At 43.9% G+C, this 64,132-nt stretch overlaps 1 protein-coding gene and 1 long non-coding RNA gene across 5 annotated transcripts in view; both read left to right on the plus strand.

Moving 5' to 3' along the window:
- The first annotated feature begins 8,955 nt into the window (after positions 1 to 8,955).
- On the plus strand, positions 8,956 to 12,871 carry LOC141373714 (uncharacterized). Its single transcript, XR_012379990.1, has 3 exons — positions 8,956 to 9,056; positions 9,828 to 9,884; positions 12,716 to 12,871. It is a non-coding gene; the product is annotated as an uncharacterized lncRNA (long non-coding RNA).
- Positions 12,872 to 57,100: 44,229 nt separating this feature from the next.
- RNF152 (ring finger protein 152) overlaps positions 57,101 to 64,132 on the plus strand; it is a 76,890-nt gene continuing 69,858 nt past the window's right edge. Inside the window, exon 1 of one of the 4 annotated variants that reach the window (XM_025886722.2) lies at positions 57,101 to 57,361. The gene's annotated coding sequence lies outside the window, so the exon portion shown is untranslated. Of the gene's footprint in view, positions 57,362 to 57,481; positions 57,502 to 58,569; positions 58,709 to 61,068; positions 61,232 to 64,132 lie in introns of those variants that run through there. The other 3 variants (XM_073898096.1, XM_073898092.1, XM_073898093.1) reach the window with 3 other exon arrangements.

Raw genomic sequence — 64,132 nt, forward strand, 5'->3', positions numbered from 1 at the left:
CTCTCTCTCTCTCTCTCTCTCTCTCTCTCTCTCTCTCTTTCTTTTAAGTAGGCTCCATGTCCAGCATAGAGCCCAATGCAGGGCCTGAATTCATGACCCTGAGACCAAGAGCTGAGCTAAAATCAAGAGTCAGGCACTTAACCAACTGAGCCACTCAGGTACCCCTGTCTATTTATTTTTTACTAAAATTCTACACCCAACATGGGGCTTGAATCCAAGATCAAGAGTCGAGTGCTCTTCCAACTGAGCCAGTCAGGTGCCCCTGCAATTGCATTTCATATTTATGTCTTCTACATTAGACTGACTAGTTACATCCTCCATGAAAACAGTCTTTGCCCTTGATTGTATCCCGAGTGCTTAGCATTGTGCATGCATGTGGGGGACCCTTAATAAATATGAGGAAACCAGTCTGAGAATATTGTTTCATTTCACAATGTGAGTGATTGATAGGACCTTAATCCCCTTAGAACAATAGTTTTTGCCTGAGGTCCATGCAGGATATTCACTTCCAGAGACTGTATAGAAAAGTTTGTGCAGGTGTATTTTTCTGAGGGAAAGTGTCCATGTCTTTTAACATATTCTCAAGAGGGGTCTATGCAGTACTCCCCTTCCCCCCCCAAAAAAGTTAGTAACAGTGGTCCCGGGTTTTTTTTTTTGATTTTCAAAGGAATTCCTTTCTACCCAAATGAGCCTGAGAAAATCAGTATGTGACAGGCACACAGAAGACAAGGCAAGGTCAAGGCCACAGCCTGATTGGACTGGTAGGGATACAGTGAGATACTCCTAGATGTAGACAGCTTATTACTTGCATAGACAGTGGAAGGAAAATAACCAGAGTGCCATCTCCCCATGGACCTAATCCCACTTGCAAAAGAGGATGGCACCAAAACACAATGTCCACAGGGAGACACCTGGTAGCTGAGAGGCCAGCCTGAGATAGCAGCTGAGCAGGGTTATGGTCTGCAGCTTGATTCTGAGGCTGAGGAAGGAAGCCTCACAACCTCTTCAGGAGGTGGGAGGCGATGAGAAAATGCCTCATAACAACCTCCCAGGGGAGGCAGGGAGTGGGCCATAGAGCACCCCTCACAGGCCTCCTGAGGGGACCACAGGCATTTGGCCAAGACTCAGGTGAACTGTGGGTGGTGATCCCAGGACCCTGGGATCACAACCTGAGCCAAATGAAGACGCTTAACGGCTGAGCCACCCAGGTGCCCCCCCCCCCCCTCTGCATTTCTAACAGTTGCTTTAAAATGAACTTTTCAGGGGTGCTTGGGCTAAGTGTCTGCCTTCGACTCAGGGTCCTGGGATCGAGCCCCACATCAGGCTCCCTGCTCGTGGGGAACCTGCTTCTCCCTCTCCTCCCCGCTCATGCTCTCTCTCTCTCTCTCAGATGAATAAATAAAATCTTGAATTAATTAATTAATTTAAAAAATGAACTTTTCACCAGTAGAGAATTGTTTGTATTTAAGAAACGGCCTCAAGGCAGTGAAAGGAGCCAGGTTTTGTGCAGACTGGGGAGAATGTGCGGTGGGATGATTCTCAGTTCACCAGGCTAGGGATGATAACCCTGCCCTGCCTCCTGTGTCTAGTGAGCTTGCGGTAATGTTAAGTCTTCTGGTTAAGGAGCGGAGAGGAGGTGAGGGGGCCCCGAGGTGAGGTGAGCCCAGTGAGGCTGGGTGAAAATGCATTTTGGGTTCTCTTCCAGTGAACTGACCTAGGTTACAAACAGCGCACACTGACTTTAATAAGCTTCCGAGCTGGTACTTCTTAGTAATGAGCAGACTTTAAAGGAAATGAAACCACCTCAGGAGTTTTAGTTCATTTGTTGTAGAGAAGAAAGCACTCCGAGTGGTGATTGGAATAACGGTAGGTAATGTCTTGGAACCAACTGAAGAGTTAAAAAAGGGGTTGGGAATCAGACCAGTTCTCTGGCCTACTTTCTAGCTGATAGAATTTCGGTCTCTCTCTTCACAAAATCTCAGTGTGTGGGCCCTTCGCTGATGGAGAAAGAGCGTTGGAGACAATGCTGTCTCCAAGCAGTGTTGAGTGAATTCCTCCTTTATCAGACAGGCTATTTCATGCTGGAAGCCATTGAGACTACTATCACTGAGACTATTATCATTGAGAATGACACCCCTGGAAACATTGTTGGAACTTCCCAATAAGAGAAAGTTTTGGGGAACTCAGCAGCCATCCTCCAGCTGAAGTAAATACTCATGTGTGTCCAAGTGAATGCCCCTTGTCTACCATGTTTAACCATATACAGCAGAGACAGTAAATGTCATGAGTCCCCACATTTTCTTGTGTCACTGGTAAATGCAGAAAGAATTGGCTTTCTGGGAAAACCTAAGGCACAGAACCTTTGAGGGCTTTGCTGACTGCAAAGGAACCACTGTCTTTGGAGTGCCAATGGGCTGATCACCATAGAACTGGTCAAGCTGAACCATTCCAGGGTGTTTATCTTCAGGAATCTTGGGGCCCACCCCAAGGAACCCCTGGCCTCCAGTAGGATCACTGCCCCTCTGATGCCCATGGAATCATGGTGAGTGACATTCCCAACAATGCTTTGGGTTAGCTGATGGGGAAAAATGGATATGAAACCATAGCATTTGATAAAACTTAAGACCTGATGACATGAATTGGAAATTCAAGCTCTGGATTCTAAAATGCTTTCTCAGACCTGAATTTGCTTAAATGACACTGACTTTTGTTTTTTTCACCTATGAAATGGGAATATATTTTGCTCTCATTTTCAAAGATGCCATAAGGACTGATGCACTAAAATAATGTCAATCATGTTGTAAATTAAAAAAACAATGTCAATCCTGTTTGCAGATATAAATAAAGAATGGTATGCTTGACGCTGTATAGCCTATGAACAGAATTAAAGTGGATACAGAAAGCCATATTTAGTAGTTAAAGGTCGGTAGCATTTCCTTTATGTTTGGATTTTATTTATTTTTTTTTAAAGGTTTTATTTATTTATTTGAGAGAGAGAGAATGAGAGATAGGAGAGCACGAGAGGGAAGAGGGTCAGAGGGAGAAGCAGACTCCCCGTCGAGCAGGGAGCCCGATGTGGGACTCGATCCTGGGACTCCAGGATCATGACCTGAGCCGAAGGCAGTTGCTTAACCAACTGAGCCACCCAGGCGCCCTATGTTTGGATTTTAATTTAAACCTGGGCTTTACGAGAGAAAACCCCTGAGAAGAGACAGGGACAATTATTTGGATAGAGAAATATGATTTTGAAACTCACGCCCCTGCCAGCACTCGGAAGGCACACATGAGGCTTCAGAGAACAATACTCTCTGGTCTCCTGGAAATGCAAATGCAGAGATTTTCTTTGCTAATGGTCTGTAGTATAAGGAAAAAATAAAACACAGGTGATTATTTCCCTCAGATCTCAGAGACGTTGCAAAGGATCCTGCGAATAGAAGGAAACCAGTGGAAAAAATTCCTCTGCTCCCATTTAAAAATGTCACCCCACTAAAGTGAAAATCTATAATAGTGCTTATCCTCCATTATAGCTTTGCTTCTAAACTCAGCAAAGGACATCTTCAAATTTACCTCTTTTCTACTTAAGCCTCCCGATCCCAGTGCCTAATGGACTGATAGCATCCCCATACTGTTATGTTTATACAGACTGAAACTCAATAACTGAAAACACAGATCAAATTGGAGAGCATGAGTCACTGCCCTGGCGGGGCGGGAGTGATGGGGCGAAGCAGTTAGCTCTCAGCATGCCGGGGTGAGCTGGGAAAGCCGAGGTCTGATTCCGGTCATGATTTGGCTCAAGGGTTTTGCATTCCTGTTACACTTCAGGTCCCATCATGCTCCGTGACTCAATGAACGGGACACCAATTAGCACATGGATATTATGATGAACAAAGGAAAATGAATTTAATAAACCAGACAACAAAATGGGTGGGGTTTGCCCTACAGGATCCTGCAGAGTCAGAAACAGTGAGTGGTCCGCAGGTGGGACTGCACCAGGCTGAGGCATTTATTTCTAAATGGGAATGGTGAGGGAGACCAGGCTGCAAGGAGGTGCCAGACCACCCACGCTCCTCATCTTAATGGCAATCATGCTGCAGTATTTTGGTCACAAAGAGAAGAAAAAAATATTGTCCAGCTGGGTAGGCATACAGAGAAGTGTGCACCCTGGCTCTACCCCAGCAGTTCTATGAGGGGGCCTAGGGGCCAAATGAACAGTGGGAGAACTGCTCTACTATAAGGGGGAATAAGTGACATTGGGCCATAATAGGCCACTTCAGTGAGGCAGGGGATAGGGAATGGTGTCTGACACTTGCCATTATTGGCAGAGAGTAGTGGTCTTCTTAGCTGCAACTTTAGAGCTCGTGGGTGTAGATAAGTTTTTTAAAACTTCCAAAATGTAGGTGTAAATTATATACAATGTCTCAGTCCTACATAGGATTATTATATTAGTCCCTTGCGGCTACACAAAATACCATGGATTGGGTGGCTTATACACCACAGAAATTTATGGTTCACAGTTCTGGAGGCTGGGAAGTCCAAGATCAAGGCACCAGCACGCTTGTGTGCTGGTGAAGGCCCTCTTCTGGGTTCATAGCAAGAGCCTCTCCTCTGTATCCTTACTTGGCAGAAGGGCTAGTGAGCTCTGTGGGGGGGTCTCTTTTATAAGGGCACTAATCCCATTCATGAGCGCTCCACCCTTTGGGCTTCATTCTATTCTAATCACCTTGCAGAGACTCCACCTCCTAATTGCATCATATCTGGGGGTTAGGACTTTAACATGTGAATGGGGGGGCACATTCAGATCATAACGTACAGTAAAGTCACATACAGTGAAACTTGATGAATTTTTACATATGCATATATCCATGTAAACAACTACCTTTTCTCTTTTTTTATATATATAAAGATTTTATTTATTTATTTGACAGAGAGAGAGAGCACAAGTAGGGGGAGCTGCAGGCTAGGGAGAAGCAGGCTCCCCGCTGAGCAGAGAGCTGGACTCCCATCCCAGGACCCTGGGATCATGACCTGATCCCAAGGCAGATGCTTAACCGACTGAGCCACCCAGGCGCCCCAGCAAATACCATTTCTCTCTTTTTTTTTTAATTTTTTAATTTTTTTATTTATTCATTTGTCAGAGAGAGAGAGAGAGAGAGAGAGAGCACAAGCAGAGGGAGAAGCAGGTTCCCTGCTGAGCAGGGAGCCGGATGCGGGACTCGATCCCAGGTTCTCGGGATCATGACCTGAGCCGAAGGCAGACGCTTAACCGACTGAACAACCCAGGCGCTCCAGCAAATAACCATTTCTCTCACCTCAGTGCTCCAGGTAAATAATGTCACTCGGGCAACCACTTCCTGATTTCTATCCATAGATTCATTTTGCTGTTCTTGAGCATCATATAAATGGAATTGTAGCAATAGATACTCATTGCATCTGCCTTTTTCACTCAACATTATTTGAGATTCATCCTTGTTGGAGGCATGGGTGGGCTGCAGTTTGAAGGATGTGTTTTTCCCATTTTGGCACTTACTTTGCTTTTACTGAGATGTCTGTTATGGGTCAAGAGGACAGATGCCATATGTAAATTCTCTAAACTAAAAAGTTCTGCATAAAAATATCGGGTGGCCTCGTGCAAGGAACGCAATCCAGTGTCATGCTGCAGCAACTCAGCAAACACTCTTTATATTGCAAATTTGTTTTCCTTTGTGTGCTTCTCCACTTCTTATTGCGGTGTAAGCATTTCCTCCAGCCTTGGGAAGGTGGCCTTTTGTTCGCAAAGAGTCACAGGACTGCCATTATGGCTAAATCACAGGGTGGTTAAGGCTGTGATTGAGATTTAGGAGACCGCATTCAATGTCACCTTTGATGATCTAAAATTGCACACAGGTAAACTGGAGCTCCTCCATAAGAGACAGCACACAGAGGCTCATTTTTGGACTGTGTGCTCTCGGGGGTCTTGTTGCTGCTGACTGATGTTATTAAACTTTAAGGACCCCTCTGAGAAGGATGTTTTGTTCCGAATAGCAGTGTTCTAGGGGAGATTGTGACCTGGCGACCTCACACAGTTGAATCTCTCTCATTTTATAGAGAATCTGAAGCTTCTCACCATTAAGCTGACCAAGAATAGCAGTGTGGGTTTTTTTTTTTTTTTTTTTTCCTTTTCGGCCTTTGCACGTTCCAGGGGGCCGGGGGCTGTGCTTCCTGAACATAACTGGGGCAGGAGCTTATGGAAATGTCATGAGAGAAGGATGCACAGGGCCAAGTTTACAGATGCTGCACCTTGAGGAATGCCCTGTCCCCAGGCAGGTCACACACAGGGTCCCCTTTCATTTGGTAACTGTAAAAGAAACAGATCTCTTTTTCCCATACCCCTTCCCCTACAGACCAGCAGCCCCAAGTAAATAATTAGTCCTCAGCTGAGGTGACCGGTGTGGTCCCTTTGTAGTGACCACTCAAGCCTGCAGCTTCGCCGCCTCTGGGAGGGAGGAAGGAGGCAGCGGCCAGGGTAGCCCCTTCTCCTGATGCTTACAGCCCCATGGCCTCATGAAAAACTGCCCTGAATAAGAGAGGAACGTTCACCTATGGGAGTGCCTGGTTATTGAAATGTGGTGATGGTCTTCAAGTTTTGATAAGCCAACAGATAAAAGCATTTAGAAAAAAAAAAAAAGAAAGGAAAAGTTAAATTGCAAAGAGGTGAAAGGAATCAGACTTCAGAAGGACTGACCCTCCAAGTAGAGAACCAAATAATGGAAGAAAACCACAGGTCAAATTTATATTCTTTTTCCACGGTGGAAAAAGGTAGCCTTTTCACACTATTGTCTTATCCACATGCACTGGCATTGTGAAAGTCAGGCATAAAGCTGTATTCTGTTTAGGGCGTTCAGGTTTGGAGGAATTGCTCAAGTATGTATTATCTTGGGGACCAGACAGAGAGTGACACTATTATTTTTGGTTTATCTCAGGGTGCACATTCTTTCTTTTTTTATGTTTCCTGACTGTGGTATGTCATATCCTTAATGAGAATGGAAGCAGAGAAAAATACCAGTTTTGCTTCTAGAGTCCCTCCTTTGTTCTAGTTCCTGCCCCTAAGGTGTGGATTCGATCACCTACGATGCTTCCTGATTTTCTGATTCAGTACCATTAATATGATGTTTTATTTGATTTGATGAGCTTTATTTTCATAAGGAGTAATGAATGTTTAATATACAAAGACCCTCTTCTACATTAAAAAAAGAAAAACTAGAGCCACATGATATTAAGTTTTAAGAATTACTTTTATCTGGAGGCATTGTAAAGCCCCAAGGTTATTACAAATTTTATGTCTCAGATGTATTGTTTTAAAAGGTTTTATTTTTAAGTAATCTGTACACCTAATGTGGGGCTCGAACTTACAACCCCGAGATCAAGGGTTGCATGCTCTACCCACTGTGCCAGCCAAGTGCCCCTGCCTCAGAAATAGTTTATATTCCTTGTCAGTTTAGCCACTGAGATCAGGAACCAAGAACCATCAAATTCACATATATTGGGCTTTGCCCACAAAACCTGTAACTTCTGGATGTATGTGTTAGTCAGGGTTCTCCAGAGAAGCAGAACAAATAGGAGATGATAGGTAGATAGATGATAGATAGATAGATGATAGATAGATGATAGATAGATAGATAGATAGATAGATTGATTGATAGATAGATAGATAGGAAGGAAGGAAGGAAGGAAAGAAGGAAGGAAGGAAGGAAGGAAGGAAGGAAGGAAGGAAGGAAGGAAGGAAGGAATTGGCTCACATGATTATGGAAGCTGGAATGTCCCATAATCTGCTCTTTGCAAGATGGGGACCCAGGAAAGCAGATGGCCCCTGAATCCGAACATCTAAAAATCAGGAGCTCTGATGCTGTTAATTCCCAATCTGAGGGCAGAAGACTGGTATCCCAGCTCAAAAAGTCAGGCAGAGAAGGGGAGTTTTTCTCTTCCTCTGTCTTTTTGTTCTATCCAGGCCCTCAACAGATTGGATGAGGACCACCCACATGGGGGAGAGCAATCTGCTTTACTCTGTAATTTCATCTGGAAACACCCTCCCATACATATCCAGAAACGATGTTGACCCCATATTTGGGCACCCTGTGACCCAGAGAAGTGACACATAAAATTCATCATCGTGGTGTACCAGGGTCTCTTCTTTCCCCAACATCTGGGTTTGTCAATGTTCCTGGCCTGCCTGAAAGACAGGGGTTCCATGAGCCACGGAACAGCCTGTAGAACAGGTTTGTGGGCAGACACTGAAAGCCTTGTTCCATATGTGAAGGCGTAGTCCTTGGGCTTATCTTCCTTAATTAGATGAGATTTCTGGCATGATCATGGTATAGGTTTGATTCGACTTGATCTATCCAATTGTTTCCCGGTTGGGAAATTATTGAACCTCTGGTTACAGAGAGCAAAGAAACTTAGTAAAGGCACTTGGAATGATACTGAACCATTGTTGCCATGGCTTTATCTTACTAATTGTATAGAATTAGTATTCTTAACTTTTCCATCATGATTTATTAATTTACTGTATTAAGCTCTTTCATTACCATTTCTCTCTCCCACCCTGAATCCGAATCGGGATGGTTCAGTGGGAACAAGATACCATCTGAAAAAGGTCTCATACCAGTTTGAACAAGTGCAACCTGTTAAATGGAGGGTCGGTGCTGTATGAAGAGTAAAGAAAAGAGCTTTCCTCACATGTGCATTTAAAATAGAAGCCTGGTCAGAGTGAAACCAGTTCATTCTATTCATTTCATTCTAGGGAATTAATGTGTGTTTTGTTGCTCTCAGACTAAACAGTTTATTTCCACGAAGTCCTTTGCTTTTGGAAGGGAACATTCTGGGAATCCTGATTTGGTCTCTTGATAGTTGGGCAGAGAGTGGTGAAGAGGTCATCTTATAAAAGGAAGCCCATACCCATGAGTCTCGTCCTCGTCATTTCAACAGTCCTGAGGATCTGGTTCAGTGATTTACTGAAGCTTGTTTGATATTTCTTGCGGAAGACTCAATTTCTGATCTGCTCTTATACCAGGGACCCTTAGGTGAGTGAAAGGGAAAAGCAGAAAATGCTTGTGGATAGTAAGACTCTGAGGCTCTAGTTAATTTATGATGACAATCAACAACATCAGAATGCAAAAAAGTAGAATCCTCTACTGAGGTGCAAGAGGCAATCAGCTTATAAGGATTTAGTTAATCCTTATCCTGAGGGTAAGGAAACTTTTCGAACAGTAAGGACATTGTCAGATCTCTGGAGTCTTTAATTTATCCCCTAAAGTATATTCTGATTGTCATCAATTGACAAGTATTTATATAGGAAATGTTTACGTAGCAAAGAGTATGTATATAGAAAATCAAGATGTCTTTATTTATTGACAGTTTTTGTGCCCATATTTGCACATGTACATAAGTATGTTTCAGACATAAAATTTCATAATTACTGAAACATTTATATTGGTACCATTTTATTTATATATAATTAATACAGAGAGGTTTAGATTTTTGACTTGCTGGGTTTTTTGTCTTTTTTAAAGATTATTTATTTATTTATTTGACAGAGAGAGACACAGCGAGACAGAGAACACAAGCAGGGGGAGTGGGAAAGGGAGAAGCAGGCTTCCCGTGGAGCAGGGAGCCGGATGCGGGGCTGGATCCCAGGACCCTGGGATCATGACCTGAGCCGAAGGCAGACGCTTAACGACTGAGCCACTCAGGCGCCCCTGACTTGCTGGTTATTCATCTTGTGGACATCATATTGTTGAGCACATTAAAACTAGAGAATGCCAGATTATTTCTACTATCTCTTCTTTACAAAGGTGAAAGATTGAATCTTTGTGACACCCACTGGACGTCTGGGAAACTCCAAAGATAACGTAAGTATAATCGAAATCTTTACAGTTTTGGAGTTCTGATTTTGGGTTCTGAATTTGGGAAAGGCAGTATCAAAAAGAGTTAAAGGAGACATGATATGAGCATTAGTCATAGATGCCCTGGAGACAAGAAATGGTTTCAGGTAATCTTTAAAGGAAACAGCAATACATAAAAATGATTATTTGGCACTCTATTTCAAAACTAAAGATGTTTTGTTAAACTTGATTTAAAAGTGTGGCAAACACAACCAGTTTACAGAGCATTTTAGTAAGAAAGAGAACTGCTGGTATCTGGGCACAGAACACCTTTTAACTCTTCTTGTCTTTGTTTTTGTTAGGAGCATTCTATCTACTAAAGGATCAATTTACCATTTTAACAGAGAGAGCCAAATTCTTATTTCACTCTTTTTGATTACCATCCATGTAGCAATTTGTAGTAAAGGATGCGCAAACCTCTTTCCACCTTACAAATAAGTCAATTATCACTGAGCCAATTTTGCAAAAAATTTTAAGTTATTCCTTTGTTCATGTCAAATTCACTATATGCAGGCATTATAAGCCTAGGCTCTTAAGTTTACTTTTCTTTTTTCCTGTATTTATGACATATCCTCAAACTGCCTTCTATTACCTTCTTTCATGTTCTGGCACAACCAGACAATTTTATTTAGAACGAAACAAAGGGGCACTTGGGTGGCTCAGTTGGTTAAGTGTCCAACTCTTGATTTCGACTCAGGTCATGATCTCAGGGTTGTGCGATCAGACCCCATGTTGGGCTTTGCTCTCAAGTTGGGAGTCTGCTTGAGATTCTCTTCTTCTACTCTTCCCCCTGCTTGCACGCTCTCTCTAAAATAAAGAATCTTAAAAAAAAAAAACACAAAAACAAAAACAAAATACATCCATCATCTTGCATATATATCAAATACATCTTTAAAGTGAATTTTTTTAAGATTTTATTTTTAACTAATCTCTATACTCAACGTGGGGCTCAAACTTACAACCCTGAGATCAAGAGTTGCATGCTGTACCGACTGAGCCAGCCAGGCACCCCTAAAAAGATTCTTAAAGTAGTACATTTATACATCCATTTTAACCTGCTAAATGATGGCAAGAGGACGGTAAAACTAGTGTTTTCGGGTGTGCAAGGTAAGTACTAATACCTCGATTTACTGTTAGTTCAAAGTCTTAAAGTTAATTGGTGGGGGATATAAAATGGTGTGGCCACTGTGGAAAACAGCTTGATAGTTCCTGAGAAAGTTAAACCTAGAATTATCATATGACCCAGCACTTCCAATCCTGGGTATATACACAAAAGAACTAGAAACAGGTATTGAAAAAATACTTGTACATACATGTTTACAAGAGCACTATATTTACAATAGCTAAAATGTGGAAACAACCCAAATGTCCATCATGGAAGAATGAATAAGCAAAATGTAATATATATATATACACACAATAGAATATTATTTGGTTGTAGAAATGAATGAAGTCTGGATAAGTGCTACATCATGGATGAACCTCAAAACATCATGTTAAGTGAAAGAAGCCAGACACAAAAGGTCACATATTGTATGACTCCATATGCATGAAATATCCAGAACAATTAAATCCATAGAGAAAGCAGACTGGTTGTTTCCAGGGGCTGAGGATAGGGAGAAATAGGGAGTGACTGCTCAGTGAGTATGAGGTCTGCTTTTGGGGTGATGAAAATACTATCTTGTTTGGAACTAGGTAGAGGCTGCTGTTGTATCACATCATGAATGTACTAAATGCCCCAGACTTATACGCTTCAAAATGGTTAGTTTTATGATCCATGAATTTCACTTCAATTTAAAATCCCTCTAAAAAGTAGGGATTTCATATACATATATATAGATAGATAGATACATATATATATGTTATATATGTGTTAGCTTTACATTTTTATAACAAAAACTTTCTTGACTCATAAAATTTTAAAACATTCAGTTTAATTAAGCTTTTGTGATTAAAAAAAAAACCCAAGTTTTGTGTAAACTAGAATATTGGTTTTTGTACTGTGATAAAATTAGGAAGAAATATAATTGCTTTGAATAAAAATCTTCACTCTGAATAAGACTATTTCTTAGACTTTTCCATAGATTTATAAACACTTATATTTATAAACCAAATATTGAAATTCTTTAAATTGTGTTTGAAGTCCCTTAGCATTCCTTTGCTTTTTATCTTGTAAACCATAACCAAGGCTATTAATTTATCTGAGAGTTAAACTTTTTCATTCCTCTGAGGTATAGATTTATCAAGCTTTTAAAGTTTTTTCTTTCTTTCTCTCTCTCTCTTTTTTTTAAAGATTTTTTAAAATTTTTATTTATTTGACAGAGAGAAAGACAGTGAGAGAGGAACACAAGCAGGGGCAGTGGGAGAGGGAGAAACAGGCTTCCCGCTGAGCAGGGAGCCCGATGCGGGGCTCGATCCCAGGACCCCGGGATCATGACCTGAGCTGAAGGCAGACACTTAATGACTCAGCCACCCAGGCGCCCCTAAAGTTTTTTCTTAAAGAACCATTACATTAACTAAAATCTGGTTTATATTAATACCATTAACACTAAAATTTGATTTCTCCTCTCTGGAATTACTTTTAAATTTATGTTACACTTTTTTAAATTACTATTTTAAATTTAAAAGAGTGTTTCTATATGCCAATGAAGACAAATGCTTTGATAAATATAAGTAACTTTACAATGTAATCTGTTAATTATTTTCCCTCTTTCATCTGACTAGTTTATCCATGGAATGCACATAAAATGAAAGATCTTTATTTTTTTTTTTAAAGATTTTATTTACTTATTTGTCAGAAAGAGAGAGCACAAGCAGGGGGGTGGCAGCGAGAGGGAGAGGCAGGCTCCCCGCTGAGCAAGGAGCATGATGTGGGGCTCCATCCCAGGACCCCGGGATCATGACCTGAGCCGAAGGCAGCCGCTTAACCGACTGAGCCACCCAGGCGCCCATAATAAAAGATCTTTATAACCAATTAATCTCCACAAGTTTTTTGGGGGGGGAAGGGAAGGAAATAGAAGTGGGGAGAAGAGAGGAAGGGGGTAGTCACAAATACAGAATGTGATAAACAAAATATTTAATTACCTTCCTTTTGCATGGAGAGAAGAAGAAAAAAAAATTTTTTTCCACATACCAAAAGTACGAGTGGGGGCACCTGGCTGGCTTAGTCAGGAGAGCAGGCTACTCTTGTTCTCAGGGTCCTGAGTTCGAGCCCCAGGTTGGGACTTAAAAAACAAAAAAGTACTTAGTGGTTTCAGTTTTATAACCTCAGCTGGGGATAAAAAATAAACAGAACACAAAAGCTCACGGGTCCAGCCACGGTAGATCTCAAAAGTTTGTTTGCTTTTCTAGCTGGTACAGGAAACGTTCTTGAGTGATAGGATCTCACAGAAGAGGAAGCGTTGCTGGCTGATGACTAGTCCCCCAGAGAATGAGGGGGAGAGGCAGGCAGGCCTCTGTGCCCTGTGGGCCCCAGTCAACCTTCAGTTGGGGCCCAAGAAACTTGGCTCATGGCAGGTTAGGTTCCATTTTGCCCAGGGCCCCACAACACTTCTTTCTATATCCAATCTGTTCACAGCTTAGACTATTTCTACAACATGTCTCTCCTCACCTTATAGAATGTTTGTATTCACGTTTCAGCAATAGAAGATATCAGAATCCCCAGGTCAGACAAACAAACAAACAAAAGGACAGACAAAAAAGATGAACCAGTCTCTGTTATTTGCCGCCTGACAGAGATCACTAGAAACCTACATTCCCTCCCTTTCAGTCATCAATAGGGAATAAATTGTTGCCCATGCGCACACCACAACTGGGACTAGACTTGATCCAGAAATGCACTTAGAAACATCCAGAAAACTGCAGAGTTGGGAAGGAGACAAACAAACAAGAAGGCGGTGATAGTAAAGCTCTCTTGCTGCGTGAGATTAATTCTAGAAACCGCCCCCCTCCCCCAAAAGGTTCACACAGTTTGTGAGGTAAGTGCAGATAAGGTTGGGTCCGTCAGCTCTGGCAGGGGAGGCCCCTTCCTTAGGTAAATCTCACTGGAACCTCCAGAATTGCAAAGAGACTCAGACACACAAGTATTTGGAAAAGAAAAACATTTCTTTCACTTTCAAAATGCAAGTGTATCAGACTTCAAAAGGATCGATGTGCCAAATAAAAAACACAGCAGGGGGCACCTGGCTGGCTCAGTCCAAGGGACATGCGACTCTTGATCTCAGGGTTGTGGGTTGGGGCCCCATGTTGGGTGTAGAGATTACTTAAAATAAATATAAAAAAAAATCCAGGTGTTTGGTGGAAAAATATCACAAAGATTAACAAGATTATCAAATTTAGACTATCGTTTATGTGAATATTTATATTTATCATATTTATTTATATTAATTTTTGTTATCTGTTCATAAGGCGAAAAGAATAATGTTTCATGTGATCATGATATTCACAGAGTTTAAATTATACCTACAAAGGCTGCTATTACAAAAGTCAAAGGTAAAACTTCCCCTCTGCCCCCCTTTTCTTTAAAGAAAATTAAGTTTTATAGGACATGTTCAAGATTTTATTATCTTGGGGGCCATAAGGGCAAAGATCTTTCCCCCCCCATGTTATATCATGTGCTTAATTACATTGGAAGCAGGAAAAAGTGACAGCTTTATGGATATAACAATTTGCAGTGTTTCCTGGAGACTTTTGGGGTCTCCTCTCACACCTGTTATGGGCTGAGTTGTATCTCCCCGCAAAATCATGTGTTGAAATTCTAACCCCTAGTACCTCAGAGTGTAACTGTATTTAGAGATAGGACCTTTAAAGAAGTGATTAACTTAAGGGGCACCTGGGTGGTTCAGTCGGTTAAGCGTCTGCCTTCGGCTCAGGTCATGACCCCAGAGTCCTGGGATCGAGCCCCGCATTGGGCTCAGGCTTGTTGCTCAGGGGGAGCCTGCTTCTCCCTCTGCCTGCCGCTCCCCTTGCTTGGCTCTCTCTCTCTCCCTCGCTCTCTCTCACCACATAAAGAAATAAAATCTTGGGCGCCTGGGTGGCTCAGATGGTTAAGCGCCTGCCTTCGGCTCAGGTCATGATCCCAGGGTCCTGGGATCGAGTCCCGCATCGGGCTCCCTGCTCCTTGGGAGCCTGCTTCTCCCTCTGCTTCTCTCTCTCTCTCTCTCTCTCCCTCTGTCTCTCATGAATAAATAAATAAAATATTTAAAAAAATTAAAAAAAATAAAATCTTAAAAAAAAATAAAGAAGTGATTAACTTAAAATGGGCATTGGCTTAGGCCCTAATCCAATCTGACTGGTGGAAATTTAGACACACAGAGAGGCACCAGGGATGCACACAGAAAGGAGGGACCATGAGAGGACACAGTGTGAAGGCAGCTGTCTGCAGGCCAAGGGGAGAGGCCTCAGAAGCCACCAACCCTGCCAGTACCCTGATCTCAGACTTCCAGCCTCACAACTGTGAGCAAGTGTAAGTGTGTGTCGCTTAGGCCACCCAGCCTGTGGTACTTTGTCATGAAGCCTGCGCTGACTCGTACCACGCCCTGCATGGCCACTGAAGGATGAGCAAGTCCCGAAAATGAGGCAGGCTGGGCAGCGGGCTGTGGTGACTTCAACAGCCTGAGTTTTCAGGGTGGGGCTTCTCAATTCTGGCCGTACACTAAGAGCTACCCAGGGAGTTTTTAAAAATAAAAATTCTCAGGCCTCACTTCCAGAGAATCTAATTTAATTCATTCTGGGGTGGGTCTGGACATGGGTGTGGGTGTGTTTTTTAAGCTCCCCAGGTGATTCCAATATGTAGCCAGTGAGACCTCCCACATCTGCAGCCCCAGGGTCTTACAAACGCTGTTTTAATCTACCTAAAGCTAGTCTACCTAAGCTTCTGAGTTACGGTGTGTGTTTTTTAAGCTGCATCAACGTATTTTCCAAATCATGCTGGAGAAACAGGAAACCAAGTTTGTGTTCCAATTTGTAAACCTAAAGGAGGGCATCCTAAGGGCAGTAGACAGTGTCTACTCCTAGGAGCTGGGGAAAATGGTTTGGCTACACATATTGGAACTAGGAAGAAATCATTTTTAAAAAATCCATCATCTATATAATTTCTTGGTCTTTGAAATGGATTTATACGTTTCTGTAGGACCTTAATATTTGATCCATGAGATCAACATATTTTGATTATTCCTTCTGCACCAGGATTAAAGTAAGCCTGATGTCTTCATTCCTGGGTAGGGGCACAGAGTAGAACGGGCCATCTCGGGAAATCTTCAGAGCAGTATTTCTCAGAATGTGCTCAAAGAGAAAAATGGCTGTAGAAGAAAGAAATCTCCAGTTAGCTAACTCTGGGAAATACTGCCTACAGTGTCTTCTCCTGGTGATTCATAATGCACGCAAACATTTTAAGGGATCTAAGAAGTGCAGTTTCCAGACTTCAGTGACCAGCAATTACCCTCCCTCTTGTTTTTCTTCCCTTTGGGTAACGGCTGTTACCACCCTGCATCACCGAGTCGTCCTTGGAATACACCTAAGGCGATGTTAACTTCCAGGATTTTATCTCCAACTGTTTGGGGGGAGGCGCTAAATCTTCAATTTATTTGGGAAGCGAATGGTTTCCTGCTAAAGCATTTTTGAAGCTTCTAAGCCTTATTTAGGGGGTGCGGCCCCGGGCTCAGGCAGGAGGTACCCCCGGCACTTTGTCTAACGGCTGTATGATGGTGTATGTCCCATGGCACTGCGTCGTCTTTATGCCCATCTCTGCCATTGGACTGTGAGATACTGAAGAGGGTCATGCATGCCTGGCATGTGGGACGTAATAAATGTTTGTTGAATGAGTGAATACATCAATGGCGGGCACTTGTACTATTGCCACACCCCCCTTCACCATCCTGAATTTCTAAGTCCTGAAAATTAATATATCTCTCTTGTTCTGACAGAGAGCTGGTTGAGAAGGAGTTATTCTTATCTGGTGACTAGCCATAAACCCAGTCCCCCAGAGAATGAGAGGGAGAGGCAGGCAGGCCTTTGTCCCCTATGGGTCCCAGTCAACCTTCAGCTGGGGCCCAAGAAACTTGGCTCATTGCAGGTTAGGTATGTCCTTGCCCAGGGCCCAGTGACATTACTTTCTGTATCTAAGCTTGTTGCCAGCGAGGAGTACTTCTAAAACATGTCTCTCCTCATTTTCTAGGATGTTTGTACTAACATTTCAGCAGCAGAACATTTTCAATATATTACTGAAATTACTTTTATCTTCCACATTGTTTCCATGACAAATGGCTTGAAAGATTATAAATCTCATGAAACAGTAATGTCAAGATGACAGCAATCTTATGCAAAATTCATAAGTATTGTCTGGAAGAAGTTAGCCAGTAGAGACAAGGGCTTAAATGTGATTTTGAGTGTTGTCATTACTGCAGGTGATTATTATTAAACCATCATCTTGATACATTTCAGACTTGTCCAAATAATTAATTGCTGTGAGTTAACTAGTCACTATGCATTTATTGAAAGCCAAGTCCTGCATTAGAGGATAAAGTAAGAGAGAAAACAGATCCTGCCCTTGGAGAGTTTCCAATCTAGTTAACAAGACTAAATAGGAATAGAAGCAATAAAGGTATCCAAAGGCAAAGCCAGTGAGTGAGTGAGGCTCCATGATGTATCTGTGACTAAGGTCTGTAGACCAAAGAATGGAGGTGGGGCTGGTAGCAGAGTTAATCCAGAAAGACGGAAGAGATGGGTTTTAAAGGATGAAGGGAAGAATGGCAGCATTTACAGCTAAGAGAAACAAACCTCTGAGAGGAATAGAGACCAAACTCAGAAAGGAAATAATAGGGTTTTTTTTGGTTTGACTTTTGTTTTAAGTCCAACATGGGGCTTGAACTCACAACCCTCAGATCAAGACCTGAGCTGAGATCAGGAGCAGGATGCTCAACCGACTGAGCCGCCCAGGTGCCCCAGGAATAATGGTTTTATTAAGTGAATTATTTAGAATAGCACTTGGACGTCAAATAAAGAAAAATATGTGACTTTGCAAATATTTTCGAAGATTTGCTCATGCATTTGATTTTGAAGTGGGGATGTAAGTGATCTATGGTGAAGGTCTTATGAATGTGACACCTAGTGCTGTCAAATTTGACGTCTGATGAGGAATGAAAATTGCCTAGCTAGAAGGATTAAAATCATTTCAGATCATAGTCTCTGTCCTATTGGCTAGGAGACAGGGAAAAGGCACTGGCTCCTAAACAGGGATGTTCACCCCCAACCTGCATTTCTTTCTCAAACTTGCACTGGAGGCAAATATTTTTCTCCAGGCCCAGGATTTAATGCACTAAGACTAGGAAACAGTTTAAAGCCTATAACGAGGAAATCGAATCTGAGAACTCCCTAACCCTTTCCAGACGTCGATAACTTTCTAAATTTAGTCTGTATAAGGTGAAACTCTTATAGGAGAAAGCAGCACTCACTCTGCCCTGTGGCAGTTTGAGATGTTTACAGGTAGTTATTTGATGTTTGAGTGAAGAGAAATAGTGGCACCGTGAGGTAGACCTGGCATTGGGGAGTGGGGGAGGGGGGGAGGGCGGGTGTCAAGAAGAATTAAGAAAGAGGAAGAAAAAGAAGTTTTACTAGTTGCGTCTATATGTCCTCTCAATTCCGTTCCATACAGAAACCCAAAGGGCAAATTCAGGGAATGTTTGTGAGCTCTGGATATTGTGGCTTACCCAAAGAGTTTTATATATTGTGAGATGCTAAAACAAAAAACCCACAATCCCCAGTAAAGAATGTTGGATTCAGGAAAAGAAGAGAATTCTCGGGGTCGCTGTTTGATGGTTGTGGTTGGGAGGAGATCGGAGAGTGCAGATTACTGATATTCACAGGCTCTTTTTGTTTGAGGATGATCTCAAGACTCACAGATGACAGGACAAAGTAATATTTAAAGACTCCTATTAATGTCCACACTGCTAAATCCTTTGTCAAGGCTGAGGTTAATTCTAACCTTGGGACCGAGGTAATCCCTCCCCTCCCGCTCTTTTCTCTTTGAACATGGTTAGTGCTGGCTCATCTTCATCCTTTGAAGGACTATCCTGAGGATTGAAGAAGATAATATTCTTAAAGCACTTAGTGCAGTTCCTAGCCCTGCATATGAGGGAAACATTGTGGCTTCTTTTGACAATTATTAATATTAGATTTGATTTTTGTAAGCAATCAAAAGTAATTTAGAGGGAAGTCTGATGTATAAGGGAATGGGTCAAGCCAAAACTTGGCATTTGGAGCCCAAAACGCAGCCTTCAGAAATGGTGAAGTTGTTTCATGTGGTTCATAAGCTGAAAGTGAGAGATTATATTTCACTAAAAATTACTGGAAGAGAATGCTTCGAAAATGTCTTGACAGTAAGTTTCTGCATGCCTTAAGGTGACAAGCTTCACTTGGATGTGTCCATTCTGGTAAACTTTCTGCAGAGCAGTATGGGGTGTTGAAAAGGGAATTAAAAAAAAAAAAGTCAGGGTGCTCTCTGTTGCAGGGAAGAGTTGGGGATGAGGGCTGGGGTACAACCCAAAGAAACTGAGGAATAGGAACCCAGCTGGAGGCCGCAGTAAGAGCCTGCTGTTGCCACAAGTTCAATAGTCCCTCTTACTCCTGACTGGTGCCTTGGGGACTAAGAGAGAACCCCATCCTCTCCTCTACAGATGAGCTGGAGGAACAGCCTCCAAAGGTAGCCTCTCTAGCCTCTCTTTTCACTTGGGAGGGCAGAGTTTGGGTGGTAGTACGGACCCGGATTTGGACTCTGGCCCCACCATTATTAGCAATTGGGCAAGTTATTTAGTCATTCTGAATTCACTTATCTTTTCAAAAAAATTTGGGCCATTTAACATGTTCTTCAAAGAAGTTTCTTCAGGGGCGCCTGGGTGGCTCGGTTTATCCTCTACCTTCAGCTCAGGTCATGATCCCACGGTCCTGGGATGGAGCCACCCCCCCCCCCCATCAGGCTCCCTGCTTCTCCCTCTCCCTCTGTACCCTCCTCCTGCTTGCTTTCTCTCTCTAGTGCTCTCTCTCGCTCTCAAATAAAATCTTAAAAAAAAGAAGTTTCCTCAAAGGATTTTTATTTTTTATTATCAAAATTTTTGAGGATTCCATAAACAGAAGAGTATACATAATAACCCTTCATGTATTCATAACCCTGCTTCAACAGCTATTACTTAAACCAATCTTACTTTTTTCCTACTTCTACCCAACACCCCTCCCCCCACTCCAAATTATTGTAAAGTAAACCACAGGCATCTTGCCATTTAATTGGTAGATATTTCAGTATGAACCCCTAAAAGATTGTCTCTTTTTAAAACTATAACAACAGGGGCGCCTGGTTGGCTCAATTGGTAGAGCATGTGACTCTTGATCTCTGGGTCTTGAGTTTGAGCCCTGTGATGGACAAAGAGTTTGCTTAAAAAATTAAATAAATAAAATCTTTAAAACTATAACCACAATTCCGTAATCACACCTAAAAATATGATCAGTAATTTCATAATATCAAATGTCAGCGGCTAAATCAGTGTTCACATTTCTCCATTAGTCTCCTCATGTTTTTAAGAGTTGGTTAAAATTCAGAATAAAATATGGTCTATACTCGGCAATTGGTTGATGTATTTTTTTTATAGTTCATTTAACTAAAGTTTCTCTCCCCCTCTTAGTTTACTCCCTTGCTATTTCTCTTTTTCTTTCCTTCCTTCGTGCCTTCCTTCCGTCCTTCCAATTCCCTTGTAATTGTCATTTGTCTTGTAGAGGTTTCCCAGAGTCAAGGTGTTTTAAAATGTAGAGTTTATTATTGTTCAGGTTTGGTGAGGCCAACAGATCAGGAGGCACCCCGAGAGGAGGGGCCCGCCAGGCCAAGGAAGCCACCCTGGGAAGCATCAGTGTCAGTGGCGGGTAGAAGGACGGGAAGAACATGTGGGCAAGAGCCTTTCTTGTGGTCTGTGGGTAAGCAAGATCGGCTGGCTGGACTAATTCCAGTGGGCTCTGGGACATAAGGGCTATCTCTAGTTGTTTGGTGTGACTAGGGCAAGGGAATATTTCCCTGAATTGTGAAAGCCCAGTGGAAGATGGGGGTGGGGTGGCTCTGTATTGGTTAGTTTGCATATGAAAGGTGTGCCTGAAGGTGAGCTGTTTACTATTCCTAAGAACTGGTTAGCCGTAGGAGGACAGTCTCCCATGGTCAGGAAGACACCAGATGTCAAAATACTGGAATAAAAAGACATGCTTAATACACAGAATTTTGTCTATCGCATCCCCATGTTGTCATTTTATATCTTTCTCTGTCCCCTGTATTTGCTATAAATTGGTAATGAAATTTAAAGCCTTAGTCAGGTTCAAATTCCTTTTTTTTTTTTTTTTTTGGTGACTTCCATTCCAAAGAACATAGTATCCAATTATCTCTCTTTTTGTTATGCTAGCAGCCATCAATGAGCTATGTCTCGATTAATTATTTAATTAGGAATTGCAAAAGAGGGGGCGCCTGGGTGGCTCAGTTGGTTAAGCGACTGCCTTGGGCTCAGGTCATGATCCTGGAGTCCCGGGATCGAGTCCCGCATCGGGCTCCCTGCTCAGTGGGGAATCTGCTTCTCCCTCTGACCCTCCCCCCTCTCATGTACTCTCTCTCTCTCTCTCTCTCAAATAAATAAATAAAATCTTAAAAAAAAAAGGAATTGCAAAAGAGGGATATTCTAATTCTACCATTCCTTCTTTATTTCCTAGCATGACAATTTTTTTCTGTAAAAAGAAATGTCTCCTCATCAACTATTTGGTAACTCAGAGATGGATTGCACAGGAAAGGTAGATTAAATGCTAGATTCTTTCCCTTCACCTGTTTTCAAAAATTATGCATTGTTAGCATCCTCTGAAAGGGAGATTTAAACATTCTTGATCAGTTTCAATCCACTGTAGTTATTCTTTTTTTATGATTTTATTTATTTATTTGAGAGAGAGAGAGCACAAGGAGGGGGAGCGGCAGGCAGAGGAAGAAGCAGGCTCCCCACTGAGCAAGGAGCGCGATGCGGGACTCAATCCCAGGACCCTGGGATCATAACCTGAGCCAAAGGCAGACACCCAACACACCCAGGTGGCGGTGTGGCACTGACACACTGTAGCTATTCTTACCGATGCTGAAATTGTCCCATGTTGGGCCACTGGAAGCTTCTTCAAGCTTGCCCCAACTCTTTTTGACAGAACACCAGTGAGCTTCCTGTCTTCAGGGATGAGAAAAGTTCCAGGCTTATATTATACGTCTCCTACCTCAGACCTGGGCTCAACCGTATCTCCAACAAGCCCTGTTCCTTCTAATGGGAAGTTATATTTGGAAACCATTATCTAATTGCTTTCCAGTGCTCATTACTTCTGAGTTGGTCATTACTTCTAGGTTTTATCAATGGATAGAACAAGGAAATACATGTATCAACAATTGGTTGGCGTGTTTATTAAGTCTCCTTTAAGTATTGTTTTTCCTTCTCATTTTTTCTTCTTAGATATGATGTGATGTGGACCGGGAGCAAACGGTCAAGAAAGAATTCTTGAGACGTTTTCAGTGCAAAGAGATGATTTTATTAAAGCACGAGAACAGGACCCATGGGCAGAAAGAGTTGCCCTGGGATTGTGAGGAGCAATCAATTATATATTTTTAAGTTGGGGCGGGGTAGAGATAAAAGGAGTTTCCAAAAGGATTTTCATATGTTGGAGAAGACTTGCAGGATCCTGGAGGTCTAGCTATTACCAAGCTAAGGTTTACGTTTTGCCTCTAGCAAAGCCTTAACTTTCAGGCAGTTGTGAGTTCCTTGAGGAATGTCCTTGTCAATGGGCGGCAAAGTTGTAAGGGAACTTAATTTTATCTACTTTTCTTTTTTTTTTTTTTGCCTTTGTTCTCCTCATCAGATATATTCTTTCAGTTTGGTTGTTGCATTCATACTGATGCTTCCAATTCAAATTCAGTTACTCAGGTTGTAAAATCCTGGTTCCCAGCTCAACCCAGGATACTTACTCATTTGCTTTATCCAAAATACAGACAATAGTTTCACAGTAATAACTGCAGCACTACCACCAACAATGTGATAACTGAAAACAGTTTAATTTTTTTAATAGTTTGTTTTGTCCTTAGGTTACATTTCCCTAAAAGATGTTCATTTAAATTCTGTGTTTTAGAGTCATAGAATAATCCCTTTTGGTGAGGTTATGCTGCCAGCTTGATTCTCAGGAGCTCATTCATTCACTTCATTGTGCTTTAGATTTTAAAGAATTGCATGTTTTTAAAGTTTAAATTTGCTTTACAGTCAAGGTGTATTCATAGAAGGCTAGCTTTGAACCCAGTCTTCTCCATCCCATTTCCCTTACTTCTGATGTGAAATGCTTTGGGGTTGGGGAGCCGTCAAGAAAGAATTCTTGAGAGGTCTTCGATGAAAAAAAGGTGGTTTTAGTAAAGCACCGGGACAGACCCATGGGCAGAAAGAGCTGCAGTGGGGTTGTGAGGAGTGACTGATTATAGACTTTTAAGTTGGGAGGGGGTCAAGGATAGTGTTAAGTTTCTAAGGAATTTGGAAGTAAGGCTTCCAGGACCTTGAGGGGCTAGCTGCTGTTAAGATAAGATCGTTTACTAGTGTCTAGTGAAACATTAGTCCTGAGACCCTTCAGATGTGTAGCAATGGACTATATGTTTGGAGGATGACTGCTAACATGTATCTTGGGGGGCGGGTAGAGATAAAGGAAGTTTCCAAAGGGATTTTTTTATATGTTGAAGAAGACTTATAGGATCCTGGAGGTCGGGCTAATGTCAAGCTAAGGTTGCCCTTTGCCCCTAGCAAAGTATTCACATTGAGACAACCGAACTCCTAGGGAAAGGTCACCCTGCCTGTCCCAAGGATTTGGCAAAGGGCTGTAAGTTATAAGGAGATTTAATTTTTTTCTACATTTGTTTTGCCTTTGTTCTCCACATCACTTCCACTGTTTTAGCTTTTCGTTTATCTTTTCTTGCATCTCCTCCTGCTCTTTTTTTTTAGTATGAGCAAATTTTTAAAAAATATAAGCAAATATTCATTCCCTCCCCCCTAAGATAAAGGTAGCGTATTATACGTGCTCTTCTCCACCTTGTCCAGCCTCATAGCTTGATGGGTTGTTAAATGACATATGGTATATGCACTGTATTACCTTTCTGAAACCTGAAAATTATGAATTCTGAAATATATCTAACTCTTAAGGATTTCAGATAAGGCATACTGCACCCGTAAAATACAAATCACTTAATAGTAATTTTAGACTTTTTCCTTCTCCCAACATCTGTTCTTGTTTTTTGTTTTGTTTTGTTTTTGCTTTTTTGTTTTTGTTTTCTGTTTTTTTTTTTTTTAAGTAATCTCTATGATCAATGTGGGAACCCATGGCCCAGAGATAAAGAGTCACATGCTCCACCCACTGAGCCACCCAGGCGCCCCTGGATTTTTTTTTTTTTTAAGAATTGTATCTATAACACTTAGCCTCCCATTTTTAATATAAGCAGGGAAATAATGTGACTCTCACAGCACAAATTGAATGGGAACCAGAAATCCATGGGTTTTGCTTGCATAAACCAAGACTGGGTGGGGTTCTGAGATTTCCTCCTAGGTAAAAGTAACCTCAGAGGCAAAGATTTCTGGTGACAGGTTTGAAGACTCAGATTAATATTTTGAAATTTTAAGTATAATTATGAAGGAGATAACATTTTAAAGAAAACCCTGGCTAGAGTGTTTTCACAGAATTCTCAGCCTTTGTTAACCCCCTCTGTGTTAGAGTTTCATAGAGTTTTGATGGGGAAAGAACGCTAGTAGTTGCTGGTATCTTCCAGAAACACCGGACCAACCATGACTTGAACAAGAAGCCATTCCTAACTTTGCCTGTTGCTTTTATGAGGAACTATTGCATTTATGATACTTATGGAGGGCAGGTATGAGCAACAACTCTACTATGCTCCTTTATTGCCAAGTGGTTCCAGAATTACTAGATCATAAGTTTTATCTGGGAGGTAACTTAGGCCAAACTTTTTTCACAAGTGAGAAAACAGAGGCCTCTCACTGGGATAGATCATATAATGTGTATAATACTTGCGGCCCCTCCCTTATGAAAGGATCGTGTACCTGTCCCATCGACAGAGCCATTTATCTTGCTCTGGCCAACAGACTGAGTGGAAATGATGTGGCCACTTCTGGAGAGACACTTTTTAGAGCCAGCATGTTATTTTCCATGTGCTTTTTTCCTTCTGTCACAAAATTGGCCAGATCCGAGAGAGAAACTGCTCCATCAGCCTCCATCTGAGAGTAAGGATGATGTGGCCCAAAGCCACAACCTCCTGTGATGGACATGTGATGTAAGTGGAAAACAATCTTAGTTCTAAAGATTGTTTGTTACCGCGGCATAACCTAACTGACACTGACTGATACCCTTGCCTGTGGTCAAGCAGGCAATGGTTAAATGTGATAGGCAGCCCCAGGGTCCTGATGAAATCCTCAAGTTTTTGCTAGAGACAATAAGTTATCCTTCGATTTTCTAAAGCTCACTTTCCTGACCTATTCTAATTTTTTTAATTTATTTTTTTATTTTTATTTTTATTTTTATTTATTTATTTCTTTAAATTTACTTGAGAGAGAACACAGAGGGAGAAGCAGACTCCCTGCTGAGTAGGGAGCCCGATGCGGGACTCGATCCCAGGACCCTGGGATCATGACCTGAGCCCAAGGCAGATGCCTAACAACTGAGCCACCCAGGTGCCCTTATTTTAATTTTTTTTAAAGATTTTATTTATTTATTTGACAGAGAGAGAGCCAGAGAGCACAAGTGTGGAGTGTGGTAGAGGGAGAGGGAGAAGCAGACTCTCCAGTGAGCTGGGAGCCTGACATGGGGCTCGATCCCAGAACCCTGGGATCATGACCTGAGCCGAAGGCAGAGGCTTAACTGACTGAGCCACCCAGGCACCCTCTAATTTCTTTCTCTCTCTCTTTTTTTAAACAGATTTATTTATTTTTTTGAGAGACAGAAGGAGAAAGAGAGAGAATATGATCAGGGAAGGGGCAGAGGGAGAGAATCTCAAGCAGCTTCCCTGCTAAGCAGGGAGCCTGATGCTGGGCTCGATCTCATGACCCCAAGATCATGACCTGAGCCGAAATCAAGAGTCAGACGCTTAACCGACTGGGCCACCCAGGTGCCCCTATTGTAATTTCTTTTTTTTTTTTTTAAGATTTTTATTTATTTATTGAGAGAGAGAGAGAGAATGGTAGAGAGAGAGAGCACGAGAGGGAGGAAGGTCAGAGGGAGAAGCAGACTCCCTGCTGAGCAGGAAGCCTGATGTGGGACTCAATCCCGGGACTCCAGGATCATGACCTGAGCTGAAGGCAGTCGCTCAACCAACTGAGCCACCCAGGCGCCCGCCCCTATTGTAATTTCTGAAATAGCTTTAGACACCTACTTCATATCTTGAAACTTTTTGAGATCCTCTATATATGGCAGATACTAAGTACTAAAGCACCAGTATCAATAGATATAGCAAGTATTAAGTATTATAAATATGCTCCCCATCAGACTGGGAGTGAAAACAAGGTGACTGAGAAATTAGTAATCTAAGAAGTAGAAGAAAGATGAAAAGGAGACAAGAAGTATATGATGATGGATGAATTTGTTTGGTATTTTCATTTTCCTTGCTCTGAACTGACAGAGAGGACTTTGGCAAGAAAGGTGCTTTCATCAATCTCTCTCATCTCTTTCACCAAAATAAGGAGATAGGAATATTTCAGTTTATGAAAGAAAAAAAAAAAAAAAGGTCACTCCTAGGGTGGAATTATTAAAGTTCAATTATTAAAGTTCAACTTTTTGTTCTTATGTGCTCAGGTGAATATGCTGAGTTTGGGGGTTGAAGGGCCCTTTCTCTTATTTCTCTCTCCCCCTTCCTCTTTCATTTTATTAAAAGAAAACCCTTAGGCCAAGCTATCATGCTAGTACCTGAGTCTATACCAGAGGGTGTGTGATAAAGGCTCTTGTAGCTCAGGTGGTGAGAAGTCTTGGATAGACTACTGAATTCAATGTCCTTAGGAACCAGGTAGCTGTTAAGGCCCCAGCATATTTATTCTGATATCTGTGGATCTTTGAGGAAATGAATTAAGAGTAAGAGGTGATAATGATAATAAAGAAGCTGGAAGAAATCACTCCTTCCAGGAATTCTGTTTAGTGCTCCTTGTTATTATGGTCACCCGAGTCAGTGTGGCATGTGCCAGGCACATCTTGCTTCTACTGTCTATTGAAAATAGAAATTGTCTCAGCAAAAAAAATACCACGTGTATATACCAGGAGTCCATAAATATTTGTTGAATGCCTACTGTGTGCCAGACTTTCTAAGACTCATCCCCAAAATAAGCAATTTGGAATAACTTCAGGATTGGCACAAGATTCCAAATCATCTTGGACCCAACTCATAATTACAGAACAATAGAAGAGATGGGAATAAACCCTTGAAATACACTAATTTGGCTTGGCTTATAACATTTCCATTTAAAATGTGAACTGGGAAGTCAAGGAAGGCCCACAGATAAGCATCCAAATGGAAGAGGCTCAAACTGGGTGCTGGTATGGTGGTGTCTGGACTTTGGGGCAGCTGAGTGGCCAGAATCAGAGGGGCAAATCCACCAGCTGAAAACTGCTCATGAACTCACTGACTCACCCTGAGAATTTTTATTGCCAGGTAAAGCATGCATATCTTTTGAGGGATAATTATAATCCAGTAACTTGTGATGAGCCATGCTTTAATTAACTTGGAAGTTCCAAATAATGCAAATAATTTAAGAACATGGAGCATATGTATTTACAACCACAACCAGCATTCTATTTCACTCTCTAGTTCTGATATAATGGTAGGAAAAACTACTCTTGATTCCATCCTGGTGTCAGTATGAATTCAATTCTTCAAGTCACGTATAATCTGAGGACAGCAAAATATCCTTTTCCTTCCATCAGCTTTTTCTTGCTCATAGATAGATGTTTGAACAGGTATGAGAGAAATGAGTTCTGGCAAGCAATAACTTGCAACTGCAGCTGTTTGGGGAAAAAAAGGAAACAAGGTAAGTTCAATCTACTGTAAGAAGAAGCCTATTGGCTATTGTCAGAGAAGCAGGATCAAGGACCAAAGGCTAGCTCTCCACCCAACCATAATCTATGGTTTTATTACTTCCCCATTGCAGCCAGGAAGGCACAGGGACCCCTTGCCTTATGTAGAAATACTTGTCTGCTGAAACATTAATTGGCCAGAGTCAGTGGGGTTGGCTGGGCTGTTTTGCTCAGGAAGGCATTTTTATGGGCTAGAGCCTAATCAGTTGCATTTCACATATTGCTATTAAAAAGTCATTTGTGAAAGGTGCTAGGAAAAGAAAGATAAAAGAGATAATTAATGAAACATATCAAAATAAAACCTTGCCCTAATGCCCACTACCTCTGCCCTATGCTAAGTAAGACATTTATTCTATAGCTCTTGGGGCAACGTGGCAGGGCCATCCACTGATGGGATTTAAGTCTCTGTAGTGCTGGGATTTGGGGTGCAGTAATATAGGTTAAAAACATGTGCAATTCAAGAAACAGTAATGCAAGGTTATTGATAAGTGATTTAGAATTTCACTAAGAACTCAAGGAAAATGGAGATTTTGTGGCAATGAATCACAAGAAGGAACTCTGCCATTTTCAGGTAGAGTTGGCAAGTTTTGATGATCTAAGAAGACCAATCAGCCATGCATGTATTCTCCATGTATTAGTTATCTATAACTGTGAGACAAATAACCCCAAAACATAGCAACTTCAAAAAGAAAACCCAATTATATATTCTCTCTCACAATTTTGAAAGGTCAGGAATCCAGGTGTGACTTAGCTGATGGTTCTGGTTCAGGATCTCGTATAAGGTTGCTGTCAAGAAGTCAGCCAGAGCTGGGGTCATCTGAAGGCTTGACTGGGGCCAAATGACCTGCTTTCAAGATGATTTGTTCCTATTGCTCTTCTTGGCTGGAAGCCTCAGTTTCTTGCCATGTGGACTTCTCCATGGGGCTGCTCAAGTGTTTTCACAACAAGGCAGCTAGCTTCCTTGAGAGAGTGGCCTGAGGGTGAGGAGGAAGCCACAATGTCTGCTATGACCTACTCAAGATTCCTATGTGATTGCTTCTGTCACATTCTCTTTGTTAGAACCAAAGTATAACCCACACTCAAAGGGAAGGCAATTAGGAACCACCTTATGAACATAGGAGTAGCAAAGAATTGTGAGTGTATTTTAAAACTGCCACAGTAATGGGGGTGCCTGGCTGGCTCAGTCAACAGGGCATACAACTCTTGATCTTAGGGTTGTGAGTTCAAGCCCCACATTGGGTGTGGAGATTACTTAAAAATAAAATCTTAAAAACAACAACAACAACAAACTGCCACAGAAATGAATAACTGGAAAGAATTCTGTCACTTTTTGGCAAAGAACTTACTGTTTTTGATCATCTAATATAAGCAATTGTTCATGCATTCTCCATAGTTCAAACTTAGATCTTGTTTACATGACAGCACTAAAGAAGAATATCCTTTTAGGTCACAGGTGACAAAGAAAGAGTGAATCTGTCTAGAATTTTTAAAGAAAACAGAATTTCCCAGGTGACCTGGGATGGATCAGTAAAAGCCATTCAGGAGCCCCATCAGAACTACACCAAGCCCATGCCACTCTTGTCAAATCTGCTTAAATACTCTTAGCTGTTTTCGTGGCTGAACTTGATTAAGTCTTTTTCTACCCTTGATCAATGATGATGCCTATTCCATGTTGTGTGTGTTCTTTGTGGGACCAGCAGTTGGAGGAATGAGAAGACAGGACTATGCATGGAGTATAATGTTCAATTCTAAGAAAAAAAGAAGAAGAAAAGAAAAAGAAAAGAAAAGAAAACAAGGCAAGACCATCAGGGGGTGGCGTGGGGGGATGGGTTAGCCTGGTGTTGGGTATTAAGGAGGGCACGTTCTGCGTGGAGCACTGGGTGTTATACACAAACAATGAATCATGGAATACTACATCAAAAACTAATGATGTAATGTATGGTGATTAACATAACATAAAAAAAAAAAAGAACAGGATGGAGGAGACCTCTAGCTGTTCTGTGTGCAGAACGCTTGAAGACCCCTGGGCATTCTGACCTGGAGAATGTGCTGCCCATATTCCCTTGGATCTTTCCATGGAAGTGCAGGCTGGCTGAGTTCCAGCTGCCAAACCTATGCATCTCTTTGAGAGCTTTCTCTGAAAGCTGGAGCCCCGTCTCTTCAAGAGCAGCCATCATCTAATAACTGATGGGTGTTGCTGTATAAAATCCCCAGCTTCCTCACCCTTTAAGTGGGATAACCCTGAGGCCAGGGTTCTACACTGGCTTCCAGAGTTACCCAAGGCGGAGCTTAGGTTGTCCGCAGCGGTCATTGGCTTGATAACACCCTGCTGGCTGTTTCCCTTCCCTCTCAATTCCCCACTCCCCTACTGGTGCTTCCTAGAACCACCTCCCAGATAAACTACTAGCATTTGAATAAATCCTTATGACAGAGTCTGTGTCCTAGAGAATCCAAACTAAGACAGTGGATGATGTGACCACGGTCTTCAAATGTATGGATGACTGTGATTAGATTTACTATTCAAAAGGGAGATGTAGAGGGTGCCTGGTTGGCTCAGTCAGAAGAGCATGTGACTCTTGATCTTGGGGTTGTGAGTTCAAGCCCCATGTAGGGCACAGAGATTATTTATAAACAAACAAACAAACAAACTTTGATAATAGAAAAGGAGACCTAAGACCACTGGATAGTAGTTATTAGGAGGTGGGTTTTGGCTTAGCATAAGAAAGAATTCTAGAATAACTTAAGATGCCCGTGACGATTAACTTTATGTGTTGACTGAGTTAAAGGATGCCCAGAGAACTGGTAGAACATTATTTGTGGGTGTGTCTCTAAGGGTGTTTCCAGAAGAGATTAGCATTTGAATCAGTAGACTGAGTAAAGATCACCTTCACCTATGTGGGTGAGCGTCATCCAATCTGTTGAAAGTCCTAATAACAACAAAAGGCAGCAGCGGAATTCACTCTGCTTGAGCTAGGCCATCCATCTTCTGCTCTCAGACACGGGTGCTCCTGGTTCTCAGGCCTCCGGTCTTGGACTGCATTGAACCACTGGCTTTCCTGGTCTTCAGCTTGCAGACAGCAGGTCGTGGGACTTCTCAGCCCTGATAACTGCTGAGCCAATTCCTATGATAAATTTCTTCTAATGTATATTTATGTCTATCCTATTGACTCTGTTTCTCTGGAGAACCCTGACTAATACAATGCCTAAAAATGGAATGGGTTGCTTTAGGATATAATACACTTTGGGGTGTTTTATAGAGGCTGGCTAACCACCAGGGGTACGTGATTGCTATGAAACCTAAACTAAGTGCTTTTTTTTTTTAAAGATTTTATTTATTTATTTGAGAGAGAGAGAGAGAGCACGTGAGAGGGGGGAGGGTCAGAGGGAGAAGCAGGCTCCCCGCTGAGCAGGGAGCCCGATGTGGGACTCGATCCCGGGATTCCAGGATCATGACCTGAGCCGAAGGCAGTCGCTTAACCAACTGAGCCACCCAGGCGCCCTAAACTAAGTGCTTTTGAAGGTCAGAGGTGGGCTTCCCGTGATGATAATGAAGCTGAAACTTGTGTGTCCTCCTCTTCACAGACCCTTTTAAGGCCTAGCAATGTGCTTACATGGCCACACATGTCCATAAATGTGCAGATCTTTGTATCACTATCGATTAAGGCCACTGACTGGTTTTGGTTGTGCTTTTTTTTTGAGATTTTGTTTTTAAGTAATCTCCACACCCAACGTGGGGCTTGTACTCACAACCCCAAGATCAAGAGTCACATACTGCATTGACCGAGCCAGTCAGGTGGCCCGACCACTGACTGTTATGACTGCAACTTAATACTTTTTCTAGGAGTTTCTCGAAACGGAATTTATCAGAATTCCAGGGTTTGTAGATAACACGTGTGTAGCAGTGCTGGAAATGAGTACAATTCATTGTGAAGTTGCGTGTTTTTATGGATTCCGACATATCGGATTGAATTTTAGAATATCTGACACGTCTTGTCCTGACAAAGCATGGTAGTTCCAGATGAAATAGCATGCAAAATTGCCACCCACACAGCAGAACAGCCTGAATAAACCAGTGACAATGGCAGAAAAGAAAGGCCAGTGACAGAACCCTTACACTAAGAGTAATTTGATAACACACTGTCACCCTTGCAATGTAACAGTAATTATAAAAGTATTCAAATTGCATTTGTGTATACTTTGATTTTAGATTAATTTTTAATATTTTTCCAAAATTATTAACCAACCAAAATTTATTATTTTTTATTAAGTTTTAAAATTCCAGTGTCGTTAACATAATGTTGTTACATTAGTTTCAGGTGTGTAATATAGTGATTTAACAATCCTGTTCATTACTCAGTGCTCATCATGATAAGTGTACTCTTTAAACCCAGCCAAAATTTTAAATGTGACAGTAGGACGTATCTTAGTGGAAACCCAAAAGGTAATCTGAAATAAAATGGTTGTCATATTTCCCAGCTTTTTAGAGTTTGTATCTGTTGAAATTTCTTTTCTCATTTGAAATAAAATTCACTTTTGTACCTAATTTCTCATTCATAATGTGCCCCACTCTGTTCCTTTTATTTAAAGGGACCCACATATAATTGGGACCTACCACTGTCTGAGGTACTTTTTGATTCTGAGATTCTGAGTCATGACTCTTTCTGTTACCCTGTCCTGAAGGGTAACCATATTGTTTACTATCTGATCAGGAACATTTTGTAGAGTGGAATAATGAGATGTGTGGCCTGCTAGCTCAAAAGTACAGAGAAAATGCCCGGGAATGCTTTTATTTATTTATGTGTTTATGTATTATTTTCTAATTTTTAAGTAATCTCTACACCCAATATGAGGCTCAAACTCATGATCCTGAGATCAAGAGTCACGTGCTCTACTGACCGAGCCAGCTGGGCACCCCTCCCAGCCGTGGTTTTAATAAAATCTTAATATATAAAGTCAAGGCTGGAGAGACCTTCTGCTATTTATGCTATCTATGACCTCGTCCCTTTAGAGGGCTGTCATTTTGTTTTTTGGGTTGTTTCTTTTTTTAAGATTTTATTTATTTATTTGAGAGAGAGAGAGAGCAAGCACGAGTGGGGGCCTGGGGGAGAGGGAGAAGCAGACTTCCCGCTGAGCAGGGAGCCCAACATGGGGCTCGATCCCAGGACCCTGGGATCATGACCTGAGCGGAGGACAGATGCTTCACCGCCTGAGCCGCCCGGGTGCCCTGAGGGCCATCATTTTGGATGCCTATTCACACTTTCTACAAAGAATCCCATGAACTAAAGGGACTCTATAAGAGTGTTATTGATAACAATGGAAGTGAAATGGTAAAACTATTCTTTTGAATGCTTTCCAATCTGTATAATACTGCCCTAGGGAAGAAGAAAGTCAGTGCTTATACAAATATGTATGAAAATATTAGTCTGAATGATCAACATGAGGAGAAAACTGAATAATAAGACAACTAAAATTGGCAAGTTATAAAAGGGGCTTAAATATTCCTTGACTGCAAAAGAATAAGGTTATGTGGCTAGAGCAGAAGTTAGCAGACTATTGTGCATAGGCCAAATCTGCTCCTGCCTCGTTTTGTAAATAAAGTTTTATTGAAACACAGCCACATTCACTTATTTTACGTATTGTTTATGGCTGCTTTCACACTATAACTGCAGAGTTGGTATGACAGAGACAGTATGACCTGCAAAACTTAAAAATACTCACTCATTGGTCCTTCATAGAAAATGTCTACCAACCTCTAGTCTAGAGATAATCTTTGAGCCGGACAAAATTTGTTTCTTTGGCAATTTGTAACATATATATGAATGGGGAATAATTCTTAAAAAAAAAAAATCACAGTAAAAGATCTTAATTTTGTAATAAAAGAATTTAAAAAATAAAAAATTTTGTCAGTACAAGTTGTGAAGCTTCTCTATTCAGGTCAGGCTATTAGTGACAACTGCAGAAGAGAGGGAAGATGACGTTTAAACAGAAGCTTTAATGTTAATTGGCATCAGATCTTAGCTTGACTGAGAAAGCGTCTACGCTCTTTATTTAAAACTGCAGTTAAGATAGAGAAAGCTTCCTCTTATCTCCCCAGGGGTGGTGGCTTCCTCTCAGGCCACCCTTCTAAGCTGCTCTGTTCCAAACTAGATGTTCTGTGTCCTGTTTTGGTCAACGCCTGAGCTCAGCTGCACCCATCCACCTTGCCAGCATCACCAGCCCACACTGCCCCTAGAGCCCCCTGCGTGGACATGTCTGTGCATGTGTACCTGGGTGTACGTGGACACCCCCCACCCCCCAACGCACTGTGCTTCGGCTGCGTTAATCTCATAGCTCTCTACATATTCCATAAACTTTTATGCTTTCTATGTCTTTGTTTTTGCTATTTTCATGCCTTTCTTGTGCCTTGAAACCACGCATTTGCCCCCAAAACCTAGCTGTGAAGAATACGAAACCAAATTCATTCTCTTTTCCTTGGAGCATGCTTGGGAAATGTGCTCCTCTGTTTCAGTCTCCCGTTTCTGAGCTTGCTTTCATTCCCATGCCTTCGGGCAAGTGAGAAGAAATTCCAAGGGTCCAATCCGAGCTCTACTGCCGGGGATCTTCTGAGTTACATTTTTAATACTTAGAGGAAAATTCTAAATTCACGAAAGCGCTAGCATCCGCGAACCACAGGGAAGTTTTCTGACTCTCTTTCAGGCAAGAACTAGTCTTTTTCACTTCAACCACAACTTCCCTATAAGCTCTGTCAGGGCAATGCTAATATCTCATTGTCTGAGTGGTCACTGATGCACTCACGGGACTGCCTGGCATATGAAGGCACGTAGCCTAAGTTTATTGTAGGAAAGAATGAATGAACATGGAGGCATGGGTAGGAAGGTGAACTATTAAGAGTCAGGTGGTTATCTGACATATTAGTGGCCTATTAAACGACTCTCGCGTGTCTGGCCATTCCTCTTTGACAACTGTTTACAATTACTGCAATCCCATGACCCAGGGCAGGGTTGCCATGTTACACAACTCTGGGATGTTCAGTGTCCAGGCTGACCCGCCATATGCAGCTGGCTTGAGGTAGTGCTAAGAGCCTGGGTTTTGAGGTGCATATGCCCAGATTTGATTCCCAACTTCAGCCTTTATTAGTTTATTGACTCTATGTAAGTTCCTTAACAATCTCCAGACTTTTATTTGTTCATCTTTACAATGGGTGATTTAGCCATCATTGTGTTGTTATGAGAATTAAATAAAGTAAGGTATTGCACTTCAGAAAGTGGCAAATGCTTAATAAATACGCTTTTTGTGATAGGTGTTTGTGGTCAATTGTGAATCTTCATTGGAGATTTATGTCACCGTAAACTATCTCAGTACAGAAAGGGTTTTGATGCTGTTGTGACTATGTAGTGTGACCATGGAATATGAATATGTAGAATATGAATGTGACTGTATTAGCTTCCTAGGGCTGCTGTAACAAGTTATTACAAACTGGGTGGCTTTAACAACACATTTATGATCTCACTGTTCTGGAGGCTAGAAATCCAAGATCAAGGTGCCGGCAGGGCCAAGTTCCCTCTGAAGGCTCTGGGGGAGGATCCTTCCTTGCCTCTTCCAGCTTCTCATGGCTTCTCACAGTTCTTGTTGCTCCTTGGCTCACGGCTACATTACTTCAAGCTCTGCCTCTGTCATCACCTTCTTCCCTTCTTTCCTCTGTGTCTGTGTCCAAATTTCCCTCCTCTTATTAGGACATCAGCCATTGGATTAAGGCCCACCCAAATCCAGTGGGACCTCATTTTAACTTAAGTACATCTGCAAAGACCCTATTTCCAAATAAGGTCACACTCGCAGTTACCGGGGCTTGGGACTTGGACATATCTTTTGGGGTGGACACAATTTAAACCACAATAGCGACCCTGAACATAGCCTGGCAGGGAGGAGAAGATTTTCTTCAGGAACTGGCTGTATAACCTCGGACAAGTCGCTTAACATCGTTTGTCCTCAGTTTCCTTATCTGTACTACCTGTGAAACGAGGAGGTTGGATAACGCACTTGCTCAGATCCCTCAGTCTTAACATTTTCTGGTTTCATGAAGTCTCTCAGATTCCAAATCCACGAAACCTGAACTCCTGAGGTTCTTCTGTAATGGTGGTCTGAGGTAACTGAAGGAAGGACATCGGCCTCACAGATGAGTCCTGGGGCATTAGCCAGGATGGGCTCCACCTGCGGTGTTCACCTCTGTGTCCCAGGAGCAGCTCCTTGGGAGCTGCATTCAAACCATGGGGGCCCGTTTCCCACCAAAATTTGTTCTTTATTACCTTCCCCCCCTGCCATTCTAAACCACTGATACTAGATTTCATTTTGATTTTTACAAAATGTGCCTCCATTTCAGTAGATTGCTATAGGGTCAAACTGTATTTCAATCACTACTCTTGGCAACTTTTTTTTTTTTTAAGATTTATTTATTTTAGAGAGACAGAGAGAGAGACAGCCCATGCAAGCCGGGGGAGGGGCAGAGGGGGAGGGAGAGAAGAAGACTCCCTGCTGAGCGCAGAGCCCTACGCAGGGCTCTATCTCACGACCCTGAGATCATGACCTGATTCGAAATCAAGAGTCAGATGGTCAACTGACTGAGTCACCCAGGCACCCCTGTTGGCAACTTTTGAACTTCTTTTTTTTTTTTTTTGAGAGAGAGAGAGAGAGCGTGTGTGTGTGTGCGCGCGCGCACAGGGTTTGGGGTAGGGAGTGGGGGTGGAGAGGCAGAGGGAGAGAGAGAATCCCAAGCAAGGCTCCATGCCCAGTGTGAAGTCGGACTTGGGGCTCAATCCCATGACCCTGAGATCATGACCTGAGCTGAAATCAAGAGTCAGATGGTCAACCAACTGAGCCACCCAGGCGCCCCAACTTTTGAATACTATTAAGAGCCAGGCTAGAACACGCAGATTTTTTTGGAGGGGGTAGCAGATAGGAAAGCCCACCTAGGGAACTTCAAATGTATTTATGTTCATCCCATGCAGAGGAAGATGTCCCTGTGGTTCATTGGTTTAACAGAGGACCTAGAGATTCACACCTCATGTGAACCTGAAATTGGGGAAAAAGCCCTTTTGTCCAGCAAACACTCCATAAAGATTATTTGTTTCATACATATGAAGCAGTTGACATATTTATAGCTTGGAAGAACACTTAAGATCTCCCTAGAGCTTCATCGTTAAATAACTTTTAAATCCCAATGCTATTGGAGTCTTAGAAGTTGCCGTTTTTATTATGAATGATGTCATTATCTAGGAAATAACCACCTGAGCCACACATTCTTTGTAAGGATTATGTCGACTATACCTCAAAAGTATAGATTTTTCTGTATACATGCATTAAACAATATAAAGTTGCTAAAATGATTATGCAAATTTTGTAAAAATAAACAAATATTTGCTGCATAAATATTTCTAATATCTATACTCTATATTACATATATTAGGAACTATATTTTGCCTTTCCATTAAGTTTTGCAAGCATGGATACAAAAAATAATGAAAACAGTCAATATAGCATTGCAGAATTTTAATTGAGAATAATATAGTGCTCTGGAACCTGATAACGAATATAATAAATCTCACACAACTATGCGATTAATTTCCTGATTTATTAGGAAAGTGTTTGCAAAGGTAAAACAAGGCCTGGTTCCTATTAATATAGCACTGATTATGAACTAGTGGCATCTGAATTAATGAGGTTTTATTTTGAGTGAAACTTTACTTTTTAAAACAATTTGTTTTGATTATATAACATTTTTTGGTGGTTGCATCCATGATGTGGTCAATAACTGAAAGAGCCCACTCACGGGAGCCAAAGATATCACCCTCACTCAGGACCACCCTATCAGAGGCATCGGTTGTGAAGACATGCCTGACTCACACTATTAGTGATGACTACAGGTTACTTTAATCCTGATCCAGTGGTTCGTGGTCTGCGCTCCCATGGTGGCTGGGAGGCAGAGTGGTGCCAAGTAAAGAACTCAGCCCCTGGAGTTAGACTGACCTGAGCTCAAATGACATTTCCACAGCTTACTAGCATGTGATCTTGGCCTTCCTCAACTCCTTAACCCTCGGGGTCCTCATCTGTAAAACGGGTCCTATCACATAGGATGGTTAACAGGATTGAATGGGATAAAGCCGGGACAGCACTCTTCAGTGGTAGCCAGTGGTATGAACTAGCTCCAGGTTTTACTCTTCTTCTTTTTTTAAATATTTTATTTATTTGTCAGAGAAAGAGTATAAGCAAGGGGATCGGCAGGTAGAGGGAGAAGCAGGCTCCCCGCTGAGCAAGGAGCCCCATGCGGGACTCGATTCCAGGACCCCAGGATCATGATCTGAGCCAAAGGCAGATGCTCAACCAACTAGGCGTCCCCATGTCTTACTCTCTTATATGCTTGGCAGTGACTAACAGGCAGAATTGGCTTATAGGAAATGTTTATGGAACAAAACTGAAATCTCTACTATATATGCTGGGGATTCCTGGAGGTGAAAAGGAAATGCACCTGATTTGATCTTACCGTGGGATAGGTTGGTTTGAATTAGAGGACATCACGGCCCTTTGAGGTTTAATGCTAGATGAGCCTATGCAGTATAAGAAATATGTGTTTGACTTCTGTCCCAGGTTCCTGGGGCAGAGCTCCTAAAACCCTTGGAATTTCCTGTGTTATAGGGGTGATAGGAGCATCTATTGTTATTTATAATAAGCTCCTTTGAACCACTCAACCTGAGTCTCTGCTAATGAGGTAACTTTGGGCCAAGTCCCTAGATAGCTTCAGGATGGGAGTTGGTGGCAGGAAAGACCAAACCATGATCAGAAGGTTGGAACTTTCAACCCCACTCTCTGACTCTGAGGAGGGAAGAGGGGCTGGAGTTTGAATTCAGTCACCAATGGCTAAGGATTTACTCAGTCATGCCGACATGATGAAACCTCCCTAGACTCCCAAATGAGGGAGTCTAGGGATCTTCCACGTCGGTGAACACCTCCATGTTCGAGGGGCATGATGCACCCCAGCTCCAGGGGAACAGAGCCTCCTGTGCTCAGGACTTCTCTGGACCTTGTCCTCTGTACCTCTTCATCTGGCTGTTCCTGTGCACTCTTTGTAATAAACTGTAGTAGCAAGTATAGCATTTTCCTGGGTTCTGTGAGTTGTTCTAGATAACCATCAAAACTGAAAGGGGGCATGGGAACCCTAGAATTTGTAGCCAAGTCAGAAGGAAGTGTGAGCAGCCTAGGCATTCCATTCGCAATTGGCATTTGAAGTGAGAGTGGTCTTGAACTAACTACTCCGGGGGTTAGTGTCAGAATGGAACTCAACTGTTAGATACCCACTTAGTGAGGGAGCATCAGGGAATCTGAGAGCCTATGGGAATCTGAGAGCCTATAATGACCATTTCTGATAAGTTTTGCAGCCAAACCCACCTGTGTCTCTTCTTTCAAACCATTAACTAGGATGGGTAGCTGGGACATTTCTCATGCTTCTAGGCTGCTGCAAAGGAGAAGTGTATGTGTTTCTTCCCAGAGTCTCCATGGTGTGTGTGCAATGACGCTGATGGGGAGGGGCATCTCTCTCCTCTGGACAGCTGTTATCAGATGGGCATCTTAGGGCAAGAAATCAATGGCCTAAATGAGCAGCTAGGGGCCAAGGGACAAGAAAATAGGGAAGTGAATTACCACAGCCAAGGTCATCCTTGAACTGCTAAAGGGGAAGCTGTGTGTAAGACCCCTCAGAGGTACCATACTTAGTATGACTGCTTAACCAATATGTTCAAAACACCGCCTGACCCAGACTGGGAATACCCCCCTTATTCTCCAGGATTTTCTCATTCACTACAACTCTTTCTGGAGGTGGGTAGGGTAGAGCAAACATAAATAAGCACATAAATAAATATATCTCATCTTCATTATTTTGTAACATTACTAGGATGAATCTCATTTTCAGGAACTTCCATGCCCTCGGGAATCATGTGTCTACTCCTGTGGTTCATATTTTCCATTTTGAAAAGCTTTTCCACAAACCATTTTCTTCTAGTTCTGGGCCTATGAAGCGAAATTAATTTACTCGCCTCCTTTCCGTGGTGTCAGCTCGGCCCTGTTAAGTTGGATGCTAGAGGACATGTGTTATAACGCTCCATGAGAACTAAAAAATGTTTTCCAGCTTGTAAATTGCTTTTTGTTTATTTAATTTTGTCTTTCACGGACTATATATTCAGCACATGCCTCTGGGGTCTTTTATACATTAACAATTCAAAACCCACTGACCTATAATCATATTAAAACTCCCATTTTATCTCCAGTTTAACCATGATAGAATCCTCTTACAGGAGTTGGGCAGAAGCCTCGTGAATAGGTAATCTTGCCTCTAAAATGCTAGGGCTTTATGGAGTAAGTAGGGATTGTAAATTCAAATTGCAAGCCATTTTATTATTGTAGATTCTGTCATTATCATACAGTTACAAAGCATTCCAAATTTTATTGGTTGATTCATTTAGCTATCTCCTGATCAGTTTAGTTTAGTTTTTGGTTTATTTTTTCACTTTTTTATTTTTTGTTTTGGTTGGGATGACTGACCCTTCCAGCAGGTGGAAAAGGAGAGCAGTTCATCGGGAAAGAGGTTGCTTCCATGTTCCTTGCAGGTAATAGATGAGAACAGGGCATCTCAGTGATTCAAAGTCAAGAGGCCATTTTCACAGTAATTTGGGCAGGCTGTTGTCACTTAAGCATCTTGTCCTTCTAAAAAGTAGGTTAAGCCTGGGACATTTGAAGGCAAGGCTAAAATGTGTTTCTCCAGCTAAACTTGGTCCTTACTGATCATGGAGGTTAGTCCCTCGGCCTGTTTCTGAGTGGAAAAGTGTTTGCCTAAAACAACAGTTCCACCGAACGGCTGCCAGGTTTTGATGATCTGGACAAGTCGTAATGTCATGTTAATGACAGCTTCGTCTAAATTTTATTATTCAGTTTCATTGAGAGTTATGAGGAAAAAGGGAAGAAGTCTAAAGCTGCGCTATCCATGGCCATTCAACCTTTCGTGTGGCTGTTTATTTGATTTTTGCACTATTATTTGGGTTACCACGTCGTTAAGCCAACTGGGCGATTACAGCTGCTAACAGAATCAGCTATGTAACAGCGTATTTCTTTGGCCATGTTAGGACAAATGAGGTGATGTGTTAGGGCTGTGTAACTAGCTTATTACATGGAATGATCTCAGTGGACAGAAACACAGAACATAGCGCGATTTCTTCTTCCTTTCACGGCTTTGCCAGATCTCTACTCCCTGATCCATGATGGCACAGTGGGCATATCTCATTGCTTTTAAGTGGCTTTCAGTTATAAGAATAATCTCACTTAGGTAGCTGTGATTCATTTCCAAGAGTTAAAGTATCTCTTCTAGTCTAAGTCAAAACTTCAGTCTCTCATTCAATCCAGAGTTTCTTCTTTCCCCTCTTGTGGCCTCACCCTCTTGGCTCAGAGATCCAGCAGGGAAGGGCCAGCACCCTCATTCTTCTTCCCCCCTTTCTTTGCCCCCCAAATTGTCTTCTTGAAGACAACCCCAGCCTCTGTGAGGGGGTCTTTCAGTGCCCTCCCATTTCTGGCCTGGCGTGGGAGAAAGCTTTCCCTCTTTGATTTGATTACTTTCTCTGATTACTCTTTTTATTTCTAGTCCTTTTTTTTTTTTTAAAAAAAAGATTTTATTTATTTGCAAGAGAGACGGTGAGAGAAAGAATGAGCAAGGGGAGCAGCAGAGGGGGAGAGGGAGAAGCAGACTCCCCACTAAGCAGGGAGCCGGTTGCGGAGCTCTATCCCAGGACGCTGGGATCATGATCTTTGCCGAAGGCAGATGCTTAACTGACTGAGCCACCCAGGCGCCCCAAGATTTTATTGATTTGAGAGAGAGAGCTTGCGCGCGCACATGAGCTGGGTGGGGCGGGGGTGGGGGTGGGGTTTGGCACAGAGGGAGAGGGAGAGGGAGAAGCAGATTCCCCGCTGAGCAGGGAGCCCAAAGACGGAGCTGGATCCCAGGACCTTGAGATCACGACCTGAGCCGAAGGCAGACACTTAACCGACTGAGCCACCCAGGTGCCCCTACTTCTAGTCTTTCTTGAATAAGCGGCAGATGGACTTAGGACAACAAGAAAAAATCCCATTAAGCATCTGTTTACTCATATCACAGCACGCGTACATTCCAGTGTAGAAATCTTACCTCACACGATTAGAGAGCTCTTCAAAGATCAACATAATTCCTCGAAGCTCTTCAGTCTATTACTACGAAAAAAGTGACTATAGAAAGTGAGCGTTGAGACGAATAGCCCATATTGAGCTTTCAATGTTGTTATTTTGCCCTTGAAGGCCAGAGGATCTGAGTGTCTTCTTTGGTTATCTCCCTTTTGCGCATGATAAGGTGACGCTGGTGTCCACAGTGACGTGGGTGGCTCGCATTTCTCACAGACAGAATCTGGGCCATCTGTCTCCTCTTGGCTCTACCTCTTAGGTAGTGGGTGGTCCGAATAATGTAGAGAAGAGTCCTGATCTTTGTGCTGTCTCTACTTTAATTTGTTTACATTTTCATTTAACTACTCTGCTGGGAACATTAAATCAATGTGGATGATTTTTGAAGAATGTAATCTAGAAAATTCAATTATTTAGTGCCTGGAAGGGTTTCAAAGATTAAAATGCTGTGTAAAAATGTGTAAGCATTTATTATTAAAATTAAATAAATGTTTGCTCCATGCAATTAAATTGCATTGTCAAAATGGTGTGTTCGACTCCTCCAAATGCATTTTGTATTATTTTTATTTGGACTTTTTCAAATGCTCCCAGGCAGAATTAGAAATTGCTCTCCTCTGTTGCTCCCCTAGCTTTGTCTTTATACTTCTATTTTAGCTAAATTCAATTCAATTTGATTTGATTTAGCTTCAAATAACATTTATTAAGTATAAACTAGGTACTAGTTACTGTGCTGGGCTCCAAGGAACAAAAAGTTAAGTTGCACTTTCCATCAAACAGGAGTGTGTGCAAGTGCACGTGTGTGTGTGTGTGTGTGTGTGTTTTAATTTTAATACAGTTGTTTCCCTGGTAACAACAAAACACAAAGGAGGCAGAGGGAAGGGAACCTGTATCAGTGTTCCAGATGCCGGCAACTTCGAAAATGAATGATTTTGATTGCATTGAATTAACTGTGAAAGCTTTCAGCAAAACTGGGCCCTTGCTCTTGAGAAGGATTCAAATCTTTGTGGGTGGGTAGAGAAAGGACTCCTCCCACCCACCCCCATGGAAGAGGCACAACAAAGAAGTATGGTGGCAAAATTTTCCTTTCACTAGTTTTGCCCTTGAACTTGGTGAATACAGTTCTGCAAATGGGAAATATTTCTGGGGTTTCCAGGTTGTTCAAGTTTCCAGTAAGTGTGCCACCCATGATGGCAACCTTCTTCCTGGAGTCAAGCAGTTTTCTCCATTTGCTCATAACTCTGACTTATTAACTGAGGGATGACCCCCTTTTTTTTTTTGGATTTTATTTATTTATTTGAGAGAGCAAGCGAGAGAGAGAGAGAGAGAGAGAGAGAGAGAGCACGAGCGCGGGCAAGGGGCAGAGAGAGAGAGAGGGGGAGAAGCAGGCTCCAGGGTGAGCAGAGAGCCTGACCTGGGGCTCGATCCCAGGACCCTGGGATCATGACCTGAGCTGAAGCCAGATGCTTAACCAGCTGAGCCACCCAGGCGCCCCGGGATGATCCTGAATATTAAACAGCTGGTATTCAGAAAAAAAAAATATTGGTGAAGAACAGCATTCATGATTATAAAGTCATTGCGAATATAAGAATTGCAACATCAAGATTTTGGCCTAGACCTTTGAGTATGAGCAGAGATTTTTAAGAGGGAAGGACATTAAATAAACTAAACTAAGCCAAAAAAAGTATTAAAATTAAAATACAAAAAGGATAAAAATCGCAAGGGTCAGCTACTCTTTTGCCTGTGTTAAAAAACAAAAAAGCAGGATAGAGTCACCCACATTATAGATATTTATTATGGAAAGTTGGGATTCCGAAAAGGATGAGAAAATCATTTTCTGGTTTACCTCTTATCTATAAGCCTGTGTCACAGCCTTTGGTGAGGCTGCAAGTCTGATAGAATATGAGGTTAACCGAGTGTAAAGGACCAATAAAATAAAATAAATGGTGAAAGATTAGGGGCAAAAGAAAGTGAAGGGAAGGATCACAGAATGAATGGGGTGATTGCCATTTTTACGTGCTCTGAAGCAAATTGTGGAGGGTACGGATCTTATTCCTTGAGAATTTGAAAGAATCTGTTAGTAAATGATCTGATTCTGGAGGCTTTGTTGGGAAGTAGTTCTTTGATAGTTATTGTTATTACTCTACTGGTGCATTATAGTATTTCTGGTTTCAATTTTGGAAATTTACATTTTTTTCAGAAAACTGCCAGATTTTGAAATGTATTAGCATAGAGTTGAATATGATCTGAGAATTGCATATGCAAGGCAATGCTAATCTATTCAAATTCCCCTCCGTATTAATTTTCACATACTTTACCTGTTCTAAATTTGTGGGTTTTTTAATTTTTTCACTTAATTTTTCAGAGATAGACCATTTTGGTTATTTGTTCTCACATATAAAGCTCTTGAAGTTGTTAACCAAACCCTAATTTTATTATTTTGGGATTTTTACCTCTATTTTCTGCCTTTTCTTTATTTTAGGTATCTTATAATCTTTTTCTAGCTTCCACATTCAAATGGTTAAGTTTTCTTTTTTCAACCTTTCTTGAATAACAGTGTAAGCTTTTAAAATGTTGAATTTGTGTCTGGGCACAATTTCAGCCAAATAGCCTAAGTTTTAATATGTGTGTTTCTAATTTTTGTTTTTTGTACATAGTTTTTGTTTTTATGATAACAGAATGTGTATTAGTTGTCAGACGGTGGAGTGTTTTTTGTTTAAACTTCTATTACTTTTTTATTTGAATTGATTGTTAAAAGAGAATGTGACCTATATAATTTTTGCTCTCTGGAATTTATTGAAATTATCTTTTTTTCTTCCTATGTATTTAATTATTTGTGTGTGTGTACTTCATGGATACCTGTAAACTGGTATTGTGTTTTTTAAAAGATTTCATTTATTTATTTGAGAGAGAGAGAGAGAGAGCATGCCCATGAGTGGTGGGAAGGGGGAGAGGGAGAAGGAGAGAGAGAGAGAATCCTCAAGTAGGCTCTGCACTGGGCGGGAAGCCCAACGTGGGGCTCCATCCCAGGACCTTGAGATCATGATCTGAGTCATTCTCTACAATTTGGTCCTTGGACCTTTTCTCTTCACTTATGGAATTCCTTGGTGATCGCTTTCATATCGAAATTTTAACCAGTTTCTACCTGGTTTATTTTTAAAATCTAGCCCAGACCCAACCTCAGGTGATTCAGTCTCTCAGCTCCAGATGCTTGCTGATCTTTTCCACCTGGATATGCCACCAGCATCTCAAATACTCTGGGCTCCTAAGTTCATCGTCCCCTCCAGCCATCCTCCATAACTGACTGACTTAACCTCAAGGATGGCACTGGCTACTGGTTTTCCCATGGACCACTAACGGGGATAGCTGTGGGAATGCAAAAGAGGAAGTCTCTTGTGGAATGTTTCTAAGGATGCCATTTAACGTCATTGAATGGAAGTCTGTGGGACAATCCGGAGGAAGCATTGTCCATATCACTACCTTTAGAGTTAGCCACCTCCTCTCCCCAACACTTGTCATACACTTGCCTGTTACCATCTGTGGATGACTATTTGAGATCCCATCAAAAGCAGCCATTTTCTGTTTATTCTAACCCTGAATACAGCTGTTGCAAGTGTGTGCATATAATTCTGTCCTGGTAAGATGAGTTTGTTGGGAAGGTTAGTCCCTCAGGCTAGAACCTGGCTGTCACATTGGTATTTTTCTGCAGTTAGTCATTGGGTCTCATCGACTCTGCCTCCCCTTCCCCTCTCTAGAGGTTCCCAGCCTGGCTGCAAGTTAGAATCCCTGGGGAGCTTTCAGGAGCTCCCTCACCTATGCCTCACTGAAGACCAAGTAAGTCAGACTCTCTGGGATAGAGCACCTAGACATCTTACTGTTTGGAAGTTTATCCTGTGGCTCTAATGTGTAGTCAGGTGGTGCTGGTAGATGAGAAACAGCATTGCCTGAGATCTGATGCTGACCTGGCCTTTAATTACTCTGACCTGGGGAACATTCACACTTTCTGAGAATCAATTTACAATTCTGTAGAAGGTGATAAAACTTTCCTAGCAGAATTATTGAAGGGGCAAATGAAATAGTGGTGTGAAAAGGCATGGTAACTGTAAAGAACTAGGTACTATTATGATTATCACACTCCTGGCACTGCCAGCCTGATTTCTAGCCCTGATCACCTCCACAGCCACTAGGGCTCTCTTCTGTGACCCTTGTCTCCAGGATCTCTGCTTCCAATCCCACGTATGTACCAGGGCCATGTCAGCTTTTCTAAATTACTCTCTTGCTCAAAAACTATCCTGCTTTCCATTTCCCACCAAACTGATACTTCCTCAAATTGAAACCCAAATTACTTTGCTAACCTTATCTTCTATTTCCTAAGTATGGTTCATCTGCCTCCAAACACCACCTATCTAGCCAGCCAGGCAACGAAGGTTTTGAGTTCCTATCGTATGACGACATTGAGCTGGAGCTTTGGGGAAAGGCAAAGTTGAGCCAGAGGTAAGTGAATCAAGAAGCTGACCATCTAGAAGCTCATAGAAATGATTAGTTTTAGTTAAATGTAATCTCCGAAGAATAAAGAATGCCTGAAATTCAACAAAAACAAAAAACAAACAACCTGATTCAAAAATGGGCAAAGGACTTGAGCAGATACTTCTCCAATAAAGAAGGTATACAAATGGCCAATAAGCACATGAGAAGATGTTCAACATCACTAATCATTAGAGAAATACAAATCAAAATTACAATGAGAGGGCACCTGGGTGGCTCAGTCGTTAAGCGTCTGCCTTCGGCTCAGGTCATGATCCCGGGGTCCTGGGATAGAGCCCCGCATCGGGCTCCCTGCTCCACGGGAAGCCTGCTTCTCCCTCTCCCACCCCCCCTGCTTGTGTTCCTGCTCTTGCTGTGTCTCTCTCTGTCAAATAAATAAATAAAATCTTCAAAAAAAAATTACAATGAGATACTACTTCACACCCACTCGAATGGTTATTGCACAAAAAAAACCCTAGAAATAGTGTTGGCAAGGATATGGAGAAATTGGAACCCTTGTGCACTGTTGGTGGGAGTGCAAAATGATGTCATTATGTAGTTGCTGTGAAAAACAGTATGGATATTTCTCGAAAAAATAAAAAGTAGAATTAACAGGTGATCCAGCAATTCCACTTCTAGGCATATATTAAAAGAATTGAAAGCAGGGTCTTGTACAGATACTTGAACACCCACATTTATAGCAGCATTATTCACAATAGGAAAAAAGTGAAAACAGCCCAAATGTTTATTTGATGAATGGATAAATTAATGTAGGTATATCCATACAATGGACTATTATTCAGCCTTGAAAAGGAAGGAAATTCTGATACATGCAACAGCATGGATGAACCTTGAAGACATTAGACTAAGTGAAACAAGACACATAAAGGACAAATGTTGTATGATTCCACTTGTATGAGGTACCAGAGAAGTCAATTTCATAGAGACAGAAAGTGGAGCGGTGGTTGTCAGGGACCAGGAGGAGGGGGAATGGGGAGTTATTGTTTCATGGATACAGAGTTTCAGTCTGGGATGATGAAAAGTTCTGGAAATGGCCAGTGGTGATGGTCACACAACAGTGTGAGTGTACGTAGTGCCACTGAACCATATACTTAAAAATGGCTATAGTGATAAATTTTATGTTAGGTACATGTTATCACAACAAGAAAAAAAATGCTGTTTCTGTCTGTTAGGCCTTTGAAACTCTGCATGACAGTCAACTTGGCGTTATTAGTTTCTCATAAAATGATGTGAATACTGTTCTCACAGTGGAAAATCCAAGCATACGTGTGGAAGTGGCATATGGGGATGATTTTGGCTATAGGTAGCAGAAAACAATGTGAAGTGTCTTATACAATAAGGGGATTTTTTATGTAAGTTGCCCAGGATCATACTTCTCACAAGACTCAGTGCGTGGCTATAACCTGTTAGTCTATTTTGCTCTTCTTCCATGTAGCATATCCCTTCTTTTGTTGTAGCATTACCCTACCCCATATGATTTCAACAATCCCGGCTTGTCATGTGGTCACTCGTGGCAGTGCCATTTCTCTTACCAGCAATTGGTTTAGGGATGAGTATGTGACATGGTTCTGGATTATGAGTCACAAGAGGAAGTTGGCTGGAAGGCTTCTAGAGAAGAGTTCCAGAAACTACTTCTGGGAAGAAGGAGTTCCCTTTTTTGTTGCTGGATGTTACCTGATCTCCATATGATGTCAGAAAGGGGGCAACCATCTTGTAACAAGGGGAGTTTTCCCAGAGAACGCTTGAAAGGAGGGAGGAGAGCAACAATACCCACCTCAATTGGGCCGATGGGAGGATTAACTAAGATGATGTTTGCAAAGCACCTAACAGTGATTAGACACATTATTGTGTTAAACGTTATTTCATTACTCACACAGTAAGTGCTTCATAAATGGTAGCCATCATTGCTATTCTTCTTCTCCCAAACATGTAAATGAGGATTTGCTTGGTTGTCTTTTTTAGCTTTGCCACTGTAGTAAGTACTCAGGAAATCAACAGCCCCTGGATATTCCACCATCGGTTGTGGTATCCAAGTCTATGTGAGCAGGAGTCCTCAGGTGTATTCGTTTGCTAGCGCTGCCATAACAAAGTGCCGCAAACTGGGTGGTTTCCGCATCAGAAATTTGGTTCACATTCTGGAGGCCAGAAGGCTGAGACCGAGGTCTTGGCAGGGCTGGTTCCTTCTGAGGGCTGTGAAGACGGGACCTGTTCCAGGCCTCTCTCCTTGGCTGTAGATGGCCATCTCCTGCCTGTCTCCACATCTTCTTTCTTCTGTACGTGTCTGTGTCCAAATTTCCCTTCTTACAAGGACACTGGTCATCTTGGATTAGGGCCCATTTTAATACGTTTATTTTAACTTGATTACCTCTACAAAGACTCTCTTCCAAATACGGTCACGTTCTGAGGTACCAGAGGTTAAGACTTCAACACACAGGTTCTGAAAGGACACATTTCAACCCGTAACACAGGGTAAGAATAGCTATTAGAAAAGTCCGTTTTCCTGCACAGCCCAGAGAGAATTTTCACGTCATAATTCTTTATCCCCTCTCTATCTCCCCTCCCACCCCCCGCCCCCTGGGATTTGGAACTAACCCTAAATCCCACTTTGGCTGAGCTGGCGTAACTAGGTTCTTACCGATTTGTGGAGAAACAACTTAAAGAAAATCCCCTGAGAGGGGATGTGGGAAGCATGGAAGGGAAAATGGAAACTCCTGACTGGTCCTTAAAATGAACACTTATTAAGCACTGAGTGTGTGCAGGGCAGGACCATGCTAATCTGTGTGATGCTGGGGCGTGTGTGCCTGGGTGGATGAAGTAAATAAACCAGAATTCTAGTCTTTAAGGACCTGTTGGTGGGATAAATATGTGAGCAGCTGTAAGGCAGATGTAAGGCAGAACGCAGTAAGTGCGAAATAAAAGAACGACTGATGGGTCGTAAGAGTTCACGGAAGGTAAAATGAATCTGGTTGGAGAAATCTGAGTGCACTTTGAAGGGGCACGAAGCCATGGTGAGAGACAGAGATGTATACACCCTTGGAAACTTTGAAAGCACCAAATCTTTAGAGATTGGCCATTATAAATGTAGGCCACGTGGTTGTGTAAGGTACAAAGGAAGTGTGACAGTGAGGCTGGGGAAGAGCAAATCCTCTTGAAATCTGGGGCCCTGCAGTACTGTGAGGCACAGTGTCAGCCTTGGAAGCCACTTGCTGACCTTGAGCTACAACAGGAGCAGCTTGGAAGAGGCTGAGATGCATTAAAGCCAAATCAAGTGGAATTACCTGGAATTACCAGGAGAGCATAGTCTATGGCAGATATTCAGGGGAAGGACCTTGGGTTTGGCAGAGCTGGGTCAAGTTTGTGTTCACCATTTACTTGTCCTGTCTTCTTGGGCAAGGTGTGTAAATGGTGTAGGCATCAGTTTCCCTGTCTGTAAAGTGGGGGTGATCATACCACTTCTCGGGTTCTTGTGAGTATGAATGGAAATACCCTGGTAATGGTCAGCAACACTATTTGGTACATAGGCCCAAGAACCGTTCACTAGCAAAAAAAGAAGTCGCTCTTTACTGACTTCGGACTTGACTATATCTCGAAGTTCTCTTGCCCTGTAGCAGAATAATTTGTGTTAAAACAGATACGCAAAGGGGGAGATAGGAAGCACTCAAGCAGAAAGGTTGAGAATGCCGTGAGGCTTGCTTTACCACACCCCCCTTCCCAACACGCTCTAGCCACCGGGAGGGAGAGAAGTAATAGCAGAGGAAAGACGTTACAGCAAAAAGAGGTAGTGAAAGTCTGTGGAGAACATCCTGTTGTGCTTTGCCCTGTCCTGACCTCCACAAAGGGTCTGACCTCTAGGAGACGCAGGCCAGGGGTTGCCATCTCTCCTCCTGACCACTAGAGGGTGCCCTGATTTGACCCTTGGGATCCAGAAGGGCCAGAAACCGATGCTTGCTTCCCTCGTGCTGGAAAGACTGCTGCTCCGAGTGATGGTGGCTCAGAGCAAAAACAGTGGGGAGAAGGGGTGGGTGAAGCTGGGTCTGGACCTGGATCAGGTAAAGGGGTGCCCGGTCAACTTGAGTAAGAGGCAGGCTAGGAATGGAGTCCACAAGATGGAGCCAGCTTCTTGGGCCAGTAGGGCAAAGCGTCAGGTTCAGACTTGGGTCTGAACTATGGAGATGGAACGTCGTTGTTGTTCTTTTCCTTTCCTCCTGTCTCAGAGCCGCCCCACTGTACCATCTGGCGGCTGGATCAGCGGGGTTAGTGGCCGCGAGGAGGGGAGCCAAGTGGGTCCCAGGAACCTGACAGCTGGTGGAAAGGAAACACAGGAAGAACAGGGGTGGGTGGGCATGGATGAAGGCACACCCAGAGGGAGGGAGAATAGGGTGTTGATGGGGGGCGGACCGTGAGTAACACAGGAGCTGCATACCTCCAAACCTTCCCGGGCTGATCGAGTGTGGTCGCTCCAGCCCATTAGGAGGTGAGAAGAGCGTCTCACGTTGATCGTGCACGGCAAGGAATTGAGTTCAGTTTATAATGATTTCCCGCTACCATACTTAATATAATGATTTCCCGCTAGCATACTTACCATGCTAGCAGATACTAGCAACTGACGGGTGGATAGGAGGATCTCGCTCACCCCCAAACTGTCCCAAATGTGACGAGAACACAGCAGGTACCTGCTGTTGACTGCTGTTGAGGGGGTGTCCACAGGACTTTGGCGCCATAGTCTAAGGCTGACATTCAGCCCGGATGCACCAAATGGCCATATTGTGTATGGTCATTATCCAACATAGGGGGATGCCTAGGCCCACAGCTGGTTGAACATGTTGACTATTACCCCTGACTATGCTCACATAGTTCTAGACAGCTGATTCACAGTGTCAGCGGTATGTATCAAAGATGAGGTTAAAAAAAGAAAAGTGAGATGGCTTTGTTCAATCCATCACCACTTTTAGAAAAGCAATTTAGATATAGTTCTGATGAAAATCCTTTGGGGTTTCCAGAATACTTCAGTATTTTGTTCCAGATGAGGCTTCATTGTCCTTAGATAGATAGCACCTGATTCCAAGTAGGTAAGAGATTAGACAGTGTGTCAAATACAGTACCTTTCTCGCTTAGAACACCTTATCAGAATAATTAGCCTGGGGGCGCCCGGGTGGCTCAGTCGTTAAGCGTCTGCCTTCAGCTCAGGTCATGATCCCGGGGTCCTGGGATGGAGCCCCGCATCGGGCTCCCCGCTCTGCGGGAAGCCTGCTTCTCCCTCTCCCACTCCCCCTGCTTGTGTTCCCTCTCTTACTGTCTCTCTCTCTCCGTCAAATAAATAAATAAAATCTTGAAAAAAAAAGAATAATTAATCTGTCGGAATTGGCTGAAGTAGGGCCCCAAAATAAAAACCAGTTTTGAAATGTGCACTCTCTTTAGCAGTCATTATTAGTAAACTATCTCGGCTATGTAGACTTTAAGACTCTTCTTTTGACTTTTAAAAGGATTATATATGCCTTGAGGCAAATATCACATAAGGGAAAAGTAAGTTTGCAAAGTGAGTAAGAAAAACTCACTGTTCCTCCTGGGTGTTTCTCCTTTACGTTCATAGAACACTCCACTTCTGATACTTCTGGTCACCAAAGGTGTGGTTTCCCCCCCTCCGCCCCCCACAACAAGCAATTCTCTGTGACACCAGCTGGGTGTCTTATAATTTTTTTTTTAAAGATTTTATTTATTTATTTGACAGAGAGATAGAGAGCACAAGTAGGCAGAGTGGCAGGCAGAGAGAGAGGGAGAAGCAGGCTCTCTGCTGAGCAGGGAGCCGGACATGGGGCTCGATCCCAGGACCCTGGGATCATGACCTGAGCCGAAGGCAGCCGCTTAACCAACTGAGCCACCCAGGCGCCCCTGGGTGTCTTATAATTTAACCCAATTCTGATGCTACCTAGATGACAGATCCCACAGGTTAAGGGTTCAGCCCGACAAGACTGCTGCCCCTGTCCCCCCACGCCAGTTGCAAGTCCAGGTGATCACCTGTGCATCAGACCACCGATGGGCCATAAAGCAGAGGTTCCCATCATCTCCTGCCTTGGTTTTGTGAATTTGTGAGAGTGGCTCACAGAACTCAGGAAAAGTTTACTTACTGTTTATCAGTTTATTATAAAAGACGTGATAAAGGATACCGATGACCGTCCAGATAGAAGAGATGGGGAGGGCAAGGAAGATGGGAAGGAGCTGGGAGTTTCCACACCCTCCCCTGGTGCACCTCTTCCCCCCAGACCTCCACGTATTCAGCCACCCAAAAGCTTTCCAAACTCTGTACCTTGGGGATTTTTATGGCGGCCTCATCACATTGGATCATTTTTAAAATCCGTTTCCAGCTGCTTTCCCCTCTCTGGAGAAGGGGAGATGGGGCTGAAAATTCTAAGCTTCTCATCATGGCTTGGTCTTTGTGGTGACCAGCATTCACCTAGGAGCCCACCAAGAGTCACCTCATTAGGACAAAAGACCTTCCTATCCCCCAGGAAATTCCCAGGGGTGTAGGAACTCCGTGTCAGGAACTGGGGTCAAAGGCCAAATATTAGAACAAAAGATGCTCCTAGTGCTCTTATCACTTAGAAAATGACAAGAGTTTCAGGATCTCTGTGCTAGGAAGCAGGGGCAGAGACGAATAAATATATTTTCTGCTATTTCACACAAATCAATATGGTTTAAACTGTTATTAGTTGAGGAAGGATGAGAATGTGTTTGGTTGACCATGCTTCCTTGGCTTATCAGTGACAGCATGTGAAAGCTGGCTCACCATGGGGTGCTACTTCAATGTTTTCAAACAACTTTCCGGAGGTACGATTTACAAACCATAAAATCCCCTTGTTTTTAAGTGTGCAACTATTTCCATAGTTCGATCTCAAGATGCAGTTTTAATATATAAAACTCATGCATGTTAAACAGAAAACACCCTCTTTATTGGGCTGGATTAGGATCTTTAGAGGTTGCAAGCGTTGAGTAGGATTTGTTTGTTTCCCGTCCCAGTTCCCTCTTTCTTTCCCTTCTTTTCCTCTTGTTTTTCTCCTTCTCTCCCTCCTTCCTCATGTGTTAGGTGCTCAGGGTAGAAGGTAAGAGATAATCCCCGCCTTCAAAGATTAGTAAGACAGTCACAAAAAGCCATGAAACAGATCATCACATTCTTTTTTTTTAAGATTTATTTTTTTTACTTGAGAGAAAGAGAGAGAGAGAGAGAGAGAGAGAGAGAGAGAGAGAGAGAGAGAGCACCAGCGTGGGGAGGGGCAGATGGAGAAGGAGAGAGAATCCGAAGCAGATTCCATGTTGAGCCCGGAGCCCTACACAGGGCTCGATTCCAGGACCCTGAGATCACAACCGGAGCCAAAACCAAGAGTCAGACACTTAACCAACTGCGTCACCCAGCTGCCCCAAGATCGTCACATTCTTTTGTGGAAGTGTCATCCCCAATAGAAGGGCTGTCCCTGGTCTTCTGGGGTCACATTTCTCTCAGCTCCATTGCAGGTTCTCAGAGATTTAAGGGCTCAGGCCAAGAAACATTTGTTGGGTACTGGGCTCAATGCTGTGGGTACAAAGATGAATAAGAGCTCATCCCTGTCGGGATTTAAATGGCTTTCGTTCCACCTCAGGTCACTAAACATCAGTCAGTGTTACTGGTCTGACTGACCTTCTGACCCAGTCCTAGTATCTCAACCTTTGCCCATGGGAAGTACAGACCCATCTCTTGTACCCTGTCTGATAAGGGAGACTCTTTCCCAGTTTACTGCCTGCCTTGCCCCCTCACTTCCTGCAGCGTGCTCCTCAGAGGGCACCTTCTCAGTGGGGGCCCCCTCCGGCCCCCGAACTGAAATTTTAGCCCTCTTCTCACACAGAGACTTCATCACCCTCTTTCCTGCTTGCTTTGCTCCCGTTTCCCTTTTCACCCCCCAACACACAATTCATTTTGCCTGTTAGGTTGTATATTCTCTGCTTTCTCTATTAGAATGTGTGCTCTGGGAGGGCAGGAGTTTGGGTCTGTTTTCTTCTCTGCTCTGATCCGAGGGCCAAGTTCCCGCTACACAGTCCACACTCAAGGAATACTTGTTGGATGAATTCATGAATATCTGATCTTTATCTTGCTCCCCAGTGCCAGAGCCCATCCTGATAAGCCTCGTTCTTCAAGACCCGGGACATTGCCTGGCCCCTTGTCTCATTCCCACCACGGGCAGCATTCTCAGTCTGGAGGGTGAGGCCAGAAGCTTTGGCCACGCTGCCCGCCAGCTTGCGGCTCGGGCCACGGCCTGGTCGCAGCTGCCTTGCTCCCGGGGCTGCCTCACTGAAGGATCTGTTCAGACGTGTCATTGCCTATTCCTCCCCTGACTCGAATGGCTGCTGCCGCTCCAGCGCGGCCCCCGACTAGTCTTAGAACTGGTCTATCCCAGTCTGCCCCAGTTAATTAACCTTCTCTACATGACAGCTTTACAAGACTGGACAGAAGGCAGAACACCCATGATGTGGTGTGAATTAAAATACCAGCCAGCGGGAATGAATGAGGAAGGATGGAAGTCACCCCACACCATGCCGAAAGCTTGAATCCTCCCAAAGAATTGCTTTGAAAGCAGCTGACAAAAGAGTTTCAATATTTCGGAATAATTACCGGTCCCTGAAATTAGCTTCCTAAAAGTAGTCTTTAAAGTCACTTCTTGAATAATCATAATATTTATAGGCTAAGCGTTCCTAGTAAAATTTTGGGTTGTGATAACTCACCGTCCTATTCCAAGCTCCTGGTCAACATCAGAAGTTTTCGATACTCCCATTAGCTTCTCATTGAAAAAAAAAAAAACTTTTTTTTCTGCCCTAAATTTGAGGACAAAAATAAAGACTCCTGAAGTCTTCTACTTCCAGTATACCTGAGGCTTTTAAAGCACACATCTAGCTTTCACTGCTGCCAGGTGCACAGTGAAGCTATAACTTCGGGGAACAAAAAGACACGGGTTACCCAAGTGAACGCTTTAATTAGGAGCCTAAGAGAGGACTGACAGCCATCAAGCTATAAAGCTGTCTCTTGGTGACCGATTTCTGTATGTGCTTAGTGACAACACATTTGGAAACACTATGAACAGGCTTTACTTGAGTACGTTTTGAATTTTAGTAGGTCATTCAGAGCCCCCTCAATGGTTTGCAGGGTTTCCTTTTCATTTTCTTGGCAGAAGCACTTCAATGAGCTATTGGGAGAGGTTAGAATGGGAGTTCTTTCTTTGTGGACAAGACAGCAGAACATAAAACAGCTCCATTCCAGCAGCCAGGAGGCTGCATGCTCTCTGTTGTTTGGAGTTCCTGGCAAGTGGGTAGGCTTATCCTTACCAGAGTCATAGAATAGAGTTTTGGATCTTCATTCTGCGTAGAAATCCGTTAAAAAGACACCAAGGAGCATGGATAGCATCCTCTACCAGCCACCCCCTCTCCATTCCCCAGTTTTGCAGTCAACACAAGAGGCAAGAGACCATGTCTTTACATTTTCTTGGAGTAACTAGTCATTCTAAGCATCTTCCCTAAGGTAGAAGTTAGGTTTCAAGGTGGAGAATAAGGTGGGCCGCGGTGGTGCGCACCTGCCATAGAATCCTCAGCATTTGTACCTCCTTCTTCCCTCCCCTCCCCGCCCCCCGCCCCCCCTTCCAGGGAGCCAGGTGTGTGTGGGGGGGGGCGGGTATCCATTCGGGCTTCTTTGGAAGCGTCCTGCCCTTCACAAAAGCAGGACCGCTCCCTGCTTGGATTACGTGAACTTTCAGGGGCAGCCAAAAAGTATCTGCGGCGACGCGGATGCCAGGGCAGTTTCTGGAAACGCGACAATATCAACTCCGTGGCTCGGTCCCCCGGTCGCAAAGCCGTACGCTGGTCCCCGCCAGCCACGGCCCCCGCCCCAGCCCTGCCCTGCTGCCGGCTGAACGCTGGCCCGGTCTCACACCTGATCGCTGCTCAGGTTCCGCCCCCCCCCCCGCCCCCCGCCAACCAGCGCGCGGTGCAGAGACAATGTCGAGGTCCCGGCCCAGGCTGGGGCACTTGGGGCATGGCCTAGGGAGCGCGCGGGTCAGGGTGGGCAGCTCCTCACTCGGGGGCTGGGTGTGCGATTCCGGACCGACAGACGGACGTCCAGGACGAGCCGCCGTTGGGGCGCCGGGGGGGGGGTTGGAGGAGGTGGAGCCGCCGGGGAGGGGCGGTGCCGCGGGGAGCGGAGCCCGGCCTCCCGCCCCCACCCCGCTTCGGTGCCTTAGTCTGGGCGGTGACACAAAAAGCTCCCGCTCGGAGCCGAGCGCCTGGCGGCGGTGTCCGACCGGGAGCGCCGAGGGCGGCGGGCAGGTGGGGCGCCTCCCGAAGGGCCGAGCCGGGAGCCGGGGCTGCAGGCGCCGACGCCGCGCTCCCCGCGGCCGCCCCGCAGCCCGCCCCGCGCGTCTGGCCGAGCGGGTGGCGGGCGCGCCGGGACCATCCCGCGATGCTGCCGCCGCCGCCTCTGTAGGTAGCGCCCTAGCCCGCTGCAGAGAGAGGTCGGTGACTTTCGGTTTGTTTTTCTGCTCTGCCCCTCCCGGGTCGGGGGCGGCGAGAGGGGCGCGAAGGGTGGGATGCCTTCGCCCCCACGGCGGCCGAGCCCGGAGCCAGGGAAGCGGCGAAGGGGAGCCGCCGCCTGGTGTGTAGGGGGGCTCCTTTTGGGCAGCGGATGGGGGTGGCGGGCCGCAGCGGTCCCGGGGAGTGGAGTGCGGGGCACAGCGGGGCGGTCCCGAGGCGGCGGGGAAGGGGGCTCCCTGGAGTTGCGTTTCTCCGGAGCGCTGGCGGAGTTGGGCAGGCGGCTGGGGCGGGGGAACGGCGCTGTCGGCGGCTCCGCCGAGTCCTCGGATGCCCCCTGGAGCTCCAGTCCGAGGGAGCGCGTCTCGCGCCCGCGCCCGCGCCGCGCGCACCTCGGAGGGTGCACGTGCGCGCGCGCCCCAGCTGCGCCCCCACCCCGCACGCACCCGGGACGGTCCCCTTAGCAAGCTCCTTGTCGGGCAAGGTCCCCACCCCCAGAAGTTGCCCTCGCGCGCCACTCCGCGGCCCCGGGAGGAGAGGGAGCCGTGGCAGGCCAGATGTTGGGGGGTCTTTTGTGCGGACCCACGTGCCTGGGGCGCTTGCTCCTGGAAGGGCAGCGGCAGGACAAAGCCGGCTGGACGCGTGGGACGCTGCACGCTAGGCGGCGGTCCCCGATCCCGCCTAGGGTGGGGGTGGGGCGGGGGGAGCGCTGCACGGTTTTGGAAAGAGTAGAGAAATCGGCAAAACAGTGACAGGGACTTGAGGTGGCGGACAGGGGCGAGGGAGAGGATGCTCGCGAATGCAGCGCTGGTGTGTCTGGGCGGGTGACCCGGCGCCCCGCATTCCCTGATAACCCGGTTTACTAGTATATTTTGCTAGTGTGTCTTTGCTCCGAGATATTATTCTACGCCTTCTGGTGTTTCTTTCTTTTTGAGGGGTTACATACAGGTGCTGGTGCAAGCTCTACCACACGAGGAGAACTTGGGGGCGGGGGAGACTGCAACGGAGTCGGGGGGAGGGGTTATTTATCCTATAGAGACAATTAGGAAGCGTTACGCCCCCCTCCGCGGCCGGGCGGCTCTCCACACCTCCGCCGCCTCCCTCCACCTCCCCGCGCACCCGCTCCACCGCCGCCGGCCGGGGAGGGTGCTTGGATTTCTTTCTCTGCTGCGCGAGTCTAACCCTTCCTGCGTGTATTTCACTGCAGGCTGAACAAAGCTCAGGCTCAATTGTGCTTCCTGCTTGTCAGCCTCTTGCCTCCCAAACGCGTACCGTTTCCACTTGATGTCATCACGCGGAAGGGGGTGAAAGGGACTCGGTGACAGATTCAGGTAACCCCCAGCAGTCTGGGTAGCCGCCTGGGTGTCTCTGGGTCATTTGGGCCAACAGTGTTTGCACGGGGCTGTTTGGGTGGTTTCTGCATCACACCATTCCTTTACTGTCTGTGTGGAGGAGCCGTGGGGGGCTGCTGATAACTCCTGGTTCTGAGAAAGAAATTGCAAATGACTTGAAACCTTCCTTTGGAAGAAGTCGTTGAGGGCAGGGCGCCTTTGGGGTTGAATCAATTCCACCGGATTTCCATTGATGGGAATTTTGATGTATTCAGTACATAGGCAATTGTATCTGAACGTGGGGTTTGGATATATGCCTGCTTTCTTATGTGTAGTAATATATTTTGGCTTCAGTCTGTTCATGGGTATCGCATGTTGAAAAGGTATCATTGTAAGGCCGATTGTAAATTTGACCAGTGCTCAATTAGGGCATTGGTCAAATGTAGTAACCTTCTTACAAAATAATGTCTCTCCTGCAAGCCTTCATTGTAATAGTATTTGCAATATCAGGAGGGACATGCCAGCAGTAAGTTCCTGGGAGGTGGAACGGAGGGCAGTTGGGGGACCAGAAAGAGAACAGAGAAATGGTGCTTTGGTTAAGTTTCCATTTACATAGCCATGAACCATTAGGCTCTCAGGCTGCATTTTATCTTTAGGTTGTTGGTTCTTTTCCAAAAACTCTGGCCTGTTCCTTTCTTTCCGAGGATAGTTCTGTTTTGATGTCAACCTAACGAAATCTGGGGTTCTGTGGACGGGGCTCAATGGAAATGTCACCTTCAGACATGTCAGATCACCTTGGCATTGGCATTGTCTCCTAGAGGGCAGAGTCCTGGCATCCTGCACGAGGAGCAGAGAATAAGAATGGTTATGGAGGTGGACTCAAGGTTCATCTTGTGGGAAGAAGGCATTGCTGAGGGCCAGAGGCTCCTGGTGCTCCTGCAGCAACAGCTGCTCAGGGTCTGTGGCAGATTCTCCTACCACCATTCCCCTCCCCCCACCATACCTTGAAAAATAAAATTTAAAAACTTGAAGGATTTGTCATTCACCTCTAGGGTAGTTCTGAAAGGTGACTTTAAGAAAACCTAAGTGACACTGGCATGTATCCTCCTCAGAGCATCCAGGAATCACCAGGAGAGGTAAAGGAGGTATCGGGTCCCAGCTCGAACAAAGGCCACCGCTTCGGGAAGATCAGATTTGTGATGGTGCTAGGACAGAGGGATTCTGACAAGTAATTTTTATGTCAGCAATAACGCAGGGTGTGTTGCTGTGTTCCTGCAAGAGGAAAAGCCACGTGATGGGATAATAAGGAGTGTAATAATGCAATAGAAACAAAGGGTGTGGTTTTTTTTTAATAGAAAAAATAAATACCTCACACGCAAAATTCCACATGGGAAAACGCTGCCTGCACATGTAAATGCACGTCCAAGAACAAAGATAGCCACAGTGCAGTGTTCGGTTTCACTGTGGTTTTAAACGGTGTGCAGGAATAAATCATAATAAAGTGTTGTATTGATGCTTATTTTGTTTTTTTTTTTAGGTGGAGGCTCCCCACCCCCAGAGGTCTGCAGTAGTGTGTTTAGCTGTGGGTGGGTGGGTGGGGGGGTGTGCCCTGGAGGGTTTTTAGACCAACCTTTGTCTCCAGTGCCCAAGTCCTTTCTACAGTGTTCCTTTAATTCATTCAGCAGATGTTTATCAAGCACCTGATAAATAATAGGTTTTGTGAAAAATGCCAAGGGGCGGGGGGTGTTGTCTGGAGACATAAAGATGAACCACCTTCGGGGAGCTTATGGAAGACCTGATTCTAATTAAGTTCAGTGGAAGCCAGAGAGAGGAACAAAGGGTGGTATTGGACTTCTGAGGGAGGAGCATATGGTCATTGAATGCCTCTTTCATTGGGGAGATCACTACTTCCTAAGTGACTGGACCTGTTGTCAGAAGGTGACCTTTTCTTCGTAGGCTTTAAACTCTGCAGCTGAATTCCACACGAATGTTTAGATTTCACTGTTGTTGAAAGGTCATTCTGTTTCATTCCTTATCCCCTCAGAGTTGCTTGAACCTGTCTATCCTGTCTGCACCGTCTACATTGGACAGAATTACTTGAATTTTGAAACAAACTCTGCTTTTTGGGTATTATCTGATTTAGAAAACAGATGGGGGACAGGAACTTTTGCAGGTTTCTGTCTTTTTTAAAGCAGCAATGTTATTGGCAATTTAGGTTAGGTTGTGCTGCAGTAAGAAATCACCTCCAAATCTCAGTGGCTAAACACAGTTTCTTTCCCATGCTGTGTGCCCGGTGTGGTCATCAGGTAGGCCCTCCTTGTCGTGGTCACCCGAAGACCCAAACTGATGGAGGTGTGATCTTGAGTGTGCAGCACTGGAAAGGAAACTAGAGGATCTTGCTGTATTAATGACATGATTGGGCGCAGAAGTGACTTACATTGCTTTGGCCAGAACTAGTGCTAGGACCCCATTGAAACCATAATTCAGTATCTCTTGTCCTGAAAAAGGGGGAAATGGATACAGGTGAGTGATCACCAATGACTTCCACAGGTAATGTGGCCCAGATGAGGTTACAAAGTGTCTTCCTGTGGGGCTGGCTCATGCTTTGTAGACATTGGGTGTTACACAAGTATCACTTGAAAGAATGATAACTATCTTAAAGAATCTGGTCCTACCCCCACATGGTATTTACTGATGTGTTGGTATTCTATTTGCTAATACGATTGTACACTGACCATCAAATAAAAAAAAATTATAATGTTCTCTCTTGTTGCCTGTTTTGAGTAGTTGTTTATTCTGACGTGGTAGGCCAGGAGATGGTTCTAGGGCTAGTTCTAGGAGGTTCTGTGCTTAGCATTATGTAACAGAGAGCTGTTACTTACAGACTTTCTCTCCTTCACCATCTGCTTCTTATCTAAGACTTCCTGAGTTTGTTTGGACAGCCTGGGGTAAGAAAGGAGTGGCAAAGGGGGTGGCCTCCCACAGCAAAGATTGCAGGGCCCCAGAGAAGACATCAAGGGGGCAGGAATGTGTGTAGGGTGGCCTTGGGCCACCCCCTCATTACTCTGATGTTTAGAAAAAGCACCTTGGACAAGTGGCGTTTTCTGGTCACGGGACCAGCAGAACACCCAGAGAGTTCTGGGACATTCGTGCTCCCATCAGCAACCATGTCGACAAGGAGGCCGGTTAAGTTTTAAAGCCTGCCTTGTTGCATTGTCCCTAAAAATAGTTGGATGCCGAGGAATAGGCATTGCAAGGGGTGGCGGATTAAGTAGTTGGTGGCCTGGAGAGAGATTTTGCTGTCGGAAGTGCTGGTTCCTCAAATATCTTTGTTCGTGTTGTGATAAATGCGTGCATGGGTTAGAATTTTTAGGATCTGAGAAGTACCTTTGGCATAAGCGTGGAATTTAACAAAATAGTGTTGCTTCTGGCTCAGTAATCACCTCGCTCGCTGAAGTCATTTTTATAAAAAAAGCTCTCCCTTAGACAGGTGATATGGTGAAATGACAGCTGGCCCCTGAGTCACAGTGACTAGGGGACATCAGTGTTAGCCGAAGACTGCAGAGGCTGCCCTCTGCTTCCCCTGAGTGACAAAACACTGCACCCAAAGGGAGGGAAAGTGGGAAATGAGTGGCTGAGAAGCCGGCAGGGAGAGCCAAATATAGCCCGTCCACGACCTCCAGGAAAGGATCAGGGTGCGTGCGGTTGGGCTGAGGGCGAGGCGCAGACCGGGCAAGAGGGAAAATGATGCCCTGAGGGACTAGTCTCGAAATATACTTGGGAAGCTCCAAAAGACATTTCTGTGTTTTGTTTGGCCTCTGAGTGCCCACCACTTAATTAGTTTCATAATTAGTCGGCTGACCAGGTAGAGGACACTTGTGGAGTGAATGTGGTGCCTGGCCCCAGGCGTCGTCGAAATGTCCAGAAAGCCGGAAGGGAGGAAGGTGTGGGTTTTCCGGCTCCTTCCCTCCTGACTTTGTGAGCTGCCCGGTGTTCCAGGAGTCCGCCTAAGTGACTGAAATCACCATTTGGATTAAGTACTCGTTTTATGTTTAAGGATTTTGTATTTCTGGTTGGCTTGCTGTCATGGGAAGACCTGAGGCCAGCGGCTGTGTGTGTGACTTGTTTCTCCTTTGGGTGGCCCTTGAAGCCCGTGGTTTTCCGGCCTAGACCTCTATGGCTGCTGAGGCCCGGAGTACATTTTTTGTAGAATTGTGGGGGCTCCTTGTGATCTGCTGGGAGCAGAGGGCGTGAGTACGGCAGGATGTCTTATTTGCCCCTGGATTTGTTCATCCCCACATACGTAAAGCTCACTGCGAACATCCTGCCTGCTAAAACTTATTCTGACATCATGCAGGCTTCCTGGGCTACCAGGCTTCGTGCAGGGAAGGTATTGATCGAATGCGGCTGGGAGGGGCAAAGACGTGATGAAGTGGGGTCTTGGGGCGCCATGTTCCGTGCCCGTGCTTTCTCTCTAGTCCCTCCGACCTACCTCCCAAGGAAATGTAACTTTCCTGCCTCCCTTTCCGTTTATGAATCCAGAAAAGCACATTTAGTACACTCCTCACTGAGGTTCTACAGTCATTGATGAGATTTTGGCAAAAGTTTTGACAGATACCGTGGAAATGGGGAACGTTCTTATGAATATTGGGATTCTGCTGATTCTGCTGATTAACGGATGAACTGTCCCTCCTTAGTGACAGTTCCTGTCTCCCTTAATGTCTTTCCTCACCGCCGTCTCCCACCTGAGGACTTTATTTCTCTCTGGACTGTGAGAGTGGGTACCCTTACCTCCTGGTTTTCCCACCCCAATCCATATGACAAAATGCTGATACCCTTAGGACAGTAGGCCATTTTAAGCGTTCATTCCCTTGCTTAATACTTGTCAGTGGCTTCTGTCTTTGGGGATGAAGTTCATATTTTTTAGTCTTCCCTCTTAAGGTTTTCCCCACCTAGACCCAGACTTCGTGTCTGTCCCTGACTTTTGCTCTGCCTGACTTTAAAACACTGGATGGTGAACCCACAAGTCCCCAGAAATGCTTTGCATAGCCTGTTTAAAATTCTGGAATGTTCTGTGGCCTACAATGTCCTCTCCCTCTACTCCGTCAGTCAAGGTGTGACTTGGTTCTTATAACTCTTCTAAAAAATTTAACTCTGTCACTTTAGCCCATAAAATCCTTCACTCCTCCCAAGTTCTCTGGTAAAATTACCTTCATCTCTCATTTTGTTCAATATTCATTCATTCTACAAAGGGCACTTATAGATGGTCTTGTATTATCACCTAAGATTGAGTGGTCTCTTTCTTTGTCTTTCTTTCTTTGTCTTTCTTTCTTTCTTTCTTTCTTTCTTTCTTTCTTTCTTTCTTTCTTTCTTTCTTTCTTTCTTTCTTTCTTTCTTTCTTTCTTTCTTTCTTTCTTTCTTTCT

This window comes from Callorhinus ursinus, unplaced genomic scaffold (genome assembly GCF_003265705.2).
Source record: "Callorhinus ursinus isolate GAN/ISIS: 27379988/994484 unplaced genomic scaffold, GSC_fseal_2.0 scaffold11, whole genome shotgun sequence".
Lineage (NCBI taxonomy): Eukaryota > Metazoa > Chordata > Mammalia > Carnivora > Otariidae > Callorhinus > Callorhinus ursinus.